This window comes from Microcaecilia unicolor, chromosome 4, assembly GCF_901765095.1.
Source record: "Microcaecilia unicolor chromosome 4, aMicUni1.1, whole genome shotgun sequence".
NCBI lineage: Eukaryota > Metazoa > Chordata > Amphibia > Gymnophiona > Siphonopidae > Microcaecilia > Microcaecilia unicolor.
The window spans coordinates 31,647,060-31,719,148 of NC_044034.1; positions in this window are offsets into that span (position 1 = coordinate 31,647,060).

Below are 72,089 nucleotides of genomic sequence, written 5' to 3' on the forward strand. Positions count from 1 at the left end.
GACAAAAAATAAATAAAGTAAGCAAATCAAATCAATTAATGTGAACGGGAAGGAAGAGAGGAGGGTAGGTGGAGGCGAGTGGTTACGAGTCAAAAGCAATGTTAAAGAGGTGGGTTTTCAGTCTAGATTTAAAGGTGGCCAAGGATGGGGCAAGACGTAGGGGCTCAGGAAGTTTATTCCAGGCGTAGGGTGCAGCGAGACAGAAGGCGCGAAGTCTGGAGTTGGCAGTAGTGGAGAAGGGAACAGATAAGAAGGATTTATCCATGGAGCGGAGTGCACGGGAAGGGGTGTAGGGAAGGACGAGTGTGGAGAGATACTGGGGAGCAGCAGAGTGAATACATTTATAGGTTAGTAGAAGAAGTTTGAACAGGATGCGAAAACGGATAGGGAGCCAGTGAAGGGTCTTGAGGAGAGGGGTAGTATGAGTAAAGCGACCCTGGCGGAAGATGAGACGGGCAGCAGAGTTTTGAACCGACTGGAGAGGGGAGAGGTGACTAAGTGGGAGGCCAGCAAGAAGCAGATTGCAGTAGTCTAAACGAGAGGTGACAAGGGTGTGGATGAGGGTTTTGGTATAGTGCTCGGAAAGAAAGGGGCGGATTTTACGGATGTTGTAAAGAAAGAAACGACAGGTCTTGGCGGTCTGCTGGATATGAGGTTTATTTCCGAAAGAAGATGGAAATTTAGTGTTAATTTCTGTTCCAAAAAGTAATGATCTTAGGGCCCTGTTTACTAAAGTGCACTAGCATTTTAAGCGCATGCTAAATGCTAGAGACACCCATATATTCCTATGGATGCCTCTAGCATTAGCGCACGCTAAAAATGTGGCTTAGTAAACAGGGCCCTTAGCCTTTTGGATTTCGCTATTGACCAGTGGCTTCAGTTCCAACTCTTTCTTAAATTAATGGAAGAGATTGTGACTAAACAGCTGTCAGCGTATTTAAACAAATCTGATTTCTTGCATGATTCACAATCGGGATTCTGTGGGAATTATAGTACTGAATCAGTGCTGGTTACTTTACAGGCAGAAGATATGTTCTTGTTAGGTAGAGGTCAGAAGGCAGTCGTACTTCAATTTGATCTATCTAGGGCATTTAATTTGGTTGATCACAATCTGTTATTATCTATTTTAAGTGAATTTGGTGTCGGGAAGAAGTGCTTAATTGATTTAAGCATTTTTTGACCTTTAGAACATATAAAGTGAAGTTTAAAGGGGTTTTCTGTAACTCATGGAGAATAAGAAGCAGGGTTCTACAGACATTCAAATATTTGAAAGGTATTAATTAATTAATTTATTTATTTATTTATTGCATTTGTATCCCACATTTTCCCACCTCTTTGCAGGCTCAATGTGGCTGCAATACAGCACGAATGGTGGAAATATATTAGGAAATAGACATTTAGTGTAACAGAAGGATCTTGGGTAACATGATAATGATAGAACATGATAGTAGTATATCCAGCAGATATTGTAAGACAGTTCTGAATATATGTGGAGGAGTTGTGTATGTTCACATTTGTTGATCTGTATGGTATGCCTTATTAAAGAGATACACCATTACTATAGCCCTAAGGGGTGAAGGGGGGCACCTACATGTGGGTACAGTGGGTTTGGGGGGGTTGGACGACTAAGCATTAAGCAGCACAATTGTAACAGGTAGGGGAGATGGGCCTGGGTCCACCTGCCTGAAGTCCACTGCACCCCCTAACAACTGCTCCAGGGACCTGCATACTGCTGCCAGGGAGGTGGGTATGACATTTGAGGGTGAAAATAAAAAGTTGTTAAACATCATTTTTTGTGGTGGGAGGGGGTTAGTGACCACAGGGGGAGTCAGGGGAGGTCATCCCTGATTCCCTCTGGTGGTAATCTGGTCATTTAGGGCACTTTTTGGGGCCTTATTCGTGAAAAAACAGGGTCCAGGAAAAGTGCCCTAAATTCTAGCTACAAACGCATACTTTTTTTCCATTATCGGTGAAAGGCGCCCATCTCTCCTCGGCCGATAACCACGCCCCAGTTCCACCTTCGCCATGCCTCCGACACACCCCCATCAACTTTGTACGCTTCCGCGATGGAGTGCAGTTGAAAACGTCCAAAGTCGGCTTTCCATTATACCGATTTATTCGTTTTTGTGAGATAAACGTCTATCTCCCGATTTGGGTCGAAATCTAGGCGTTTTTCTCTTTCAATTATAAGGTGGATGGTGACTTTGAAGTTCCTGTGGGATGTCATCCAGACTGGTAATGCTTCCTTAATTAATGTTACTAACATACTGGTGGATAAAGTAAATGAGAATACTCAAGGGGTTGCAGCCTATACTGTGCAATGTGATCAGCTGTTTACCAACATTAAGGCTCTAGAAGAGAAATTAACATCTGTGGAGGAAGTGAATGCTATGATGGTCAAAGAGAAAGTTATGGACCAACGCAAGCTAGAATATTTAGAAAATCAGTAGATCCCACTCTCTACCATATAAGGTGTCTAACGCAAGATATTTTAATACAAAAGTTCCTTTTTTAGCACAGTAGACAGTAGTATGGATATGCACTACTGTCTACCATGCTGAAAACCCTATGTGAGCTGCTTAACTGAGATTAGTAAAAGGGCCTTTAAGTTTGCACCTAAGGGAATGGAGAGTTATGTTATGTTATTTATTTATTTATCTATCTATTTATTTATTTATTTGTTACATTTGTATCCCACATTTTCCCACCTATTGCAGGCTCAATGTGGCTTACATAGTACTGGAGAGGCATTGAAGTCTCCGGTGAACAAATACAAGGTAATGTTGTGATAGGATAGAGTTCATGTAGCACTGTCACATTAGGGAGTCGTACAATGGAAGAGTTGAGTAATGTCCATTACGTACTTGAGTTTTGTTGTGTAGCAGAGTTCAGGCATTTAGTTGGGTCGGTAGGGTATGCCTTTTGGAACAGGTTAGTCTTTAGTGATTTCCGAAAGTTTAGGTAGTTGTACGTCGTTTTCAAGGCTTTTGGTAATGCATTCCATAATTGCGTGCTTATGTAGGAGAAACTGGATGCGTAGATTGATTTGTATTTAAGACCTTTGCAGCTTTGGTAGTGAAGATTTAGAAATGTTCGTGTTGATTCGGATATGTTTCTGGTTGGTAAGTCGATCAGGTCTGTCATGTATCCCAGGGCTTCACCGTAGATGATTTTGTGAACCAGGGTGCAGATTTTGAAAGCAATGCGTTCTTTGTCAAAGTTCACAAGGAGCTTAACTGAACCAGGCTCCCCTGGTTCTCAGTCCAGTGTAGTAAGATGGAAAATAGAGAGTGAACATTTAGGGACCCTTTTACAAAGGCATATAGGCGCTTATTCATATCAAATTGGCACTACCGCTCGGCTACCGCATGCCCTGGGCTGTAATTCCATTTTTGATGTGCTCCCAAAACACGCAGTAGAAAATGTTTTCTATTTTCTACTGCAGGGACTTATCCGGCAGTAATCAGCAGTTGGCATGTGCTGCATGCTTACCGTCCAGTTAGCATGTGAGACCTTACCGCTATGTCAGTGGGTGGTGTTAAGGTCTCAGGCCGAAAACTGATGCTCGCTGGTTTTCATTTTGCCGCATGCCCATTTTCTGGCACATTAAAAAATCCCCCTTTTTCCAAGCGCGCTCAGGAAATGGACCAGCGCGCATCCAAAACATGCACCTATACCAGCGCAGGTCACTTTTTGGGCACGCCTTAATAAAAGGGTTCCTCAGTGATGGGAGAATTGAGCAAAGTTATAAGTACCTTGTGAAATGAAAAACATTTTTTTCATATATGGGGAGACTAAGAGGAGAGGTAATGAAGGACTGCGGAATGGACGCACTGCAGGTGAGTACTAGAAGTATGAGTATTTTGCAGAAGTGCAAGGACTTCTTCCTTTATCTAGAAACTACAGAATTATTGAATATCAGTAGCAAATCGTGTATTATTTCTTATTTTCTTTGCTATGTCTACATTGTAAATGATTCCTTAAGTGACTTTGCCTTTCACAGATGGCTTTGTGGGTTATGTTTTACTTACTTGGGAAATGGCTTCTAGCTTTAGAAATCTCTGATATGAAAAGTGGCTGTTAAACCTTGTCTCTTTTACATTTCATTTCCAATTTTCAAGGTCTCACTTCAAAAACTCCTTTCTTGGAAGCTAAAATATTTTATAACTACAGTTGTCAAACCTTGGAGACTATTGGACTTGGAGATGAGCCTAGAGAGGAATCATCATTCAGGAAATTTTACCATGAAACTCAAGCGTACAAACCAAGTGAAAGGAAGAGCAGTTGAAACACAATGTAAACCTTTACAGCATATTTACCGTATTCAAGCAGGTCTCTGGTGGCAAAGTCACTTTGTAAAAAAGTGACATTCATGTCAACTAGCTGTAACACTTCTGTGGTTTGCTTGTCATAACTGCCCAGTCTAATGATTAAAAATCATCCTTTTCTAACCTTTTGTTACTGCTCGTTGAAAATGAACTAGGACTTTGAAGGATTCTCGCAAGAGCTGAGATCAGTAGACATCTGGACAATGCTCTCACAGTTTTTTCTAAGAACCAGGCTAAACTTTCTCAAACTGTTTTCCTTCCTTTTTCAGTAGTAAAGCACAAAAGGGATTTCAGAGCTGCAACAATGGTACAATCTTTAATGAAATGAACCCGACATGGGTCATGTTTCGATGCTCAAAAGCGCCTGCCTCAGGGGTCTAATAAAATAAAAAAATATACAAAATCAATATGTAAAAAATAAACATATATAATCAACATATATAATAATTTATAAATTAAACTTAAAATAGGTTTTCATGCATATGATCATCATCATAAACATATAAATGTGTAAATAATGATAAAATTATTTATGTACGTTAAAGAAGGTATATTTTATTTTATTTATTGCATTTGTACCCCACATTTTCCCACCTATTTGCAGGCTCAATGTGGCTTACAAGCACCTGTTATGGCATCGCCATTCCAGGAGATAGATACAATTGGTGTTACAGAAAGATTCTGGATGAAGAAAAAAGGCCTAAGCAGAGTTACAGAAAGATAAATATCGGAATAGGGTGAAGTGGTGAAGTGTTATAATTAGCTATGGATTTCCATTGTAGGCCTTGTTGAAGAAATAGGTTTTCAAAGATTTACGAAAGTTAGTTATGTCGTTGATCGTTTTCAAGTCAGTTGGTAGTGCATTCCATAGCTGCGTACTCATGTAGGAGAAGCTGGTCGCGTGTGATAGCTTGTATTTTAGTCTTTTGCAGTTGGGGAAGTGCAGATTAAGGAATTTGCGGGCCTATCTTGTAGCATTTCTGGGAGGCAAGTCCACGAGGTCTAGCATGTAGCTCGGGGCATCTTTTATGAACAATCGTGCAGATCTTGAATGCGATACGCTCTTTGAGTGGGAGCCGGTGGAGTTTTTCTCGTAGAGGTTTCCCACTTTCTTATTTTGTTTTGCCAAATTTGAGTCTGGCTGCGGTATTCTGAGCTGTTTGAAGTTTCTTGATAGTCTGTTCCCTGCAGCCAGCGTATAGTGCGTTGCAGTAGTCCAAGTGACTTGTGTCCATACATATTAAAATATACATATGTGATAATAATAGATAACATCAATATAGAGTTAAAGTGTCGACTAGTGGTATGAAATTAAAACAAGTATCTTTGTAACTATGTGCTTGCGTTCGGTCCATTTCATTAAAGATTTTACCATTGTTCCAGCTGCTTTGTGCTTTGTTTTGTGTGCTTTTAGAAAAAAAATATTCAGTTGACATGAAAATAACAATTTGTTATTTGTTAATAACAATAGACATAAAAATTAACAATTTGTTCAAGATGACCATAGATTTGCCTTTAAGGGGTGGTAGAAGAGGCCAAAATAGTTCCATTCTTGCCAAAAGTGACAGAAAGCCAACGATCAACTGAGGAGTGAAGTAGTACAAGCGTAAATTAATTATATTATATATTTCTATGTTTATGAATGTTCATAAAAACTCAGATTAACAAAAAAGATGGGACCCTTTTACTAAGCCGCGTAGGCGCATACGTGCGTCCTACGCATGTCAATTTGGAGCTACCACCCGGCTACCTGGATTGGCCACTGTTGGAAACAGGATGCTGGGCTCGATGGACCTTTGGTCTTTCCCAGTATGGCAATACTTATGTACTTATGCTACTATTTGAGATTCTGAATGGAATCTTGCTACTCTTTGGGGTTCTACATGGAATGTTGCTACTAGTTGAGAATCTGAATGGAATGTTGCTATTGTTTAGGTTTCTGCCAGGTATTTGTGACCTGGATTGGCCACTGTTGGAAACAGGATGCTGGGCTTGATGGACCTTTGGTCTTTCCCAGTATGGCAATACTTAGGTACTTATATTAGGTGCCTAAATCTAGTCATGAATTATAGAATGTGCTTAGTCGGCACCGATTTCAGCGCTGATTTTTTTAGGCACCATATATAGAATCTCCCCCTGTATGCCTAATTAAGGCATCTGGATTTATACCAAGTAAAACACGGCGCAAATGGCCGCGACTAAATTTGGTCACGTGGCGAGGCGCTCAGTATAATTCTATTTACGCGTGAAAATGTAAGCCTATTCTATAAAATGTAAGCGTATTTTTTTGTCTACGCAGAATTTTCAAGCTTCATACATAGAATCTAGCCCTACATGTGTAGTTAAAGAATGACAGTGCTCTGGGCGTAAATATAAATGTGGGCGTTTGCACCACATTTTCGTTGGTGCAAACGGCCACACCTAAATTTATGCACAACTCTCCACTTAAACATGTATTCTATAAACTGTGCTGAATTTTAGGTGTGGCTTATAGGATATCACTTAAGCAGGTTTTTTTTTTCAGTGCAAAATTGTTTAAGTGCCATTTATTTTGTCACACTTATACCCCACATTTTCCCACACGTTTGCAGGCTCAATGTGGCTCACATTAAACCGAGAAGGCAATCGCCAACCTGGTTATTAATCAATTACAATATATTGTGGTAAACAGAGAGTGTAGAAGAACAAGTTGAAAGGAGGGAAAAGGGAAAGGAGAAAGAGTCCAAAATAGTCCATTAATGTATTGCTTTGGAGGACTTTAGGATTTATGTTGGATCCTGGGAGTAGGCTTTCTTGAATAAGCTGGTCTTGAGTAATTTCCTAAAGTTAAGATGATTTGGGGTAGTTTTGACAGCTTTTGGTAAAAGCATTCCATAATTGGGTGCCGATAAAGGAAAAGGAGGTAGTGTAAGTAGATTTATACTTGAGGCTGTTGCAGGTAGGATAATGGAGGTTTAGGAATGAGCGGGATGTTCATTTATAAGAACTAGCTCAAAATGCATTTTTTTTCTTCTCATTTTTGTTTATTAATGACATGCGACAACATGGGATATGTTGGTGGCACTTCCCATGCATTTTTAAAAGATATCCCATCCTTAATATTTGCCCAAATTTGCCACATATTCATAATAAATTCCCTAGTCAGTACTTATAAAAAATAGGGTCTGCTGTATTCTGATGAACACAGAAATTGAAAGTAGTATGTTTCCTTAGCAAATTACAGTGTTTATTGTACCTAAAATCAAGCCGCATTAATGAAATACTCAAGAGCTTCTCAGCATTGTTGTCTTCAGAAATTGACCTTTCCAAATTTTACTGTCATTGATTCTGAGGCTTATTCAATAATACAGAATCCTTCAACTTAAAAATAAAGCAAAGCAGCACCTTTTATGCTTTGAAAGTACATCATGACAAAATTGTTCAGATCAATAGAAAATGTTCTAGTGTTAACATCAGGCTGTCCTTTAATTAAATTTCCAGTTCTTGCTTTAAGGGATGGTCCTTATTACAGGATCAGTCAATTTCCAGGGCATTTCCATTACTTTCATGGTCCAATATATGGACCCTACATAGTCCAGATTAAAGAAGCACAGCACATTAACAGAATTGATAGGTTTGGAGGATAATAATGGTGTTTTGTCCATTCTTGATTTCTTTTTCCTTGACAAGGTGCTGCAGCAGTCCCCCAGAGCCTGTGCCTATTGTCAAGCTGGAATGAAGAAATTCATGTGAGAAAATGGTCAATTAGAACATGTGGAGGGGCATTTTTGATATGACATCTAAAACCAGTTTCGGACATTTTTCAAAAAAGGTCCAAAAATCCAGTACTACTACTTAATACTACTTAACATTTCTAAAGCGCTACTAGGGTTACGCAGCGCTGTACAATTTACATAGAGGGACAGTCCCTGCTCAAATAGCTTACAATCTAGAAGACAAGTGAACGGTCATATTGGGGCAGTCTGGATTTACTGAACGGTAAGAGTTAGGTGCCAAACGCAGCAATGAAGAGGTGGGTTTTAAGCAGAGACTTGAAGATGGGCAGGGAGGGGGCTTGGCGTATGGGCTCAGGAAGGTTGTTCCAAGCATAGGGTGAGGCGAGGCAGAATGAGCGGAGCCTGGAGTTGGCGGTGGTGGAGAAGGGTACAGAGAGGAGGGATTTGTCCTGTGAACGGTAGGAAACATGGCCATTTTCAAACCAGAAAAACATCCAACTTTTTGTTTTGAAAATGGCCATTTGCTAGATGTATTTGTGCTTAGGACCGTTAAATAAAAAAAAAATGTCCAAGGAAAAACTCACAAATACAAGCCATTTATTTATTTTTGTAGCGCCGGAGTGTACCCAGCGGTAATCACTCCCTGGTTACCGCCAGGTTAATGCGGGAGCCTTGACTGCCACCTCAATGGGTTGGCGGTAAGGGCTTCCCCCAAAAATGGCCATGCAGCAAGTGCTTTGCTTGCCGCGTGACCATTTCCTGTAGGAAAGCGAGACTTCCCTTTGACCAGCTGCAGTAAAAGGGGGCCTCGGTGCGCGTGTAAAACCCGTACCGACACCAGCACCAGCCCTCTTTTGCCACAGCTTGGTAAAAGGGGCCCTTATTCAACAGTCATAAGTACATAAGTATGGCCATACTGGGAAAGACCAAAGGTCTGTCAAGCCCAGCATCCTGTTTCCAACAGTGGCCAATCCGGCAGGATCCCAAAAAAGTACAAAATATTTTATGCTGCTTATCCCAGAAATAGTGGATTTTCCCCAAGTCCATTTAATAACGGTCTATGGACTTTTCCTTTAGAGAGCCATCCAAACCTTTTTTAAACTCTGCTAAGCTAACCTCTTCTTTCACACTGCGTAGAGGGATTTGTTAGGGGTGCCCCTTGTCACCAGTCCATGATGGTCAGTCAATCATCCTCACTACATTATGTGGACAATATCTTAGTATGTATCACAACAATAACTTTTCTTTTTTTATTGGATTTGATTGGCCAGTTTCATTATATGTATGGGTATAAACTGAATTGGATTCAGTCAGTTGCCCTCCCATTTAATAAATATGTTATACAAGAGCATGTTAATCATACCCCAATACAATGGAGTGCCAATTTCATAAAATATTTAGGAGTTTGGTTTGGCCCATTGCTGGAGATTACAAAGCAAAAAATATTTAATTTACTATTACTTTATTTCCGGATTATTTGCATTTCTTGTCTGCACTTTTTCTCATTTGGAAGGGAGGGGGGCAGCTTAGAAGACTTAAAATGATGATTGTGCCTAAGATAAATTATATTCTAAGGGGCGATTTCTTTGTTGCTTACATAACCTTTCTATGCCGAACTTTGGGGTCTGTTGAATAGATTTCTATGGTGTGGTAAACTATTGAGAATTGTATTTTCAAATTTTAAGCAGCCTAAATAGTTTGAAGGGGGTGGGGGGGAGATACATTTCCCAAGATTTTATCACTGTCACTTAGCTTGCGGTTCTTTAATTCAGACCTCTAGATCAGAGTTTCCCCAAGTCGGTCCTGGAGTACCCCCTTGCCAGTCAGGTTTTCAGGATATCCACAACGAATGTGCATGAAAGAGATTTGCATATAATGACTGTCAAGGGGATACTCCAGGACCAATGTGGGAAACATTAATCTAGATCAGAATCTCTTACTCATGTTTCCTCGAACACCAAGAACTTCAAACCCTGGTGAAAACGAACAAAGTGGATTTGTCTCATAGTTCAAATTGCTGGCCATGTAAAGCCATTGTGTTATATAAATAATAAAATATATTAGAAATGGAAAAAAGGGCCTCTTTTGTCGTTTCAAAATTATTTTAAATTTAAGGAAATTTCTTTTTGTAGCCAGAAGGTGGCTGTGTTCCTGGATATGACCAAGGTCATTCAAGATATGACCAAGGTCATTCAAGATAGGAGTAAGTTGTTTCTCTACCTAGACTTGCTGCTATAGGGGGTGACCTTCTTTTTTTTTAATACTTATGTATCAGGGTGTGTGTGAAAGGAGGGGGAGATTAAAGTTCTGAGGTGTGGGGTTAATGTTAGTTGATATTTTCCTCTTTTAAGGTCCCTTTTACAAAGTGGCGGTAAGCCCAATGTAGGCTTACCGCTTGCTAAAAGGGGAGTCCCATCAGGCTACTGCAGCAGCCCGGCGGTAGTTCCTTCCCCTAGCACAGGGGTAGGCAACTCCGGTCCTCGAGAGCCGCAGGCAGGTCAGGTTTTCAGGATATCCACAATGAATATGCAGGAGATAGATTTGCAAGCACTGTCTCCATGGTAGGCAAATCTATCTCCTGCCTATTCATTGTGGATATCCTGAAAACCTGACCTGCCTGCGGCTCTCGAGGACCGGAGTTGCCTACCCCTGCCCTAACACATGCCATTTCCAGCACTGCAAAAATATTTCCATTTTTGTAGTGCTGGTGTGTCCCCGCGCTTATCGCCAGGTTAATGTGGGAGACCTTACCGGTTAGCTTAGCGGAGTTTAAAAAAGGTTTGGATGGCTTCCTAAAGGAAAAGTCCATAGACCATTACTAAATGGACTTGGGGAAAATCCACTATTTCTGGGATAAGCAGTATAAAATGTTTTGTACTTTTTTGGGATCTTGCCGGGTATTTGTGACCTGGATTGGCCACTGTTGGAAACAGGATGCTGGGCTCAATGGACCTTTGGTCTTTCCCAGTATGGCAATACTTATGTACTTATGTACCACCATCTCAATGGGTGGCGGTAAGTGCTTCCCCACCAAAATGGCCACGTGGCAAGTGCTTCACTTCCTGCATGGCCATTTCTTGAAAAAAGACCTGCCTTTTACTCGCTGCGGTAAAAGGGGGCCTTGGCGTGAGTCAAAAACACGTGCTGACACCAATGCAGGCCCCCTTTTGCCACAGCTTCGCAAAAGAACCCCTTATTTTCTATATGTCTTGCTTTTCTTGGTTCCTCCTCCCTATGGAGTGGACTAGAAGAAGGATGTTTATGTAAATTACCTTGATTTTGTTTTGCTTTTTTGATTAACAATTTCTGATTAAGTAACTTCCTTTTCTTACCCACTCTTGGGAATTGTAATATTTGTAAATTGCAATGTTAAAAAGTGCATTACAATTTTTTTCTGTTCATTAACTGAATGGTAAATCACTAGGAATGCCTCAACTGTTAATGAAGAGGCCATTGCAATTACCACACATTAATACTGGAAATTACCATGTAGCAATTACAAAACCATTGTACCTTTTAGAAAATAGGGCCCTCCGTGCAGAGGTCTTGCATGTACACAAATACATCAGAATTCTATCAGTAGACAGCATGTTACACAAAGACACCACATTAAAAAAAAACCCTAGTGTATATATATATACAGTGGGGGAAATAAGTATTTGATCCCTTGCTGATTTTGTAAGTTTGCCCACTGACAAAGACATGAGCAGCCCATAATTGAAGGGTAGGTTATTGGTAACAGTGAGAGATAGCACATCACAAATTAAATCCGGAAAATCACATTGTGGAAAGTATATGAATTTATTTGCATTCTGCAGAGGGAAATAAGTATTTGATCCCCCACCAACCAGTAAGAGATCTGGCCCCTACAGACCAGGTAGATGCTCCAAATCAACTCGTTACCTGCATGACAGACAGCTGTCGGCAATGGTCACCTGTATGAAAGACACCTGTCCACAGACTCAGTGAATCAGTCAGACTCTAACCTCTACAAAATGGCCAAGAGCAAGGAGCTGTCTAAGGATGTCAGGGACAAGATCATACACCTGCACAAGGCTGGAATGGGCTACAAAACCATCAGTAAGACGCTGGGCGAGAAGGAGACAACTGTTGGTGCCATAGTAAGAAAATGGAAGAAGTACAAAATGACTGTCAATCGACAAAGATCTGGGGCTCCACGCAAAATCTCACCTCGTGGGGTATCCTTGATCATGAGGAAGGTTAGAAATCAGCCTACAACTACAAGGGGGGAACTTGTTAATGATCTCAAGGCAGCTGGGACCACTGTCACCACGAAAACCATTGGTAACACATTACGACATAACGGATTGCAATCCTGCAGTGCCCGCAAGGTCCCCCTGCTCCGGAAGGCACATGTGACGGCCCGTCTGAAGTTTGCCAGTGAACACCTGGATGATGCCGAGAGTGATTGGGAGAAGGTGCTGTGGTCAGATGAGACAAAAATTGAGCTCTTTGGCATGAACTCAACTCGCCGTGTTTGGAGGAAGAGAAATGCTGCCTATGACCCAAAGAACACCGTCCCCACTGTCAAGCATGGAGGTGGAAATGTTATGTTTTGGGGGTGTTTCTCTGCTAAGGGCACAGGACTACTTCACCGCATCAATGGGAGAATGGATGGGGCCATGTACCGTACAATTCTGAGTGACAACCTCCTTCCCTCCGCCAGGGCCTTAAAAATGGGTCGTGGCTGGGTCTTCCAGCACGACAATGACCCAAAACATACAGCCAAGGCAACAAAGGAGTGGCTCAGGAAGAAGCACATTAGGGTCATGGAGTGGCCTAGCCAGTCACCAGACCTTAATCCCATTGAAAACTTATGGAGGGAGCTGAAGCTGCGAGTTGCCAAGCGATAGCCCAGAACTCTTAATGATTTAGAGATGATCTGCAAAGAGGAGTGGACCAAAATTCCTCCTGACATGTGTGCAAACCTCATCATCAACTACAGAAGACGTCTGACCGCTGTGCTTGCCAACAAGGGTTTTGCCACCAAGTATTAGGTCTTGTTTGCCAGAGGGATTAAATACTTATTTCCCTCTGCAGAATGCAAATAAATTCATATACTTTCCACAATGTGATTTTCCGGATTTAATTTGTGATGTGCTATCTCTCACTGTTACCAATAACCTACCCTTCAATTATGGGCTGCTCATGTCTTTGTCAGTGGGCAAACTTACAAAATCAGCAAGGGATCAAATACTTATTTCCCCCACTGTATATATATATATATATATATATATATATATATATATATATATATATATATATATATATATATATATATATATATATATATATATATATATATATACACAAGGCATTATCATGTACAACAGCAGATAAGAACAAAGTCATTCTCAATGACTGTGTTTGTTCTACAAGCCACAGCAGATCCTCTGGCTTTTGATCTTCTGAAGGTCCTCCACTATGATATCACCGTTGGACTCCACCACTTCATCATGATACTTTGCCCTGGACCAATAGTAGCCACCTCATAGGTTCTGCTCACATTTGATCCATTAGCAAAGTGTACAGACACTTTCTCACAGACAGGAGATACGGTATGTCATATTTATTGGAGCTGGTGGGTGGACTTGTCAAGTACAGTCCTCTACATCCAATATTAATAGCAGTTTCAGAAGGCTTGCTGGTGAAAGTTGGTGGATGGAAGCTGGGGCTGGGGCTCCAAAACTATGCTTAGCTCTCATTTAGGCAAAGCGAATGAGTATGCGATAGCTGATTTTTAAACTATGTTAATTGCCACTACAAGTGCATCACATTGAGGGGCATAATCGAATGGGGCGCCCAAGTTTTCCTGAGGGCGTCCTTGTAGGATGTCCCCCGCGAAGGGGCAGGGAAACCTGTATTATCGAAACAAGATGGGTGTCCATCTTTCATTTTGATAATACGGTCGGGGATGCCCAAATCTCAACATTTATGTCGACCTTAGAGATGGTCGACATAAATGTTGAGATGGTCGACCTTAGAGATGGTCGTCCCCGGTTTTCAGCGATAATGGAAACTGAGGATGCCCGTCTCAAAAATGACCAAATCCAAGTCATTTGGTCATGGGAGGAGCCAGCATGCGTAATCAGGGGAGGTCATCCCCGATTCCCTCCGGTGGTCATCTGGTCATTTAGGGCACATTTTTGTGGCTTGGTCATAAAAAAAGAAAAGGACCAAGTAAAGTCAGCCAAGTGTTCGTCAGGGACGCCCTTCTTTTTTCCATTATCGCTTGAGGATGGCCATCTTTAAGGCACGCCCCAGTCCCGCCTTCACTACGCCTCCAACACCCCCCCCCCCACACGGGAACTGTAGTCGTCCCCGTGACGGGAAGCAGTTGGGGACGCCCAAAATCGGCTTTCGATTATGCTGATTTAGGCGACCCTGAGAGAAGGACGCCCATCTCCCGATTTGTGTCGAAAGATGGGCGCCCTTCTCTTTCGAAAATAAGCCTGATTGCCTTCATGTAAGTGAGAAATGGAATGACATGTTTTTCATTTTTGTATTATTATGTATGTATGTGGTGAAATGGAATGATTTGTTTAGTAATTTTGTAGTGGTTAATTATTATGCATGTTCTTTGTAACCTGCCAAGGATTTTGGATGGTGTGGGATACAAATTTAATAAATAAATACATGTAAAGGGACCATGCTTGCACTGCCTATGTATTGTGGACAGGAATAGATAATATAAAGACGTTTTTAGAAAAAAATTGAGTCGATGCATTCACTTTTTCAGTTCCAGCACTTCCATGTATATCTGTTCAGTGCATTACCAAATGATGAGCATAAGAACTTAATGGGTTCTTTTTCTAAGGTGCACTGAAAAATGGTCTGTGGTAGTGTAGGTGCATTTGGCTACGGGCGGAATCATTTTTTAGCGCACCTGTAAAAATGCCTTTTTAAAATTTTGCCGAAAATGGACGTGCGGCAAAATGAAAATTGCTGTGCACCCATTTTGGGTCTGAGACCTTACCATCAGCCATTGACTTAGTGGTAAGGTCTCACGCATTAACTGGGCTGTAAGGGTCTATGCGAATCAAGTGCCTTTTACCGCCCGGTAGCACCACATGCCAGAAAATAAAAATTATTTTCTGGGTCTTGTAGGGGACGCACGCCAAAAATGAAATTACCACCCGGCGCATGCTGTAGCCGGGCGGTAACTCAGAATTGGCACGTGTTGGGCACGCGTATGTCCTAACGCGGCTTAATAAAAGGACTCCCTAAGTTACCTCACTGGGTCACACCAAAGGACCACTTAACTCGGTATCCTGTTTCCAAAAGTGGCCCATTGAGATCACAAGTACCTGGCAGAATCCCCAAAGTAGCAAGATTTCATATCTGTCTGGCATCCTTTGTACAAACATGTCACACAGATGTCCCTGCAGAGCAGAGGGGCAGCCTGGTCGAGAGTGCAGTGGACTTTAAACAACGAGAACCAGGTACAAATTCCACCTTAATTCTGTTATAAGACATAAGCATCGCCACACTGGAACAGACCAAAGGTCCATATAGTCCAGCACCCTGTCTCCGACAGTGGCCAATCCAGGTCACGGTCACCCGACAAGATCCACGGAGCAAAGCATTTTGTACTGCTTGTCCCAGGAATAGTGGATTTTCCCCTACGTCCATTTAATAACATTCTATGGCCTTTTCCTTCAGGAAGCCGTTCAAACCTTAACCACCTTAACCACATTCTCCAGCAACGAATTCCAGAGTCGAATTACGCGCTGAGTAAAGAAAACTTTTCTCTTATTTCTTTGATATACTATTGTGAGCCCTACAATAGCCACCTTGCTTGCTGGTGTCTTATAAATTCAGGTACAGTGGGTATTTCTTTGTTTCAGGAGGGCTCACATTTGTATAGAAATAAAAGAGTTAAAGTGGGATTTACACCTGGGTCCCATTGCACTGACAACTAGGCTTCTCCTTACACTTCCTTGCTACCATAGACTACACACTAGACTAAAATGCTTCTAGTCCACCTTATTCCCACCATAGTAGGCTCAAAGCAGATAAATATTGCAGATACACAAAAAGAAACACCCAAGGATTATCATTCTACAACTTCATAAAATATATATATATTTTTTTATGAATTTGAATTTTATTGTGAATTCTGCACCTGGTTTGCATTTCCTTAGGGATTGAGGCAGCCGCAGTACAGGTGTTTGTCTTCCTTTTTGTACACACATACAGTATGTACTATAAATACTACTATACTATTATAAATCACTTCTATAGCGCTACCAGTCGTACGCAGCGCTTTACAATTGAACTATGCAGGTCCCTGGAGCAGTTTTTAGTGGGTGCAGTGCACTTCAGGCAGGTGGACCCAGGCCCATCCCCCCCCCCCCCACCTGTTACACTTGTGGTGGTAAATGTGAGCCCTCCAAAATCCACCCGAAACCCACTGTACCCACATGTAGGTGCCCCCCTTCATCCGTAAGGCTATGGTAGTGGTGTTCATTTGTGGGGAGTGGGTGTTGGGGGGGGTGATTGGAGGGCTCAGCACCCAAGGTAAAGGAGCTAGGCACCTGGAGCAATTTGTGAAGTCCACTGCAGTGCCTCTTAGGGTGCCCGGTTGGTGTCCTGGCATGCGAGGGGGACCAGTGCACTACAAATGCTGGCTTCTCCCACGACCAAATGGCTTGGATTTGGCCGGGTTTGAGATGGCCGCCATTAGTTTCCATTATCGGCAAAAGCCAATGGCGGCGATCTCTAATGCCGGCAATCTCTAAGGCTGGCCCAAATGTTGAGCTTTGGCCGGCCCCAACCATATTATCAAAATGAAAGATGGCCGCCCATCTTGTTTCAATAATATGGTCGGGTATGCCGCTTTACGGGGGCCGCCATTAGAGATGGCCGCCCCCGTTCGATTATGCCCCTCCACGCCCTTTAGATATCTTTCTGATTTTTGATATATCAAAAAAAAAGATGAAATGTGGAATGTCTTGACAAATAAGTCCAACGTGGGCTTACCGCTTGCTATAACGGAAGTACCGCCAGGCTACCACAGCAGCCTGGCAGTGCTACCCACCCCCACCACGCTGTCATTTCCGGTGCTACAAAAATATATTTATTTTTGAAGCGCCAGACTTTACCCGGCGGTAATCGGGCAGTTCCGCATGCTGCCTGGTTACTGTGGGGAGCCCTCACCGCTACCTCAACGTGTGGCGGTAAGGGCTCCCTCCCAAAATGGCCGCGTGTCATGTGCTTTACTTGCCGCCTGGCCATTTCCTGCAGGAAAGCGAGACCTTCCCTTTTACCAGCTGTGGTAAAAGGGGGCCTCGGCGTGTCTGTAAAACACGCACTGACGCCCACAGTATTTGAGGATGCTGCATTATATATAAGAGGAAGGTTTGTGGTTCAAGAGCTTTGAATTCTGTACTTTTATTTATTTATTTATGCACATTTATACCCCACTTTTTTCCACATGCATGCGGAGTCAAAGTGGCTTACAATGTACCGATAAGGCAATCGCCAGACCAGTGGATATACAATTACATAAAATAGGATAGAAGGAACTGGGAAAGAAGAAAGTGGGAACGGGTATTAGAGACTAAAAAGGTCCATGGACATGTTGTTAGGATGGACTGTAGGTAGTATGTGGCAGTTCTGAAGTTGGCTTTCCTAGAGAGGCTGGTCTGAGGGAAATTCCAGATGCTGAGATGGAACAGAGTGACTGGAACAGCTATCGGCTAGGCAATCCACGATGGGGAGCAGTAGTAAAACCCGTCCAGACGCATAGAAAGCAACAAGGCACGATTAAAACCGCTTGAGGCAGAAGAGATGTGAACTTGCCGGACAACAAGATGCAAATGGCGTTGAATGCTGCTCTTCAACCATCCACGCCTGCTCCCTAGACAATTGACGCAGCGACCTGGAGACAGAGTTCGAAAAGGCCCAACGGCGCCGCTGTAACGAGCAACGGTTGATGAACGGGCAGGAGCGGACAGCGGCAGGCTGAGTACCAGGAGGCGCAGAAAAAGTGCAGAAGAAGCAGGAAGTGGCCAGAAGTCAGAGACAAGACAGCCCTGAGTGAAGGGTAAGGGTTGTATAGTTAGAGCTGAAAGCATACTCTTGTACATTTGGGTACATGTTGGCCCTTCATGCCAACAATCCCTCAGATACTGAAACTTGCTTTTCTCTAATGAACAGTCTTCTACGTATGTGAGAATGCTACAGGTTTCCTCATTTAATGCTATGGAACCAGGGTGAATATGTGTTGGGAAGTGTTTATTTGGTTGATTTTTCTGAAAATCTATTTACGTCAGCTTCTGTTACAGCCTGAGACTGAGCAAAACAAACCTTAAATTACTTTCAAAAGTGCGAGCAAGGATAATTGTGTCTGTAATACCTCGTTCACGTAGTTATGATAAAAAGAAAGCCAGTCAACTAGAAAATTATAAGTCACAATGTACTAGTACATGCATACTGCAGAAAAGGAGCTACTTAAATCCTAGGCTGTCTATAAATATTTGGCTTATGCTTTTAAAGAAATAGTACTGTCTGATATAACACAATAAATTGAACATTTTAATTATTTCAGAAACTATTAATGAGATAAATCTTCAGCGCTGGAGCTGTTCTTCGGAAATAATTTGAGTATCACAAAATCATGTGATGATTTATTTCCCTATACATGCATTTTAATAACACATCAGCATTTATGGGGAAGCAGCTGTACATGTACAGTACATGGTAAGATAAGCAGCAGGGAGAAAACAGAAGAACAATTCTCCACACCAAACCAGAAGGAATAAAACAATGAAGACGGCAAAAAGGCAATAAGATCTTTATTACGGATCTTCACATGACTCAAGTTGGCTTGACTTAAAGGTTCGTAAGAGAGAACATAGGGGTCCTTTTACTAAGGTGCACTGAAAAATGGCCTGCGGTAGTGTAGGCACGTGTTTTGGGCATGCGCAGATCTATTTTTCAGCGCGCCTGCAAAAAAATGCCTTTTTAAAATTTTTGCCGAAAATGGACGTGCGGCAAAATCAAAATTGGCGCACATCCATTTGACCTATCAGTAAAGACTCACGCGGTAACCGGGCGGTAATGACCTACGCATGTCAAATGCCACTTGGCATGGATCTGATATGTGCGTCTGAAAATAAAAATTATTTTTCGGATGTGTGTATCGGATGCGCGCCAAAAATGAAATACTTGAAAGAGCCACATGGTAGCCAGGCGATAACTCCATCTTGGTGCACATTGGGCGCACGTAGACGCTTACGCAGCTTAGTAAAATGGCCCCTTATTGCCTTTTCGCCATCTCTACAATAAGCAGCATTTCACGTAAAAAGAAACAGTGACCATTAAGCAGGGGCATAGCCAGACTTCGGCGGAAGGGGGGTCCAGAGCCTGAGGTGAGGGGGCACATATTAGCCCCACCCTGGTGCCGCTGACCTCCCTTCCATTTTTAACCCCGCCACAATTTTTGACCCCCCCCGCCACCACCACCTTTGACCCCCCCCCCGGCGCCAACCCTTTCGACCCTCTCTCCCCTCGCCAACCCTCTACTGCCGCCGCCGTTGGGTACCTTTGCTGATCCTCAAGGGAAGGCTTCTGTTTCTGTGAGTCTGACGTCCTTCACGTACATCCCCAACCCCCGCCAGCAAAGGTACCTGACGGCGGCGGGGGAGGGTTGGCGGCAGGAGGGGGGTCAAAGGGGTTGGCAGCGGGAGGGGGGTCAAAGGGGCTGGCAGCGTGGGGTGGGCCAGGGCCAAATCTACAGGGGCCCATGCTCCCGTGGCCCCACGTAGCTACGCCCCTGCATTAAGGGGGGTGGGGTAATTGCATAAGGAGTCACCTAGTTGTAGAAGGCAGGGAGGTAAGTACATGGCAGTATGCTAGCCATTTATGGGTGTAAATGGCTAATAGAATACCAACTAGAGGAAAAGTATCTATTACGATTTGATGGCACATGCATTTCCAGTGTTTGTGTGTGTGTGTGTGTGGGGGGGGGGGGGGGGGGGGGGGGGGGGGGGGGGGGGGGGGGGGGGGGGGGGGGGGGGGGGGGGGGGGTTGTGTTTGCTCACATCTAGCCATGTACATTTTTACTAACTACAGAGCCAGTGTAAGTGATTGCATCATAATATATGTGCATTCTTGGCCATGTGCACTAGCATTTTGTAAAGAAAAGTGGGTTCCAAAATAAGTTTAGAAATTTGTAGCTGTCAAGATTTTATTAGTGGAAGACTAAAATATCAAATGTTATTTTATTTTTTTAATACACTTATAGTCTGGAGATCAATAGTGGTTCTTGATTGTTTTGCTTTTTTTAAGCCTCAGCAGGCAGTGGTTCTGCTGCAAATGAGAACATTTGTCCTGGGATCAGTTTCCACTGCAGCTCCTTGGGCAAGTCAGTTAGGAGTTCTTTTACAAAGGTGCGCTAACCATGTAGCTTTTCATTTTATTCCTATGGGCATTTACACAGTAGCGCAGTCTGGAGTCCTTTTACAAATGCGTGATAAAAAGTGGCCTGCGGTAGTGTGAGCACGTCTTTTGTGTGCACACTGGGCCATTTTTTTTATCACATCTAGGAAAAAGGGCCTTTTTTTAAGGGGCCAGAAAATGGATGTGCGCTAAAATTGAAACCAGTGCACGTCCATATTTGGCATGAGACTATACCACCACCCATTGACCTAGCACTACCCATGCAGGAAGCATGCAGCATGCGCCAACTGCTGTTTACCGCCAGGTAAGCGGTCAGAGTAGAAAATAGAAAATTATTTTCTACCGCGGGATTTGGCGCACACCAAATTCAAAATTACCACCCGGCTCATGCGCTAGCTGGACAGTAGTGTCAATTTGGCACACACTATATGGGCGTAGGCCCTCCCATGCCTTTGTAAAAGGGCCCCTCTAATTTTTAGCATATGCTAAAAATGCTAACACACCTTTGTAAAAGGGGCCCTTAACCCTCTATTGCCTCAGATACAAAAACCAAGATGTTAGCCCTCTAGAGACAGTACCTGTGTATAATGTATGATTGTTCCTTGAACTTGATGATTAAGCAGATAAATTCCAGAATTAAATTAACCCTCCATTGCCCCAGGTGCCTGTAGCCACAAAGAGTATATCAAGTCCCATCCCTCTTCTCTCTACGCACATAACTCACATTAACACGTTAGGTTAAAATATGTTGGCTTTATTAGTTTGGTTTTGGACACTGCTTCGGGTAGTCAAATAATGACTGGAGAAATGATTAATAAACATTTTGAAATAATGTGGAGGGGCTTTTTAGAAAGAAACATCTATATTTGGATTTGGACGTCTTTGTAAAACGTCCAAATCTAGGGGCTGAGAAAACGGTATTTTCGAAAAACGATGGACGTCCATTTTTCGTTTCGAAAATACCGTCAGACATGCAAATCCAAGGACATCCTTAAATTTCGACGTTCCTAGATTTGGGCGTCCCTAGACATGGACTTTAGCGATTTTCCAAACCAAAGACGTCCATGTCAAAAACGTCCAAACGCAAGCCATTTGGACGTGGGAGGAGCCAGCATTTCTAGTGCACTGGTCCCCCTGACATGCCAGGACACCAACCGGGCACCCTAGGGGGCACTGCAGTGGGCTTCATAAAATGCTCCCAGGAACATAGCTCCCTTACCTCATATGCTGAGCCCTCCAAAACCCACTACCCCCAACTGTACACCACTATTATAGCCCTTATGGGTGAAGGGGGCACCTATATGTGGGTACAGACTACAGTCGATCTGTGGTGGGTCTTGGAGAGCTCGCTGTTTCCTCCACAAATGTAATAGGTAGGGGGGTATGGGACTGGGTCTGCCTGTCTGAAGTGCACAGCAGTACCCACTAAAACTGCTCCTGGGACCTTCATGCACTGTCATGGACCTGAGCATGACATCTGAGGCTGGCATGAAATATTTTTAAAGATGTTTTTTGAGGGTGGGAGGGGGTTAGTGACCACTGGGGGAGTAAGGGGAGGTCATCCCCGATTCCCTCCAGTGGTCATCTGGTCATTTCAGGCACCTTTTTGTGCCTTATTCGTAAAAAAAAAAAACAACGTCCGGGTGAAAACGGCCAAGTGTTCGTCATGGACGTCCTTGCGTTTTTCGATTATGGGGCAAAGATGTCCAAGTGTTAGGCATGCCCAAGACCCGCCTTTGCTACGCCTCCGACACACCCCCTTGAAATGTGGCCATCCTTGTGATGGACTGCAGCTGGAGACGTTCAAAATCGGGTTTCGATTATACCGATTTGGATGTCTCTGGGAGATGGATGTCCATGTTCTGATTTATGTCGAAAGATGTACATCCTTCTCTTTCGAAAATGACCCTGATAGTAACATAGCACATGACGGAAGCTAAAGATCAAAATGACCCATGAAAGTGTTACCTCTGTTCTGTGTAGATGATCCCATTCCTTCTTAGAATTATGATGCAGCCATTTTACTGCGGTTTGGGGCTAAACAGCTTCCCATGTAGATGTCCCCAGTACTTTTCATTTGCCATTAAAGATCCTCTATTATTCTCCTATACTTTTTGAATTCAAATATTTATTTTATTTATTTGAATTTTTCTCACACCTTTTCACAGTAGTAGCTCAAAGTGAGTTACATTCAGGTACACTGGATATTTCTCTGACCCAGGAGGGCTCACAATCTAAGTTTGTACCTGAGGCAATGGAGGGTTAAGTGACTTACCCAAGGACACAAGGAGCAGCAGTGGTATTTGAACCAGCCACATCTGGATGTCAAGACTGGTGCTCTAACCACTAGGAGTGCCTCCACTAGCAATGTTCTATGTAGAATCTCATTCTATGTTCCACTGCACCAGCCACTAGGCTGCTCCTCCACTAGCAACATTCCATGTAGAAGCCTGCCCTTGCAGATCAGCAATTCGGCCGCGCAGGCTTCTGTTTCTGTGAGTCTGACGTCCTGCACGTACGTGCAGACTCACAGAAACAGAAGCCTGCGCAGCCACGTTGCTGACCTGCAAGGGCAGGCTTCTACATGGAATGTTGCTAGTGGAATAGCAACATTAACATTCCATGTAGAATCTCCAATAGTAGCAACAGAATTTCAAATAGTAGCAACATTCCATGTAGAATCACCAATAATAACAACATTCCATGTAGAATCTTCAATATTTATTTAGATTTTGCTCACACCTTTTTCAGTAGTAGCTCAAGGTGTGTTACATTCAGTTACACTGGATATTTCTCTTTCCCAGGAGGGCTCACAATCTAAGTTTGTACCTGAGTCAATGGAGGGTTAAGTGACTTGCCCAAGATCATAAGGAGCAGCAGTGGGATTTGAACCGGCCATCTCTGGATGTCAAGACTGGTGCTCTAACCACTAGGCCACTCCATTAATGTGACTTTTAATTACAAATCAAACCAAACGTTCTGCAAAATGACCTACATCACATGTAAATGCATGTGATGTAACTTATTCTATGTAAATGCTTTCAGGGACCATCTTAAAAGAGCCAGTGCCAGTCAAAGAAATCTCCTTCCCCAAGGTGCCTAACGGTCCTTGAATCCCTGATAGGCCAATGGTCCCCTCTGCATGCCTATCTAAAGGTCCACCTGAAAGGCTCACTCTGAAAATCCTGGTGGGCTAGTGGCCTCAGGCTGTGGCAATAGGTAGGAACTAAAAGACTCTACAGTGGCTCTAGTTCCCATGATTTTAGGTAAACTCACCCCTAGAAACAAGGTAAGCCGCTGTCCTGGACCCTGCCCTTCTAGACTTCAACTCACCTCCCAGTGTAAAATATTTGGAGAGTACATGTGATCCCCAGTCACTCTTGTCCCATGGATACCATGTTTCAAAATGGTGATGTCTGACCCTAACAATACATTTGAATGTACCACTAGGAATCAGTCCCTTATGTGACAATATGGCACTGGGCTTGAATTACAGAGTATATAGATACTAGTAAAAAAGGCCCGTTTCTGTTTGAAAGGAAACGGGCGCTAGCAAGGTTTTCCTCTGAGTGTATATGTTTGAGAGAGTGTATGTGAGAGTGACTGTGTGAGAGAGGCTTCTGTTCCTGCTGCTGTGCATTCCCCATGTTGTGCTGATTCGCTGCTCCCTGTATCGTGGCTCCGCCCCTCTCCCTTCTACTGGCCAATCTGGAGTGGGTTGTGTGACGTCACTATTATCTACTCCAACTCCAGACCACCTCCAAGGGATCCACGGTTCCAGGCAGCCTCAGAATGTTGGAGGTGAGAATTATTATATAGGATAACAATTCCATTATGATGTCACAGGCTTCAGTGATTATCCACGGACTGCTACAGTCTACTGCAGTTTCATTTTGGATTTGAGCTTAAGATACAAGAGAGACCACAGTAGTACATAAGCATGATTAAATATGATATTTAATGTATTTTTAAGTGTCTGTTGTGAATTTCTGGTTTTCTTCAGCTGTACAAGGACTAGCCTAATAGCTCAGTGGAAGTGATATGACCTGTCATGCAAGAGATCTGGATTTCATTACCAAACTTGGCTTCTGCTTCCCGGGTTTCGTTATGGTTGTGGCAGTTGCAGAGATAGTGCTCACAGCCTGCGTTTGGGGGGAGGGAGTTCCAAACAATCACACAATATTGACACCTAGGGACCCTTTTACTAATCTGCATTAAATAGCTAGCATGCGTTTTACTGTGCGGTAGACAATAGCATAACTTTTATGGACATTTTTTTTTTTGTTACACTTGTACCCTGCGCTTTCCCACTCATGGCAGGCTCAATGCGGCTTACATGGGGCAATGGAGGGTTAAGTGACTTGCCCAGAGTCACACCAATGTGGCTGCACAGGCTTCTGCTTCTGTGAGTCTGACGTCCTGCACGTACGTGCAGGACGTCAGACTCACAGAAACAGAAACCTGCGCAGCCTTCTACATGGAATGTTGCTAGTGGAATAGCAACATTCCATGTAGAATCTCCAATAGTATTTAATTTTGTTACATTTGTACCCCGCGCTTTCCCACTCATGGCAGGCTCAATACGGCTTACATGGGGCAATGGAGGGTTAAGTGACTTGCAGGCTTCTGCTTCTGTGAGTCTGACGTCAGAAACAGAAGCCTGCGCAGCCTTCTACATGGAATGTTGCTAGTGGAATAGCAACATTCCATGTAGAATCTCCAATAGTAGCAACATTCCATGTAGAATCTCCAATAGAATCTATTTTATTTTTGTTACATTTGTCCCCTGCGCTTTCCCACTCATGGCAGGCTCAATGCGGCTTACATGGGGCAATGGAGGGTTAAGTGACTTGCCCAGAGTCACAAGGAGCTGCCTGTACCTGACGTGGGAATTGAACTCAGTTCCTCAGGACCAAAGTCCACCACCCTAACCACTAGGCCACTCCCTCCTTTGTTTTTAGAATTGTACCTACCATACATGTACCTCATTCTACCACAATATCACTTTGTATTCATTCATACTATGTATTTGCTCAGACCGGAATCGGCTAACGCAAGAAGGTGGGAAAATGTGGGATACAAATGTAACAAATAAATAAATAGTCCTGTGCTAACATCTACTGTGCTATTATAGCAATCAGCAAAGCTGCCAAGCAGTGTGGGCAGATGGGAAAAATTTTCCCCACCCAAAATCGGCACTAAAGCAGCCCAAAACCCACCCATAGTCAAACCCCGCCTCCAACATCACCGACCCCACCTCCAACGTCACCGCCCCGCCCCCAATGTCACCGCCCCGCCCCCTGATGTCACCTCTGATGACGTTAGCCCCGCCCCTGACGTCACCTCTGATGTCATTAACCCCGCCCCTGATGTCAACCCTACCCCGGAAAAGCTTCTATTGGACCAAATTGGACCAATAGAAGCCCCGGAAAAGAGCCCAAACCCCGCACAGCTGCAAAGAAAAAGAAGCCCAATTTCCCGCAGCCCACAGCCTTCGAAAATTTCCAGCATCCTGGCTTAAAAACCAGCCCAATTGGGTGGGAAACCCACCCATCTGGCAACACTGCTGCCAAGGGGTCCCGATTTTTGAGAGGGAGATTTTAGTATACGCCCCAGACACGCCCATTCTGCTTTGGCTCCACCCACTGTCTCATGTTATCTTTTTCTTTTGATGTAGGCATAGGGAAAAAAAAAGATTTTAAATGCTCCCAGGTTTCAACTCAATTCATGTTTAATGTGGGATATAAATGATATAAATAAATAGAAACTCTGAATGTTGAACTCCTGATTCTCATAACATGATGTCTGTTTTAGAGGCCCTTTACCTAGAGAAAATAAAAAAAAAAATCTCTGCACGAATATAACAGTGCTAGGTTGTTCCTATAACCAGCCCCTCCAAATGACACACTGACTACAATGTTTAACTCTACCTATGAAAAGTTATTCTCTTATTATACTTCCCCTGTGTACATCTTTATACTGCTCAAGTCAGCATGTTTGAAAATATAAGTGAGATTAAATTTTTAAAAAATGCTACCAACAATAAAGAATAACAACGTGGATGCAGCAGCTCGTAGGTTTGATGGCTGTGTTTTGAAGGGGGTCAGAGACTTGTCTATTGGCTTCAACTTTGATTTCATCCCGTCTCCCTCCTGTTTTCACGATGCAACCTCTGCAGCACCCGCAACCCCCCCCCCCCCAAAAAAAAGTAAGCAAGAGGCCGCAGCAGCCTTCAGGTATGCGCTGTCAGCTCTGCTGGTGCTGTGCCCCCGCTGACGTCAACTTTTGAGTTACGGGGGCAGAGGACTGGTAAAACTGACAGCGCATGCCTGAAGACTGCTGCGGCCCTGCATTTGTTTTGGGGTTTTTTTTTTTGCTGCGTTGGGAGAAGCAGCAATTCCACATCTCAGCGGGAGACTTTCCCACTTTGGCGGGAGTGCAGGAGATGGCCCACCAAAGTGGGAGCCTCCCGCTGAATGCGGGAAACTTGGCAGGTTTGCAATCAATGCAAGAATGAGCAGGAACTGGACATGACATGGGGGGGGGGGGGGGGGTGTCAGAGGATTGATCCCTGATGTTAGGGGGACAGTGATGCAGTTTTGAACCTGGAGCCAGATGGAGCAGAAACATAGTAACATAGTAGATGACGGCAGAAAAAGACCTGCACGGTCCATCCAGTCTGCCCAACAAGATAACTCATATTTGCTGCTTTTTGTGTATACCCTACTTTGATTTGTACCTGTGCTCTTCAGGGCACAGACCGTATAAGTCTGCCCCGCACTATCCCCGCCTCCCAACCACCAGCCCCACCTCCCAATCACCGGCTCTGGCACAGGCACAGACCGTATAAGTCTGCCCAGCACTATCCTCACCTCCCCACCACCAGCCCCACCTCCCAATCACCGGCTCTGGCACAGGCACAGACCGTATAAGTCTGCCCAGCACTATCCTCACCTCCCCACCACCATCCCCGCCTCCCAACCACCAGTCCCGCCTCCCACCACCGGCTCTGGTATAGACCGTATAAGTCTGCCCAGCCCTATCCCCGCCTCCCAACCACCAGCCCCGCCTCGGGTGACGCTTGCTCTCCTTGTCACTGGACCATCAGACTTCGCCTCTGGGTAACTTCCAGCGATTGGGGGATACGGAGCTGGAGGTGGTGGGAGGGGTGGGTTGCAGACAAGTGGGAGTGGTTTTTACTATGGGGAGGGGCTTGGTAGGGGGGAAGGTGTGTCTGATTCTGGGGGGTTAAGGAATCAGAATGGGTACCTAATTAGGGGAATGGAGGATTACAAGGGATGTCTTATTGGAAGTGGGAGGATTGGAAGTGGTGTCTGATTGGGGGGTTGAGGGATTGAATGGGGATGCTTGGAACAGGTGATCAAAGGATCTGGGATTTGATGGGGGAAGGGAATAGGTGATGACACATAATCCAATAATGCAGAGAGCAGACGCAGGGCACACCCCCTGAATATACCACACAGGCTTTGCACTTACTGAACATTCATTTTAGTAAAATTAATTAAAGAACCCTCTCATGTCATAGCCAAGATACAGGCTTGCTGGAATGTGGAGGAAGCTGAATTCCAGGACTGCTAGCTATGGACTGTTATTGCAATGGTTACATTACACATGTGGGGGGGGGGGGGGGGAGAGGTTTAAAATGGAGAAAACTGCCTAGTAGTTTTGAGTGATGCTATTCCCATAGATTCTGTTTCCAGTTGAACTGAAAGTCCAATGAACAAGAAGAAGCAGCCACGCATAAAGAACAACAAAAACAAGCAACCATTTTGGCAAACATTACAAATTATTTCAGACATGTTGCACTAAACTGTTCTGTCATAATAACAGGTTCACAAATGGCATTGCCTTCTGAAATTTATACCCAGTTCTCCATACTAAGGGTTTGCCTCATTTGCCCATGAAACATAGTAACATAGTAGATGATGGCAGAAAAAGGCCTGTACGGTCCATCCAGTCTGCCCAACAAGACAACTCATATGTGCTACTTTTTATGTATACCCTACTTTGATTTGTACCTGTGCTCTTCAGGGCACAGACCGTGTAAGTCTGCCCAGCACTATCCCCGCCTCCCAACCACCAGCCCCGCCTCCCAATCTCGACTAAGCTCCTGAGGATCCATTCCTTCTGCACAGGATTCCTTTATGCTTATCCTTTGATTTGTACCTGTGCTCTTCAGGGCACAGACCGTATAAATCTGCCCAGCACTATCCCCGCCTCCCAACCACCAGCCCCGCCTCCCAACCACCGGCTCTGGCACAGACCGTGTAAGTCTGCCCAGCACTATCCCCGCCTCCCAACCACCAGCCCCGCCTCCCAACCACTGGCTCTGGCACAGACCGTATAAGTCTGCCCAGCACTATCCCCGCCTCCCAACCACCAGCCCCGCCTCCCAACCACCGGCTCTGGCACAGACCGTATAAGTCTGCCCAGCACTATCCCCGCCTCCCAACCACCAGCCCCGCCTCCCACCACCGGCTCTGGCACAGACCGTATAAGTCTGCCCAGCACTATCCCCGCCTCCCAACCACCAGCCCCGCCTCCCGATCTCGACTAAGCTCCTGAGGATCCATTCCTTCTGCACAGGATTCCTATATGCTTATCCTTACAGTGGTCAGTTTTCAAAAAAAAAAAAAAAAGAAGGTTTCTGTGTCCATGGAAACATTTTCCTTTGAAGATGTGACCTATTCTCTTTATACTGCGATGAACCAAGCCCTGTGCTTGTCTTAGCTTTAGCACAGTTAAACACAGCTAACAGCGTCAATGTAACGTAAGACCATTCTCTTGTCGTGCTTAATCTCGATATATGACTGAAGCGACCCTTATTATAGGCAAATAGGCCAAGGTAATAAAGCAGCTAGGGGATGTCAGGCGAAGGTGCTGGTCATCCACCATTGCATATGAAGCAAGAAATGGTTTCACTGCCAGGGATAAGCTACTTACTACTACTACTACTACTATTTAGCATTTCTATAGCGCTACAAGGCGTACGCAGCGCTGCACAAACATAGAAGAAAGACAGTCCCTGCTCAAAGAGCTTACAATCTAATAGACAAAAAATAAAGTAAGCAAAAAATAGAGAACCAGTAAAACGTGAGAGGTGCTGCAGATAACGGAGCACTGTACTTGCTCTGTGCTTATTTATTTCACTCTTTTCCTGCTGGAAAATAACACAAGAATTTTCGGTTGTTGCCAGCCTCTCCACTTTTCCCCTTGACTATTTATTTATTTTTCCTATTCAGTTATTGCATACACAGCACCATCTATAGTCGTTATGCCTTATCACACCTACTACTAAGCCATGCTCAGAAAGAGTCAAAACAAACACACAAAACCAGACTACCTTCCCTCGCCCTGCAGAAATGGTGCAATTCAGTAGCTACTTGTGAAGCTGCTTAGAGAGCATGAATCAAAAGTGGCCATCAGCCCTTGTGAGGCTTCGGTATTGGTTGGTTGAAAAATGTGTGTTTGAGTTTTCTTTCCAGCTTTAGATGCCCCACTCTATATGTTAAAGCTACTGGACGTACCGCCCAGAAACGCCAAAAGATCGGCCCGCAAATTCCTCAATCTGAACTTCCCCAGCTGTAAAGGAATTAAATGCAAACAGGCTTATGCTACCACCTTTGCGTACAAAAGCACACAGTTATGGAACGCATTACCCATGGCCCTGAAAACCATGAACAATCTAACCAGCTTTCACAAATCTTTGAAGACACATCTCTTCAACAAAGCCTACAAAAGTCACCCTCAATGAAACAAATCATTCCTTAAACCACCCAAGTGCATCAAAAAACACCTCTCACACGACCTTACCTATCACCTTTCCATTTAAATCCTCATCTACCTTCAGCTTATTATCGATTGTACTTAAGATCATGTAACGACTATATCATAACAACACTCTGTAAGCCACATTGAGCCTGCAAAAAGATGGGAAAATGTGGGTTACAAATGCAATAAATAATAATAATAATAATAACAATAATAATAATAATAATAATAATAAATATAGTGCATCATTTTGCAGCATATTTGTTCATTAAAGTAGAATGGACAGAACTATTTCAACATGAATTTCCGATCTGACGAAGAAGGGCAACCTTCGAAAGCTAATCAAGAAATGTATTAAGTTATGTCCAATAAAAAAGGTATCATCTTATTTTCTTTTCCATGTTTTCTTTTGTTTGATTTCTATTGATAACATGAATTTACTTATCCGTTAACCCCATTAATATTGCGTTTACCACAAATTGTACATTCTTCTTACGACTTTGTAATTCTTTATATTGTTACTATGTAAGCCACATTGAGCCTGCCATGTGTGGGAAAGCACGGGGTACAAATGTAATAAATAAATAAATTAAAAAAATTAGCTAATACAGAGGCACTTTAACTAAGATGCAGTAAAAAGTGGCAATTGTGCACCCTTACGTGGGTTTTTCCTGCAACCTAAGATCATTGTTCTACAGACATTAAAATGGCCTTTTAAAATATTTTTAGTCAAAACAACCAATTTCAGGGGTCCTTTTACTAAACTGCGGTAAAAGGGGGCCTATGCCAGTTTCAGCGCATGTTTTTGGCTCACACTGAGGCTCCCTTTTATGTAGCAGGTAAAAGGCTGTCTTTTTTTCTTGACAAAAAATGGCCACACGGTAAGTGAATCATTTACTGTGTGGCCACTTTGAGAGGGAGCAGTTACTTCAGGTGGCGGTAAGGGCTCCCACGCTAACCCAGCGGTAACTGGGCAGTGTGTGGTGTCGCCTGATTACTCCCAGGTAAGCACCGGCGCTACAAAAATAGAAAATATTTTTTGTAGTCCAGGAAATGGTATGCACTGGGATCAGGGCTGGTCTTAGGCAGGGGCAACAGGGGAGGTTGCACAGGGCCTTGCGGTGCTTCCTCCCGCTCCTTGCCATTCGATCCTCAGATTTCCTTCCAGCTGCCCTGCATTTAAAAAGTAGCAGCAGCGGCAGCGAAAAAGCAGGCTCGCCTCTAGCTTTCCCTTCTCTCGCAGTGTGCACTGTGCCGCCTTCGCGGAAACAGGAAACAGGAAATTGCATCAGAGTAAGTATTACATATTAAGGGGATTCATTTTAATTCATTTATCCAGTCCTTACGTGCAGATGGTTTTGCTTTTTAAACCCAAAGGTTTCCTAGTATAGCATTTTCATGTTTGAATTATACAAGTTTTGTGCTTGATTTGCCTTTATTTGAAATAAAAGAAAATGTTTAAAACATATCTACATATCTTGTCAACAAGGGGCGGAGCTGGGTGGAGGCGGGGCTAGGTGGGACCGGGGGGGGGGGGGCAGTGAACTGGTCTGTACAGGGCCCCGCAATTGCTAAGACCGGCCCTGACTGGGGTAGGAACTACTGCCAGACTCCTGCAGTAGTTCCAGATTGGCGAGCGACAAGTCTATTGCTGCGCACCAACGCTTAAGTAAAAAGGCCCCTCGGTAACAGCTATACTTTCATTAAGGAATGAAAACTATCACAACAAAAGAAACTGACTGCTAGTCTCAGCGGTGCTAATTGCAAGGTATAAACCAGCTTTAACTGCAATAATTACAACACTCACCTCCTCATCGACCATGTGGCATCAAAATTTAAATTTTTTTTTTGTTAATCAAACTACTAAATGCAATGTTATCCACATTCAAGATCTTCAAAATTTTAAAAAGTACTTATATTAAGATGCACTTGAAACAGTTGGGTAAGAGGACGACTATCCGACATGACAATGTCTTGTACTCACCTCACAACATAACACAAAAAGCTTCTCCACCATAATCACACCATACTGTTCCCTTCCTGTCTCACAAAACTTGAAAATTCTGGGAGTCACCATTGATCGAAACCTCACTCGTGACACCCACGTGAAAAACACGACGAAAAAGATGTTCTACACCATGTGGAAACTCAAAAGAGTAAACCTTTTCTTCCCGAGATACATCTTCCATACCCTAGTACAGTCAATGGTAATAAGTCATCTGGACTACTGCAATGCACTGTACGCGGGGTGCAAAGAACAGACAATCAAAAAACTCCAAACTGCCCAGAATACGGCCACCAGACTCATATTTGGAAAAAACTAAATATGAAAGTGCAAAACCCCTAAGAGAGACACTGCACTGTCTCCCACTTAAGGAACGCATTGCTTTCAAGATCTGCACGATTGTACACAAACTTATTCATGCAGACGCCCCAATCTACATGCTAAACCTCGTAGACCTACCTCCCAGAAACGCCACAAGATCATCCCGCAAATTTCTCAACCTGCACTACCCCAGCTGCAAAGGACTTAAATACAAGCTATTGCATGCCACTACCTTCTCTTACATGAGCACGCAGTTACGGAATGCATTACCTACAGACCTGAGAGCAATCAACGAAACAACTATCTTTCGAAAATCTCTGAAGACATTCCTCTTCAACAACGCCTACAATGAGAACCTACAGCCTCACTAAGTCACCTTGCCAGCCCACTCAATTATGAACACCCACCTCCTATATCTACCCTAACCACTCTCTTCCTCTCCTTTTTCCCTTCTTTAATAGCTACATAAAATTAACTGTATCTGATATCCTGATCTGACAATGTTAACAAATCTATGTAAGCCACATTGAGCCTGCAAATAGGTGGGGGAATGTGGGATACAAATGCAACAAATAATAACAATAATAATAATAATAATAATAATAATAATAATAATAATCTTGTTTCGCCCCAGCTGCAAATGTCAATTGTAGGCTTACAGAACACAAGAACATAAGAGTAGCCATAATGGCTCAGACCAATGGTCCTTCTAACCCAGTATCCTGTTTCCAAGAGTGGCCTAAACCAGATCACAAGTATCAACTTACTTTGCAATTGCAACTTACAAATTTAGGGGCCCTTTTACTAAGCCACGTAAGCGTCTACGAAGCCCAATGCATGCCAAAATGGAGTTACCCCCCCCCCCCCCCCCGGCTACCCTGTGGCTCTTGCTGTAATTTCATTTTTGGCATGCGTCCGATAGGCACATCCAAAAAAATAATTTTTCCCATGCACCAGGGCTCTTTTTTTACCGCAGTGTGTAAAAAAGCCCCCAGCACACATGGCCATGCGGTAAGAGAACTCTTACCGCATGGCCATGCGACAGGGAGCCCTTTGAGGTGGCAGTAAAGGCTCCCACGCTAACCTGGCTGTAACCAGGCAGCACGCACCGCTGAGTTATCGCTGTGCAAGCCATTTCCAGGGGTTTTCTTTTCCCCCGGAAATGGCGATAACGGCCGGTTTTAGACATGCTGCAGCACAGGGCAGAAATTAAGGAGGGGGCCCCGATCCCCTCTCCTCCTTGCTCCCTCCCCCCCCCCGATCTCCACATCTGCATTGCTACTGGCATCTCTTACACTTCTCCCCACCATGGTCTGTCTCCTCCTCCCTTCCCCTCACCTTGCGATCTTCTTTAAAAAATTTGATTTCCCTTCTCAGAGGGGCCCAAGTGCAGCAGACATTCTCATAAGCTGCCTCGGGCTCCCCTGAAGATTTCCCTCTCTGCTGTGATCCGCCCAGGTGGAAACAGGAAATTGCATTGGTGGGGGCGGGGTGGATCGTGGCAGAGAGGGAAAGCTTCGGGGCAGCCAGAATCGACTTTTGAGGATGGCCTGCTGCACTGGGACCTTTCTGAGAAGGGAAATAAAATCAATAAGGTGAGGGTAAGAGAGGAGAAAACGGTCTGAGGTGGAGAGAAGGGGAAGAGATGCTCGGACCACAGGATCCCTGGAGCTGTGACGTCCAGGGTAGCTTGCTGAAGTCAACGCCACCGAGATGGGGGGGAGGCGGGGGGGGGGGGGGGGGGACAAAATTCTCCAGGCCCGGGCCTCCAAGGGGGGCCTGGTGCCGGGATCAGGTCGCCAGCGCTGCAGTCCCCGGTCTCACCTGCCTGCCTCCTCAGCTCCGGGCCCCTTCATTCAAAGCGGCAGTCGCAGATCGCGTTTCTTCTGGCCTTCCTTCCCTGTGTCCTGCCCTCATGGAAACTGGAAGTTACATCAGATGAGGGCGGGACACAGGGAGGGAAGGCCAGAAGAGAGGCGATCTGTGACTGCCGCTTCGAATGCGGGGGGCCCGGAGCCTTGTAGGCAGGCAGGTGAGACCGGGGACTGCAGCGGCGGGGGGAGCAACGGGGGGCGGCGGAGGCAGGGCGGGGCGGCCTTGCCCCAGGCCCGGCCTAGTCTCTCAGCGGCCCTGGCTGAAGTGGACAGGGGATATATTCAGTGGTAATAACGGGATAAATACCTTTGAATATTGGTCTCAGAGTGTTTCACCTTTGAACATCACCTTGTGAGTCACCAGTTGTCCTGTACCTATTTTTATGATCCTTCCTGTTAATCAATAGACATCAAATACCTGTCAGGAGTGTTCAGATGTTTATACAAGGGCAATACAGTCTTTTCTTTCTTCTACCACCCTAACAACATGGTATTCTGAGGCTATGATATGTAGGATTGTGGATATTGATCAGCAAAGCGTGGGAATTTGATTTCTGCTAATAATAATGTGCGTAGGATTCCTCCATTGGCATCACTGTCTCCATTTATGAGGCAGCTTTCTGCAACGAATTTAGAAGATGCCAAATTTTCTTTATCTGCCTGTACTGTGTGAATAAAATACACAACTCATGATAAGTCATTTTTTATACAAGGCTGATTTCTAGAACGGATTCAGTTTCCAAAGTCACAGCCTATGATGCTGAGCTATAATAACATTTTCACCAAAATAAATGCATAGAGATCCTCCCTAGTGGTGAATATGTTTCTGGTTGATATTCGGCTTGCGCTGGTCAGCAGTTTGTAAGCCCTGATGATTGTGGGTCAAATTACGCCTCGATATTCAAGGCACCGATCATGAAAATTTGAGTCGGTGCCAAAACCCAGAAGTTTCCCGGGCACCAGTCAATATTCAACCCAGTGCCCAGCTAGCTCAGCAGATTTATTTACTTTATTTGTTGAATTTGTATCCCACATTTTCCCACCTATTTGCAGGCTCAATGTGGCTTACATACTACTGTCAAGGCGTTTGCCCAGTCGGTTGATAGCAAATACAAGGTTATATAGTGATCGAATGAGGTATATGTGGAGGGTCGGAAGGGATGAAGATTGTGTGTTGTCCAGTACGATCATTAGTCATGTTGTGCTTTGGGTGAGGAGGTTTACGTAGGGTCGTTGGGGTAGGCCTTTTTGAAGAGGTTGGTTTTTAGTGATTTCCTGAAGTTCAGGTGGTCATGTATTATTTTCACAGCTTTTGGGAGATAAGTTAAGACAACCTTTTTAATCTCCCAATGTTATCCACATACTTGACCGGGTAGCGACTGATAATCACTGTTAACTGGTTAAGGGGTCCTTTTACGAAGCTGCGGCAAAAGGGAGGCCCACTTTTACTACAGCAGGTCCATTTTGGGGGTGGGGGAGCATTTACCACCACCCATTGAGGTGAGAGGGCTCCCACTCTAACCCGGCAGTAACTGGGCAGTGATCACCGCCAGGTACACACTGGCGCTACAAAAATTGAAATATTTTTGCAGTGCCAGAAATGGCGGTATTTCCCTTTTAGCAAGCAGTAAGCCCACATTGGGCTTACCGCCACTTTGTAAAAAGGTGCCTTAGTGCTGGCTCCACCCATGGATTGCCATGAAACTGTCCAGTGAAGTGTTGCTAAATATCCTTTCGAACCCACTCAGCATGGATTAGCTGGGCAGAGGCCTCTCCTGCCTGGCTGATGGGCCGAAGATCAGAAGCAAACGCAGGCGGTAGAGGCTGTTAGCGCCATACTAGCGCCTGCGTTTGCTACAGCCACATGATCAGAGCCCCCTAGTGTGTGAAAGAAAGCACTCGTGGGCTCTGAATGCAACTAGCATGCAAATGCATGCAAAACAGGGCTCTTAACGCAAGTAGCATGCAAATGCATGCTAAACCTATTCATCCCCATTGATCAGCAACCAGCGCACCAAAGATTGGCATGCTGGCTGTGGCAAACCCTACGCCAGCTCGAAGCTGGCGTTAGGGTTTACAGACCATTGGGGAGGAATGGTGAGCCCTGTCCAGCATACATTTGCATGCTAGCAGGCCCCCATTCCCCCAATGTAGCAGCAGCCCCCCCCTCACAGAAACCCCAACCCAACCCCTCACCCAGTGACAGGGGGCTGGAGGTTCGGTGGACCTCCGCTCCCCCCTACCCCTCTGACACAGGTTCAGGGGGAGCTGAAGATCCGGTGAGTCTCCAGCCCCCCCCTAACCCCCCCCTCCATCCCCTCAGATGTCCCTGGTGGCCCAGTGAATCTTTTAAAATCGCAGACCATTCATTTCTGTGATCCTTGCAAATGAATATGTTGTTTTGTTTTGTAAAAGATTGCTTTTGATCTATTCCATCTCTTTCTAGTCACTGAAAATGTTACCTCTTCTCAGATATTATTAACATCTTTAATGGGATTATAACGATGAACAGAAACAGCCTGTACAATTCTTTCTCTAGATTTCAGACTAATCTTGGTTCTATCCATTGCTAAATATTAAGTACTGTATGCTCGGTTCAAACGCAGAGAGTCAAGCCTGACTTTTTCACTGGTTAAACACAAACATTTTATCAGAAATATGCCATCCCTTTGAGAAATTGATATCTCCTGGTAACCTGACTGCCACTACATGCTGATTGTGGATATATCCCCTGAAGGGATTCGTGAGAACACATAGCTAAGGTGTAAGTACTGTGTCATGGCTGTTAAGCTAAAGAGAAAGTTATGCAAATGGATTTGTCTTCCCATAAATAAAATGCCTTTTTGTCATGCTGAATGGTAATGTTTGCAGATTTCTATTTAAAATATATGGCATTCATCTGCAGAGCAGAGTACGTACTGTAGCTCAGACTGAAATGTTGCTTTCTACACCAAATAGGACCAGAGTCTGTAGTAGGATATTTTATGTCCCCATGGGCCATCATTTATTCTTCTTAGAGTTTATTTGACATATTCTGCAACAAACCTGAAATAATTGCATGGGCTGAATATATATAAGGTGCTCATTTTCAAAGCACATGGATGTCTCCAGGGGCGTAGCCAGACACCCAATTTTGGGTGGGCCTGGGCCCAAGATGGGTGGGCAGAAGCACTCCGCAAGTGATTTGGTCTCTCCCTCTCTCAACTGCATGCCATATGGTCCTTCAAACATCAGCCCCTCCCCTGCATACCTCTTAAATAGCAGATTTTCACCGACAGCGAGCAGCAACTAATACACACTGCTCATGTTGGCCTCACAGCCTTCCCGCTGATGTAACTTCCTGTTTCCGCATAGGCAGGAATACATCAGTGGGAAGGCTGTGGGGCTGGTGTGAGCAGTATGTATCAGTCGCTGCTCACTGCAGGCATCTGGTATTTACAAGGTATGCAGGAGGGACAGTTGTTGGGAGTTTTCAGCTGGTGGGGCTTGGGGAATCCCTGCCAGCCACATCATAGATATGCTGCTACTGGGTGGGCCTGAGCCCAAAATGGGTGGGCCTGGGCCCACCCAAGCCCACCCTTGGCTATGCCACTGGATGTCTCAAAAGACCAAAATGGACGTACACGTGCTTGAAATGTCCAAATCCCGATTTTACAAAGGCAGAATAGGGGACGTTCAAACAGCAAGAAGGGTGTGTTCTGGGCTTGTTTTGAGTGGGACTAGGGAGGGCCTGAAATCTTAATGTCCAACATTGATTACCAAAAGGAAAGAAACATCCATGTCTAAAAAGAAAGATGGTCCCAGAAAGCAACAAGGCAAACGATCTGCAAAATCCAACGTGGAAAACAAACCAGCAGATCAGTATAATATCCAAAAAGACTTTATTGAGGATACCGTGTATGAAACAAATGCCCGACACAGGCCGTGTTTCGCCCAACAATAGGGCAGGCTATTCATTGTCTATCTGGTGTCATCCAGGATTTTCTATTTTATGCTGCTCATGCTGGTTTTTTTGTGAAGAAGGTTCCTTATATCCTTGTTTTGACATATAATTTGATACCGATTTTAATTAAGAAAGATACAGACTAGCCCCTGACGCAGCCCTATTGTTGGGCGAAACACGGCCTGTGTCGGGCATTTGTTTTATACACGTTATCCTCAATAAAGTCTTTTTGGATATTATACTGACCCACTAAAAAGAAAGATGTCCTTATTTAGACTGGTTTCAGGAATGTCCAAGTTACAGAAAAGTGCTCTGATGGAACATCTGTCCACTGGAGGGATTAAGGCATAACACCTTCTTAATCCTCCAGTGGTTTATGTCCCCCTCTTTCTCTGTAAAACTAAAATTGGATATTAGGCTCTATGATAGCTTCAGGTGCTATGGGCATTCTTAACAGAAGAGGAACCCGGTCTGACAAGTAGACTAGTGGTTAGTGCAGTATACTGTAAACCAGTGGCGTTCCTAGGGGGGCGGACACCCCGATGCAGCGCGGAACCCCCCCGGGTGCAGCATCCCCCTCCCCCCCGATGCAGCGCGGAACCCCCCTGGGTGCAGCACCCCCCCCGATGCAGCGCGGACCCCCCCCCCGGGTGCAGCACACCCCTCCCCCCCGATGCAGCGCGGAACCCCCCCCGGGTGCAGCATCCCCCTCCCCCCCGATGCAGCACGGAACCCCCCTGGGTGCAGCACCCCCCCCCCCGATGCAGCGCGGACCCCCCCCGGGTGCAGCACACCCCTCCCCCCCCGATGCAGCGCGGAACCCCCCTGGGTGCAGCACCCCTCCCCCCCGATGCAGCGCGGAACCCCCCCGGGTGCAGCATCCCCCCCCCAATGCAGTGTGGAACCCCCCCAGGTGCATGCCGCTGGGGGGGGGGTGCCGCAGCGTGCGCCTGCTCAGAGTTCCCTGACTTTGCGTGTTCGCCGCAGCTCCCTCTGACCCGGAACAGGAAGTAACCTGTTCCAGGGCAGAGGGAGCTGCAGCGAACGCGCGAAGTCAGCGAACTCAGAGCAGGCACGCGCCGCGGCACCCCACAGCGGCGTGCACCCGGGGTGGACCGCCCCCTCCACCCTCCCCTTGGTACGCCAGTGCTGTAAACCAAGGGACCCAAGCTCAAATCCTACTGTAACTGTTTTTTTCTCTAATTGTGAATCCTCCAGAAACAGAAAAATACCTACCGTACCTAAATATATATAAGCACCCGCAAACCTGAAGGCTATTGAAGTGGTATATGTTCAGGTGCAGTAGGTATTTTTTCTGTTCCTGCAGTGCTCACAGTTACAAAAACAAAGAGTTAAAGTGGGATTTGAACCTGAGTCCATTGGTTTACAGTCACTGCACTAACCACGAGGCTGACCCTCTGCTCTGTGTGGATGTCAATGTGGCCATTTTCAAAGAGTGCTGCTATAGATATGACAATGTCCCTTGTTTTCCCAGTTCAAAATTTGGACATATATTGTAAAAAGTATGTAGGAAAGGCCCCAAAGGAACCCTGGGTTAGGCCAGAATACCCCCGGTATAGGCAGGCATTCCCCAGAAAAAAACTAGAAATAAGAAACTACAACTCCCATCATGCCCCAAGGGAGACCGGGGATAAGAGAAAATATGTGCAGTCCCAGGAGTCTCCAGAGGAGGGCCGCAGGGGAAGGAATAAGGCTGATTCTCCAACCTGGTGGAAGAGGTGGTGGAACAGGTGGGTGGAGAAAGAAGTGACACCAAAGGGCTTTAATGAAAGAAAGAGTGAGCCTTGCCCTATGGAGTTAACTGAACCGGAGAGCGCCCTAGAAGAGCCGATGGACTTTTCAGCTCTGGCTCAGCGAAAGCCAAGAGAGTAGCGTGGCCAAGCCGGGTCAAGCGGGAGGAGGTCAGGTAGGAGTGTGACTGACCAAGAGGGTGGGACCCTAGGCTTTGAGCCCGCGCAAGGCCATTACTATGTTTTGAAGCTGGGCTAGGACTGAACTGTGTTTTGAAAGCCTAGCTGGACTGAGCTATGTTTTGAAGCTGGGGCTAGGACGGAACTGTGTTTTGAAAGCCTAGCTGGACTGAGCTATGTTTTGAAGCTTGGCTAGGACTGAACTGTGTTTTGAAAGCCTAGCTGGACTGAGGTGTGTTTGGGAAACCAGGGCTGAATTGCGCTGGGTGTGTTTTTTTTTTTTCTTTGGAAGAGCTGCAACCCCAGGAGGAACGAGGATCCGCTTTACAATATATATATATTTTTCTTACATTTGTACCCTGCACTTTCCCACTCATGGCAGCCTCAATGCAGCTTACATGGGGCAATTGAGGGTTAAGTGACTTGCCCAGAGTCACAAGGAGCTGCCTGTGCCTGAAGTGGGAATCGAGCTCAGTTCCTCAGGACCAAAGTCCACCATCCTAACCACTAGGCCACTCCTCCACTGTTGCTACTATTTGAGATTTTACATGGAATGTTGCTATTCCACTAGCAACATTCCATGTAGAAGTCGGCCCTTGCAGGTCACCAATGTGGCCGCGCAGGCTTCTGCTTCTGTGAGTCTGACATCAGAAACAGAAGCCTGCGCAGCCTTCTACATGGAATGTTGCTAGTGGAATAGCAACATTCCATGTAGAATCTCCAATAGTAGCAACATTCCATGTAGAATCTCCAATAGTATCTATTTTATTTTTGTTACATTTGTACCCTGCACTTTCCCATTCATGGCAGGCTCAATGCAGCTTATATGGGGCAATGGATGGTTAAGTGACTCCCAAATCTACCTTTCTACCCCTGATATCTCACGTTGCATCCAAACCAAAGTTTCAGCGTGCTTGTCTGACATTGCTGTCTGGATGTCTCAACGCCACCTGACCAAGACCGAGCTTCTCATTTCCCCCCCCCAAACCCACCTCCCCGCTCCCCCCATTTTCTATTTCTGTTGATGGCTCTCTCATTCTCCCTGTCTCCTCAGCTCGAAACCTTGGGGTCATCTTTGACTCTTCTCTCTCCTTCTCTGCCCATATCCAGCAGATTGCCAAGACCTGTCGTTTCTTTCTTTACAACATCCGTAAAATCCGCCCCTTTCTTTCCGAGCACTCTACCAAAACCCTCATCCACACCCTTGTCACCTCTCGTTTAGACTACTGCAATCTGCTTCTTGCTGGCCTCCCACTTAGTCACCTCTCCCCTCTCCAGTCGGTTCAAAACTCTGCTGCCCGTCTCGTCTTCCGCCAGGGTCGCTTTACTCATACTACCCCTCTCCTCAAGACCCTTCACTGGCTCCCTATCCGTTTTCGCATCCTGTTCAAACTTCTTCTACTAACCTATAAATGTACTCACTCTGCTACTCCTCAGTATCTCTCCACACTCGTCCTTCCTTACACCCCTTCCCGTGCACTCCGCTACATGGATAAATCCTTCTTATCTGTTCCCTTCTCCACTACTGCCAACTCCAGACTTCACGCCTTCTGTCTCGCTGCACCCTACGCCTGGAATAAACTTCCTGAGCCCCTACGTCTTGCCCCATCCTTGGCCACCTTTAAATCTAGACTGAAAGCCCACCTCTTTAACATTGCTTTTGACTCGTAACCACTCGCCTCCACCTACCCTCCTCTCTTCCTTCCCGTTCACATTAATTGATTTGATTTGCTTACTTTATTTATTTTTTGTCTATTAGATTGTAAGCTCTTTGAGCAGGGACTGTCTTTCTTCTATGTTTGTGCAGCGCTGCGTACGCCTTGTAGCGCTATAGAAATGCTAAATAGTAGTAGTAGTAGTAGTAGTAAGTGACTTGCCCAGAGTCACAAGGAGCTGCCTGTGCCTGATGTGGGAATCAAGCTCAGTTCCCCAGGACCAAAGTCCATCACCCTAACCACTAGGCCACTCCTCCACTCCGTATCAGTTTGTGCAATGGTTGTTCATGCTGGATATTTCTAGCGCTTGGATATCCATCTCACATATTTTCGAACAGGTTGCATCCTGTTCGAAAATATATGGGAGGTGGACATAGGTTTGGGATGTTCTGACTTGGACATCATTTCAAAAATGCACCTCTAACCCCCTTGTTTACAAAGCCACGCGGCAAGGCCGACACAGTCCAAGTGAATGGGCTGTGTCAGCATTGCCGCACTGGCAGCCGCTAGCATGGTTTTGTAAACAGGGGGGTATATTATACAAAATAGAAAAATGTGTTAGAGCATAGCTTTGAGAGAAGCAATTAATGATTAGGTACTCCAGTGATTTTCAGGCTCATTTTCGAAAGAGATGGACATCCATCTTTCGACATAAATCGGCACTTGGACTCCATCTCTCAGAGACGGCCAAATCGGTATAATCGAAACCCGATTTTGGATGTCTCTAGCGGACGTGCGTCGCAAGGACGTCCAAATCTGAGGGGTGCATATTGGAGGCGTGGTGAAGGCAGGACTTGGGTGTTCCTAAGACTTGGACATCTTTGAGCCATAATGGAAAAAAGCAGAGGCGTCCAAGACTAAAACTTGGATGTTTTCACCCGGACCTGTTTTTATTACAAATAAGGCACAAAAAGGTGACCGAAATGACCAGATGACCACTGGAGGGAATCGGGGGTGACCTCCCCTTACTTCCCCAGTGGTCACTAACTCCTTCCCATCCTCAAAAAACATCATTAAAAATATTGATTGCCAGCCTCAGATGTTATACTCAGGTCCAAGACATTGCATGCAGGTCCCTGGAGTAGTTTCGTAGTAGGTGCAGTGCAGTTGAGACAGGTGGACCCAGGCCCATACCCCCCCTACCTGTTACATTTGTGGAGGAAAGAGCGAGCCCTCCAAAACCCACCAGAAACCCTCTGTACCCACATATAGGTACCCCCTTCACTCGTAAGGGCTATGGTAATGGTGTACAGTTGGGGGTAGTGGGTTTTGTGGGGGGGGGGGGGGGGTTGGGGGGCTCAGCACATAAATTAAGGGAGCTATGTACCTGGGAGCATTTTATGAAGTCCACTGCAGTGCCCCCTAGGGTGCCCCATTGCTGTCCTGGCATGTCAGGGGGAGCAATGTACTAGAAATGCTGGCTCCTTCCACGTCCAAATGGCTTGCATTTGGACGTTTTAGACTTGGACGTCTTTGGATTCGAAAACCGCTGAAAATCAATGTGGGCTATCTTTAAGATGGTCGCCACATCTCAAGAAAGAAATAGTAGAATTGGAAAAGGTGCAGCGAAGGGCGACTAAAATGATAGCGGGGATGGGACGACTTCCCTATGAAGAAAGACTAAAGAGGCTAGGGCTTTTCAGCTTGGAGAAGAGACGGCTGAGAGGAGACATGATAGAGGTATATAAAATAATGAGTGGAGTGGAACAGGTGGATGTGAAGCGTCTGCTCACGCTTTCCAAAAATACTAGGACTAGGGGGCATGCGATGAAACTACAGTGTAGTAAATTTAAAACAAATCGGAGAAAATGTTTCTTCACCCAACGTGTAATTAAACTCTGGAATTCGTTGCCGGAGAAAGTGGTGAAGGCGGTTAGCTTAGCAGAGTTTAAAAAGGGGTTGGATGGTTTCCTAAAGGACAAGTCCATAAACCGCTACTAAACGGACTTGGAAAAATCCAAAATTCCAGGAATAACATGTATAGAATGTTTGTACGTTTGGGAAGCTTGCCAGGTGCCCTTGGCCTGGATTGGCCGCTGTCGTTTTACAGGATGCTGGGCTCGATGGACCCTTGGTCTTTTCCCAGTATGGCATTACTTATGTACTTATGTATTTTACCCCAAGTCATGTTATTTTTGCACAGGTTTCCATTTTATGCAACGGGACGTTGTGCTAATTTAAGACATCTTAAAGGTAGCCCATGTTGATAACTCCCCCCCCCCCCCCCCCCCCCCCCCCCCCCTTAGTAGACATCCTGAGAACCATACAGGCTGGGCAGTTTCAGAGAACTACAGCTTTACTTCATGACTAGAAGATTCAGCAAGTGCCAATTTAACTTACTGGAGGTCATTTTAAAAAATCATTTCCAAAGGTAAAAGTATTTTATATGCAGGGAGCAGCATTTTCTAAAAGTGCTCAGACTGTATGCACCTGAACTTACATATACAGACGGAATATGTATGAGTTCATCGAACTGAGTAGAGATATTCCCATGAGTAGCACTGAGGAGAGGTTATACTGCACATGCATATTTTATAAAATTCTACCATCTAATGCCGTAGTTATTATTCTATGAATTTCACATTGTAGACCAAAAGTTGAGTCCTTATCAATACAGGCATAAAACCTTTATCTTAGTTATTCTTTACTTCTAAATGAATGGATTGTTCATCCGATGTGAGATGATTAGATATTTATTGTACACCATGTCCCACAAGTAGTCCAAAGAAGAGCAGAACACACGTCTTAGTATGATAAATAGGCTTTATTTGTTCCACTCTGTAAAATGTCCCAACGTGGCCATGCTTTGCCTCATTAGAGGCTGCATCAGGAGCTAAAACAGCTGTGTGGTGAAACATAAAAGCATACAATAAATCATAAAACATAAAACACCAATCCTGAATACTAAAAACTATTATAACATCTTTATAAAACATGAGTTAGGAATAAACCACCACATCATGAAAATCAGCAACCACAGAATCCACATTCCCTGGGGAATATGGATCCTGGAAATCTTACTTGGACCTAGTATAAATCAATAGATAATACGTGATCATTATGGGGCCCTTATAAGAAAACGCGGCAAGCCTACTACTACTACTACTACTTATCATTTCTATATCGCTACTAGACGTGCGCAGCGCTATAGAAATGAGCCTGGTGGTAGAGCCAAATTGCTGTGCGGCAAGGCCTACCGTGGCCTTGCCACACAGCAATTTGGCTCTACCACCAGGCTCCCGAGAGATCCCAGCGGCAGTGGCGTAGCAGGGGGGCCTGGGCCCCCATAGATGTGGCCCTGGACCCCCCTGCCGATGACCCTCTTGACCCCCCCTCCCGCTACCAACCCGCCGTCACCCTGCCATCACCTGCCTTTGCTAGCGGGGGACCCCAACCCCCGCCAACCGAGGTCGTCTACTTCTTGCAGGACGTCAGAAACAGAAGGAAGCCTTTTGTGAGAAGAAGAGGACCTCGGCTGGCGGGGGTTGGGGTCCCCCACCAGCAAAGGTAGGCGGCGGGAGGGGAGTCGAGAGGGTCGTCGTCAAGGGGGGGCAAAGTTGGTGGTGGTGGTGGCAGCGGCGGGGTCGGCAATGGCGGGGGGGAGGTTGGCGGCGCTTGGGGGGGGGCTAAAATGTGCCCCCTCACCTCGGGCTCTGGACCCCCCTCCCGCCGAAGTCTGGCTACGCCCCTGCCCAGCAGCAGTTCTTCCCCCACTGTGTGCCTTTTCTGGTGATTCAAAATTGTTTTCTTTGAGCGGTGGGGAGGTGCCTGGCAGTAATAGGGCAGTGCCAGTTACTGCTGGGCTACCGTAGAAGCCCATACTGCCTCCTAAATAGGAGGTGATAAGGTTTTCCCCCAAGAAATGGCCACATGATAAAAAAAGCCTTTTACCAGTGGTGGTAAAAGGGAGTCGGCATGTAGTAAGCTAATGTGATGACATCACTACAGGGCCCCTTTTACCGCCACTTGGTAAAAGGAGCCCTATATGAAAAGAAAAAATAATTTTAATTGATGTTTTTGAATAAATTGGAAAAGGGAAAAAGGATGGGATTTGATTTATTGATTTTTGTGGTTATAATCAAAGCAGTTTGCACATTACATACAGGTACTTATTTTGTACCTGGGGCAATGGAGAGTTAAGTGGCATGCCTTGAAACACAAGGGGCTGCAGTAGGAACTGAACCCACTTCCCCTGGTTCTCAGCCCACTACGCTAAGCATTAGACTGCTCCTCAAATACATGCCTTAAAGGATCATATTTTTCAATGGATGTAATCCCCAAGCCCAAATTCAGCACTTTTTCCCATATTCAAGACCATAATTGAGTGAAAACAATGATCACTGCAGATTCTGGGATATTTAGTTTTTAGAATTTAAAAATAACAAAGCATATCTAGCGCGTTTGATATGGTTAACCATGATATCCTACTGAACATCCTAGATTACTTTGGAATTGGAAGAAATGTACTGAATTGGTTTCGAAGCTTCCTAACAGCAATAACATACCAAGTAATATCAAAATCAGTTATATCTTCACCATGGAAGCCGGAATGCGGAGTGCCTCAGGGATCGCCACTTTCCCCGATTCTTTTCAATTTAATGATGTTACCTTTAGCCAAATCACTATCAAACCAATCCCTAAACCCATATATCTATGCCAATGATGTCACAATATATATTCCGTTCAAAAATGACCTATCAACAATCCTAGATCAAATCAATTACAGTCTCCAAGTAATGAACTCAAGGGCGGATGCATTCCAACTGAAACTCAATGCAGAAAAAACTCAATGCCTAATCCTTTCATTGCAGTTTAACAAAATGAATTATACTAATATAAAAACAATAAACCACATCCTTCCAGTTGCGGACACATTAAAACTCTTGGGAGTCTTAATAGACCGGAATCTTACCCTTGATAGCCATGTGAGAAATGTAACAAAGAAGATGTTCCATGCAATGTGGAAACGTAACAGAGTGAAACCTTTTTTCCCAAGAGAGGTATTCTGCACTCTGGTGCAATCACTGGTACCTAGCCATCTGGACTATTGTAATTCCATCTATGCCAGTTGCAAAACACAAACTATTAAAAGACTCCAGACAGCCCAAAACACCGCTGCTAGACTCATATTCAGTAAAGCGAAATATGAAAGTGCCCATCCCCTCAGAGAAAAATTACACTGGCTTCGACTAAAAGACCGCATTGCATTTAAGATTTGTACCTTGTCTCACAAGAACATACATGGAGATGATCCGTCATATATGTCAGACCTCCTAGACCTTCCAGCTAGAAATTCAAAAAGCTCATCACGAACTTTCTTAAACCTCTACTATCCTAAATGCAGAGGACTCGAATACAAATCGATATATGCTTCCAGCTTTCCCTACATTTGCACACAGCTGTGGAACGCGCTACCAAATGCTATAAAGATAACACACGACCTATTAACTTTCCGGAAACTTCTGAAGACCAACCTATTCAAAAAGACTTATAACACGAATACTTCACAAAAGAAAATCTAACATGTATCAGATCAAGCCAACAATGACTTCTCCAATCTGGATACTTTAATAATATTGAATGTTTTAATATGTCCTATTCTATTCTTATGTACCTGTTATGAATCATTTACCTATTTCTCCCAATTCATTCAATGTTTATTATCATATCTAATCTATGCGATATTTTTATGTACCTTGATTGTAACACCTTTTGTATTTATCATTCCGTTAATGGTGATCACCATTGCGGCATAATGTAAGCCACATTGAGCCTGCAAATAGGTGGGGAAATGTGGGATACAAATGCAGCAAATAAAAATAAAAATACAATTAAATATAAAAGTATATAAGCCTGTTAGGTCTTGAGATCTGATGACAAATTGCTCCTGGAAATTCTTAGTTCTTGCATTGCTAATTTATTTGTAATTAGGTCTTCTACATTTCAAATTATGGGTCTTGCTTTATGGAACTCATTGCCCCTTGATTTACAGAAAATTGATTCATATCTTTCCTTTAGGAAGCAACTTAAAATATTAAGTATTTCAGAAGGCATTTTCATAAGAGCTGAGTAAAGGGTGGGACTAGTTCTCGATTGTTATTTGTGATATGACATGGAGTTTGTGTTGTATGATTTGTGAATTTTACTTTGTTTTCTTATTATTATATGTTAAGGGGGTCTTTTATAAAGCAGTGGTAAGCCAGCGCTAAAACCCAGCCCAGTGGTAGTTCCCACCCCCAGCGTGCACCATTTCCGGTGTGTACCCAGCGGTAATTGGGCACTATCACATGCTGCCTGGTTACCGCCAGATTAACACGAGAGCCCTTACCACCACCTCAATGGGTGGTGGTAAGTGTTCCCCCCTGAAACGCCCATTTCTTTAAAAAGAAGAAGACCTGCCTTTTACCCCTGCAGTAAAGGGGGCCATGGCATGCCTCAAAAACACGCATGATGCCAGCGCAAGCCCCCTTTTACAAACATAGAGGTATGATTGCAGATAAAGACCAAATGGCCCATCCAGTCTGTCCATCCTCCGTAACCCTTAACTCCTAGGGGTGTAGCTATGTGGGGCCACAGGGGCCTGGCCCCCCCACCGCCGACCCGTTCGACTCCCCCTTCCCCCCGCCGTCGGGTACCTGTACTGGCGGGGGTCCCCAACCCCCGCCAGCCGAAGTCCTCTTCAGCTGGTCTCTGGGCCGGCACGTTGCTGCAGCTGATGTGGAAGCCTAGGATTCTGTTTCTGTGCGAGTCGTCCTGACGCCCTGCACCTTTATTAACATAAATGTTAGTTGCCTTTAAAATAGTCTTGTCCGTTGCTGTTCTGTTTCCTTCAGCTGTTCCCATCCTGGAAGTTCTTTTGTAATCCAGAACCTTCAATCTTGAATAAGTTCTCTCCTCTTTCTTAATATTGAACCACACCATTCAGTGATGACTAGATACAAATAGTCTCACACCATGGCATCAGAAACATTCTCTCCATTTGTAAGCACCTTCGTAGTAAGTGTTTGGTTATTTTGATTATTTATTATCGTGATCCGCTAGGAGCTGTGGACTAAGTGGAATATGAATATTTTTGAAATAAAAATAAAATAAAATTGTGATCTCATTATAGGACCACAGACCTCTATATTCTGATGAAGCAATCTGTGATATCCTCAACTACAAACTCTGTGAGGTCTCCAACCGTCAGGTAAAGAAAAAGATCCATCGCCAAAACGTTCTTCTAAGCTTACGTCCAAGTCTTCCAATGAACCAACCAAAAGACTTTCTTACATTGTTGTCTACCATTAAAGTCAGTTGTCATCCGTGGATACATCTTATTCTTATGATAATCCCACTCATCACACTTAAATTTTATGGCCTTAAGGGCTCTTTTACAAAGGCACGAAAGGGCCTATGCGCATCTAGCGTGCATCAAATCGGCATTACGGCCCAGCTACCATGTGCCCATGTGACAATTCTGAAGTTGGCATGTGCTGAAAACACTCAGTTTCTACTGCATGGTGCTTAACCGGCAGTAAACGGCAGTGGGTACGCTGCATGCCTACCATCCGGGTAGCGTATGAGAACTTACTGGTAAGTCAACGGGTGGCAGTAAGGTCTCAGGCCGAAAATGGACACATGCTGGTTTTTATTTTGCCGAACGTCCATTTCCAGCCCCTTAAAAAAAGTGCCCTTTTCCATGACATGGTAAAAACTGGCCTGGCGCGTGTCCGAATGACACACTCGCACTGCCGCAGGCCACTTTTTGCCGCTGCTTAGTAAAACGGCCCCTTAGTTCGCAGGACAATATCTTTACATTTTGTTAGGTTTTGTTTTAATCCTTGGAAGCATTTCTCAAATTCATCCACATTCATAGCATGTTTCAAATAATGCTCCATCTGTACAATCTGCAAATTAAGATCCTTTTCAACTTCAGTAATATAATAGTATCTATAATTAACAACGTTAGGTCTAAGCCACATTTGTTCAGGATAGCATTCCACCTGTCACACTATTTTTTTTAATCCTGAATTATTTATTTGTTTGTTTGTTTGTTTGTGACATTTATATCCCACATTATCCCAAACAAGTTTGAGTTCAATGTGGCTTACAATAAACAGTATAGGATACGTAACAAAGAATAATGCATAAGAAAGTAATTTGTTGTAAGAATCCAATTTTACAACACAGTATCATAAACATACTGGGATAACTATGGATGTTTAACATTTAGAAAATCTATTATGAATGAGAAATTGTACATGAAGCAAAGAGAAAGTTAATGGTAAATAGAGTAATAACCAATTCAAGTAATAATTAGTTGTTTGAGATATGGTTCTTCTTTATGAGGGTTTGTTTGAATAGGAACGATTGGAAGATTTTGCGGAATCTAGTATATTCCTGTATATTTCTTATTTTGGGTGGTCAGGAGTTCCACCATTTGTTTCCTAGGTAAGTGAAGTCTGCAGAGTAGATCACTTTTTTATGAATAATAAATGTAATAATACATAAACCATAGTAGATCATATCATTTTTAAAAAATATACTGCATCAAGATGTTTCCATGCAGTTTGGCTTTAATTAAATGGCTATACAGTCATTCCAAATCGTCCCATGAACAGCCTTGATCTAATTTTTCCATGCCATCCAAAAGTTTCATTCATTGTCAACTCCATGAAATCAGGTCATCAGAATAGCTGAAAAAAAATCATCTTGAACCATAACACAACGCAACAATGATTTTGCTACTGAGAGAAAAACTTGATTTATACTACATTGAGCCTGTGGAGGAGTGGCCTAGTGGTTAGGGTGGTGGACTTTGGTCCTGAGAAACTGAGTTCAATTCCCACTTCAGACACAGGCAGTTCCTTGTGACTCTGAGCAAATCACTTAACCCTCCATTGCCCCATGTAAGCTGCATTGAGCCTGCCATGAGTGGGAAAGCACAGGGTACAAATGTAACAAAAATAAAAACTCTGAATTTGCATGACACGTCTAGATTTTAAGTTATACATGCAAAGCCTATTCACTTATAATATTAATGCTTGGGATGCATTTGTGCTAGTAGTGCAGAACTTCCTTGGGAACAGACGAGCTGAAAACTATGCTGAACTAGCAGACAACATGCTTAAAGCATATGAACAACTTGTCTACCGAATGTCATTGAAAATGCATTTCTTACATTCCCATCTTGACTTTTTTCCCACCCAATTTGGGACACATAAGTGACGAACATGGAGAGAGGTTCCATAAAGACATTTCTACAATGGAGAACAGATATCAAAGCCGCTGAAATCCCAACATGATGGGGGACTACTGCTGGTTTTTTCAACGGGAAAATATGACGGGTCACAAACGCAAAAGTAGATGCCTGAAGCACTTTTAACAGTACTGGGCCTTGCTGAAGTAAGACTTTTAAACTGGAATACGAGCCTTTTTTGAAATGTTATTTCATTCCATTTTCATATACTATTTCTGTAAAACTCGTTCTGTAAAAAATTATTCAATGCTTTCCAAGTGCTTAATTCATTTGGCCAAACTTATGCATAACAAAATTTCCTGACGTGTTACAACAATTCTGACTTCGGATTTGGAATACGCACACTGAATTTAGTAAAGGACAAATGGTTTTTGCCCAGTAGCACACGAAAATGTTTTTTGTTATTGTGCTGTGTAATAGAAACCTATGCCAGTTGGATTAAAAAAGTTTTAAAGGGGGAAAGTAAGGGTCCTGTTTACTCAGGTGTGCTAAAAATTAGCACATGATAACTGGATTGCAAGACCGGTGCTCTAACCACTAGGCCACTCCTCCACACAGCTTATGTGTGAGTTTGCTCTTGCAGAACAAAGCACACCGTGGTAGCATAAATGGTGCAGGCAGTGATAATCGGTGAGGGAGATCCTTGTTTAATAAACTGTTACAGGATATGCAACCTTTTCAAATAACAGTAGGAAAAGGATGGGGAGCTTGGCTTGTGGAATTCTTTCCAACCCCTCTATGTTGGGCAGACTGGATGGACTGTACGGGTCTTTATCTGCCGTCATTTACTATATGTTACTATGTAACTGTGTAGATGCCCATAGGAATAGTATGGGCATCTACACGGTTAGCGCATGCTAATGCTCAGCGCACACTAAAAATGCTAACGTGTCTCTAGCTCGGTTTAGTAAGCGGGACCCTAAATGTCCAAAGGACAATTATATGAAGGACACCTAAATTGCACACACACTAATCTATCAGAAAATAGAGGAAAAAGTCCAGTCCACCAAAAGAACTAAGAATGGGAAACAACACTCCTTTCTTCTCCTATCTTCTCTTAAACAGCTCAGATTGTAAATGTGAGGAGCAACAAAAACATCATAAGTTTTCCATCTTAAAAAATGGAGGAAAATAATGTCAGCTAGCTGTGATCATCAAAAGATGATATGCACACACTGATCCTATCCAAGGATACAAGTTACTCCATACACAAAGTTCACAGTCTTGTTTGTTGGTCGAAAAACCTCCTTTGAAGTTGAACTTCTCATCATGGTTGCTGCCTTCACACGACAAATCTGTCTTTGTGTGTCACTCAATTCAAAAATATTTGTGTAGTCTTTCCCCCTCTGTTTACTTAGCCGTTGTATATTATCATCATGACTAAGAGCTTTGATTCAAGGCCTGACTTTGGTTCAGGATCTAAAATTATAGAAAATCTTACAGGCCTATGACTCTAACCTGAACTCCAGTGTGGCTCAACTCATGATCTGTTGAGACACCCTGGTGCAAGCAGAAATGAGGAAGGGGCGAGGATGGAAAACAGAGTAACATGGTTTAGCAACATGGTGGTCACAGATGTTTTAGTGAAAAATAGAACAAGATAACACCTCAGGAAGATGACATGAGTCTTCCAGGAAGAGCTAGTCCATTATTAGCTTTTCCAGTAAATACTAACCACATTATTATAATGGCCAATCAGTGTTAACTATAATATTAGCATATATCCAATAAATGGGATTATTGTCAGATTAACTATGTTATGTTAATGAACATATATAAGTGATTGTATTTCCTACTTCTTTGGAGACAGTCACAGCCAGTACCTTTGTGCAAGCAGGGCTGCTCTCCCATGAGAAACTAATCAATTGTATCTGCATTGGCAAGTAATAATAAAAGAATGCTTTTTCTTATAAGGAATAAATCTTATTGCTTTCTCATACGTAGCCTTGGGTCTTTTATCTCTGCAAATTGCTTTTGGCTGCTAATTTGCAGTGGGGGGGGGGGGGGGGAAGACCCTAAATAATTCACTGTGCTAGTGGCTGCTGTACAGCAATGTTGACATAGCCCAATCAAAGTGAATGGGCTGTGTCAGCATTAGCGCATGACAGTCGCTAGAGTGGCTTAGTAAATGGGGGGGGGGGTGTATTTTAAAGATATGTTCACACTACAATGTAACTTGCAATATGCAACCTTATAATCTGCTTCAGCAGTGAGGATAATCCCTACGTTGACCCGTTTCAACTCCCAGGCGTTTTCAGGGAAATAAACGCCCTGCCAATGCTGCCAAACTGTGTGAAAGATAAAATTCAAAATTGAAATCTTGAAAGCAAGCATACCATAAATATAAAGAAAAAAAAGACATCACTGCATTAAGGCACATCGGGCTTACTCACTTGGGGCCCCTTTTATCAAGCTGTGGCACAAGGGGGTCTGCATTGGCGCGTGTTTTTGACATGCACCGAGGTCCCCTTTTACTGCAGTGGGTAAAAGGTAGGTCTTTCCTTTTTTGAGGAAATGGCCACATGGCAAGTGGCCATTGAGGTAGCGGTAAGGGCTCCCACACTAACCTGATGACAACTGGCATATTACCGCCAGGTACACATGGTGCTACAAAAATAAATATATTTTTGCCCTTGATGTGGTCATAACATCTCTCTGAACCCACTGTATTGAATAAAACCGAACAAAAATGGTACTGTATTTAAAAAGCACGCCAATACATGCACAGTGGTAACAAATGACTCCACTGCTCCCAATGGTGATTTAAAAGAAAGCAGCCAACTCAATCATACTGTTGAGAACATGGGGTTTTAAAGACCCCAAACGATGTATCCAACATACAGTATCATTCTTCTGAATTTGTGCATTGGATGATCTTTTGATTCCACTCCTCTCTGCGCATTGGACATAGATTCACATTTTGTCCTTTTATCAGTAAACAACACCTTGTCCTGCATTTTTAAATAGTTTTGCACCATGTTTTATCTTTTTAAAAAATAACTTGATATGCCACTTTACTTTATATGTTATTATATTTTATATTTTCAATTTGGTTGTTTTTGTGTATGTTTGCATTTTTTATATATTTGTCCATTTTTAAAAATGTATTTACATTCATTAATAGATGCATTCTATTTTTATGTATTATATATCATCTTCTACCTTTTGAATATGCATTCTTTTGTATGACTAATTGTTTGCATTTTTGTATTTGTTTTAACACTGTTTTTAGACCTTGAAATATGTTTATGACTAACACTTTTTCTTTTGAGTATATATATGTTTTTTTTATGTTTCTATGAATTGATTGATGTTATGTTTTTTTATACATACACTTCCTTAGACGCCCGATGCAGGTGGACACACCGAAACTCTGCACTGTGTCGAGTCTAATCAATTCAAGCCCCTGTACTTTGTATATCTACAAATAAAGGTATTTTTATAAGTTATCCGGTGTTGGAAGGTTCATCTACCCACTACTTGTTGCCTTTCATCACATACTAATGTTGCCATTAATACTGTTTGTTCAGTTTCCTAGTGGAAAAATAACCAGATTCACAGTCAAATTGTGTACTTCTTTACTATGTTAATTTCTTTAAAGCAATTCCTAAAAATGCAATGGGAATTTAATATTGCTCCTAATCTGCAGAAGTCTATGAACGTTTTGCAAAAAGCCCAAATCAATGAACATTCAAATCACCCCTTCAGCTGAACCTTAGTCCTGCCAACACAGAGGGTTTGATGCCAATTGCATTGTTAACAGATGTACCAGAAGATATTCATTGCATAAATTTGAATTTCCCGTGCTTGCATTTCTGATTCTGTTTACAATTCTACAGTCTATTGACTGAATCTTTCTAACAGAACAATAGAAATTGATGTCTTGGCCAAATCCTCTACCAAAGAATTATTCCTTTGTATGTGCAATGGAGAAAATGTTTTGTATATCTGACAAAATTTAGAATATTTGCTTTCCTGCACATTATCCATTTATTCCTCTGGAGAAAGGAAAGACAAATGTTTGTTTCAGGATTAGGGTAACTACTATTTTACCTTCGTGCTATTTTAGCGTATGTCCCATTTTATGCAATGAAACCGTTACTAATAACTACTGCTACTACTACTACTATTTAACATTTCTAAAGCGCTACTAGGGTTACGCAGCGCTGTACAATTTAACATGGAAGGACAGTCCCTGCTCAAGGAGCTTACAATCTAAAAGACAGGTGTACAATCTAAAGACAATCTAAGGACAAGTGTACAGTCAAAAGACAAATGCAGAGTCCGTCTGATAGGGCATACTATATTTCACGAAAGGTTAGGTGCCAAAAGCAGCATTGAAGAGATGAGTTTTAAGCAGAGATTTGAAGATGGGTAGGGAGGGGGCTTGGCGTAGGGGTTGAGGAAGATTGTTCCAAGCATAGGGTGAGGCAAGGCAGAATGAGCGGAGCCTGGAGTTGGCAGTGGTGGAGAAGGGTGGTGGAATCAGGGCATCACATGGGCAGGCAGAGGTGTGACTAGCTATAACAGCTAGTGCAAAGGTAGTTCATGTTTTATTTTTAACATTGTACCTCACTAGGGTTAACAGTAAAATAACACATCTTAATGGTAGCCCATGTTGATAAATTGCCCCCTAATTTTTTTTTTTATTAAAATTATGTTTCATCAGTGAAATAATATAGGAATTATATAGCAATCAAAGCAGGAAAAAAATCTTCTTACACATCAATGCAATCTAGCCCATGTGGAACATCTGAGATGCTAAATTATTTACAAAAGAAACTAACCGAAATATTTATTTATTTATTTATTTATTTGCTGCATTTGTACCCCACATTTTCCCACCTATTTGCAGGCTCAATGTGACTTACACTATGTTGCAAAAGGTATATTCATAAACAGAGTAAGAGGTATGGTCTAATTTAACATATTACTGTGTGAGAAATTAGGTAGATAGGTCAGTAGAATTATTTACATAACACAAAATAAAACAGGTAAGATATAATGACCAATAGTGATAATGTGATTAACAAAATCAAATTAGAAGGGATCACTATTAGTTGGTTTAGATATAGAATGGAATCAAGTCATTAAGGAGGATTTTTATTGTAAGTCTCTTCGAACATGTGCGTCTACAATAACTTCCAGAAGGTTGTCAAGTCATGTGTTGTTTTTATAACATTCGGTAGTTTATTCCATGATTTTGTGCAGAGGTATGTGAAGGTAGATGCATGTAGTGATTTGTATTTGAGTCCTCTACAATTTAACCTTATTTTAAAAAAAGACAATTATCCCATGCAGTAATCCCCTTAGAAGAAAAAAATGTTTAAATGGGTAGGATCCAGAAATACATATGAATTATCATCATAGGTAATCAAGCACTTACAAGGAAATTTTAAAAAGAAAATGCCTGGGGCGGAGATAGACCCTGCAACAGAGTCAGACCCAAGCAATGGACTGCAGAGCACTTCCGGGAATTTGGTTGTGGCACAGCATAGCGTTGGCGTTTCTGTTGAGATTACTGCGGAGAAGAAGTTGGAACTCTCCGAAGATTCTTTCCCTGAAGTAACCTCATTGAGTAAGTCTTTTTTTCCAAATAAACCTTCAACCATAACTCTAGACGCTATATGGGAAGCTCTTCTGGGCTTAGAGACATAATTTTCCCCAAAATTAATATCTGTTTTGCAATAAGTTCAATCTCCCCTTGAAAGAATATCTATAAAGGAAAAACATTCAACATAAAGGAATCCTTCACATGCTCATCTTCCAATCTGGTATACATCATCCAGTGTAAAAAATGTGACCAAGGATGCTATATTGGAGAAACAAGCCAGATGCTAAAAACAAGATTTAACTTACATAGACATCACATGAAAAACGCCATTGCCAGCCAGGATGCCACGCCTATGGGGCAACACTTTACAAAAACAGAACACTGTACTAGTGATTTCACAGTAAGAATCCTGAAAGGTAACTTTAAAACAATACAGGAACATAAGACCTTTGAAGTCAGAATGATTAAATATTTTGACATCCACCAGACAGGACTTAACAGAGATCTGGGCTTTCTAGTCCATTCTAATCTATAAAATTGTAAATTGTACTACTCTGTTTGTCACTCTCCTGTCTCCATGCATATTCCCCTGTCTCACCCATCCACCTCCATCCCCACCCTGTTTGATTGTCACTGAAATGCTTTGATGTCTCACTTACATATACTGTCATCTACCAAGATTTGCTTATTTCCGATCTGACGAAGAAGGGCAACCTTCGAAAGCTAATCAAGAAATGTACTAAGTTATGTCCAATAAAAAAGGTATCATCTTATTTTCTTTTTCATGTTTTATTTTGTTTTATTTCTATTGATTACTTTGATAATGGAAAAGAAAGTCACAATATTTGAAGGGAAAATTGAAACTAATAGCAAAGACATAAAACAATGTCAACAAATTCAAACAAGGTAGACAACAAAAAAAAGAGGAAGAAAATCCTGGACTCCAAAATTCATAATTATCAAACAACTATGAGGAAGAGTCCAGTAATTTGTTTATGGAAATTAAATTTTTCAAATTTAAATTGGAAAAATGTAATTTCCATATACAAATTACTGGACTCTTCATCATAGTTGTTTAACAAATTCAAACAAACATCATTAAAGAAAATATGTGGTTGCAAAATAAAATTGAAAGTTTAGAGAACCAACAGAGATCAAAAACACTACGATTAATACATTTTCCAAAACAGATGTCGGTTGCACCTCTAATTACCTTTAAAAGGTATATATTTGAAATATTGAAAATTCCGGAGCAAGCTCGTCCTCCGGTATCGAAAATATATTATTTACAACCTTATAAGAAAAAAAAGGATGGACAAACCTATTTCTGAAGAGACTGATGTTGTTTTTGAGACTTTGAACCTCACGCAAACTATTGAAGATGATAATTTGGGTTTACAACCAGCAACATTAATTGTGACTTTCATACTACAGCCGGATAGAGACTGGATATTAAAACAGTTCTTCCGTCATAGGGAGGAAACATTTTTGAACTATAAGATAAGAATTTTTCCTGATGTATCTTGTGTAACCCAGAAAAAGCGCCAGAGTTTCCTTAAACTTCGCCCCCCTGTTCTTCAGTTGGGAGGCCTTTTTTGGTTGAATTTTCCATGCAAATGTATAGTGAATTAAATTCAGTGAAATATGTTTTCTTTGATCCATTACATTTAAGTTCTTTTCTGGAATCTAGGTCATTAATAACTCCATCTCCAATTCCAGAAACGGTACATGTCATCTACCCCCATCGTCTGTTATGTGATTTTCCCATGTGAACCTCCCTTCAAGTCTCTAATAGTAGATTAGTTAAAGAAAATTATCCTGAGTATTGCGCCTTGTCCTCTTCTCCAAATTGTGGACTGAATAGGATAATAAGTAATTTTCTTTCCTTTTGACAAATTGTAATGTAACAGATTTGCTTTATTATTCCTTTTTTCTGTAACAAGATTGTTCTTGGAATTGTACTAAAAACTGCCAAAACATTAGACGTAAGCTGCAAAAATGCCATACGCCTCGCCTGAGCTGGCTCTTACAAAGTGGCGGTAAGCCCAACGCAAGCTTATCACACACCAAAACAGAACTACTGCCTGGGCAATGCAGCCGCCAGTGCTAGTTTTGGGTTGAGTGCGTGCCATTTCCGGTGCGCGTGAAATTTTTTTTTGTCTAGCACGGTGCTAAACCGCACGCTGCCCGGTTACTGACGGGTTACCACAGGATCCCTTACCGTCACATCAATGGGTAGCAGTAAGTGCTCCCAGCCACATGGCCATGCGGTAAGAGTTATCTTATAGCATGGCCATTTGGGGGGAGATTTTTTTACTTGCTGCGGTAAAAACAGCCCACGCCGCTACTGCAGGGCCCTTTTCCCACAGCCTAGTAAAAGGACCTCAACATTACCATGGGATGTCTGAGTGTGCCCCGCAATAAGGAATTTTTGCCTCGGTAAGTACGCATTAATGCATACTGCAGCTTAGTAAAAGGCACCTTGGTTACTAATAACTGGAGTTACGTGAGTAACACAGTAGATGACAGCAGAGAAAGACCTGTACGGTCCATCCAGTCTGCCCAACAAGATAAACTCATATGTACTGCTTCATGTGTATACCTGACTTTGATTTGTATCTGCCATTATCTGCCATTTTCAGGGCACAGACTGTAGAAGTCTGCCCAGCACTAGCCCCGCCTCCCACCACCAGCTCTGCCACCCAATCTAATAACATAATTGTAGTCCACAATAATAACTTTCCCCCTTAGTCTGATAAAACGTTCTAATGTGCACTAAAATATTTTAATTGAAACATTTAATTGATTAAAGCACAACAATCTGAATAAAGCCCAAACAAAATGATAACATGCATAATTTTAATGGTTAAGCCGGATGTCTTTCAGCTTCAGTCAGATGTTTTACTCTCTGTGTCCCCTAGCAAATTCATACGAAAATCTCTACCAATTCAAAGATAAACAAACTTATATCAATATATATAAAAGGCGAGTGTCGTACTCACTCGCAAATGCGCGCCTCCGCGTCAATACGTGACAACGGGGGTGGAACAGAGAGGGTCTGTACTGCAATTTGCGAGGGAGGGACACTGCCGTCGCTAACGCTCCCCCCACCCGGAGTCGCCGTTGCCACCCACCCTCCACCTGGTCGGGCCCTTGCTCCGCTACTGAAACAGCGAGGGTCCGGGAACGCAGCACTGAGCTCTGCTGAGCTGCCAACATCGCCCTTCCTTCTTCTTCTCTGCCAGTGTCCCGCCCTCGACGACGTTACGTCACACGAGGGCGGGACAGGCAGAGAAGAAGAAGGAACTTCGAAGGCCGACGTCGGCTGCTCAGCAGAGCTCAGTGCTGCGTTCCTGGACCCTTGCTGTTTCAGTAGCGGAGCGAGGGCCCAACCGGGTGGAGGGTGGGTGGCGACAGCGACGGCTCCGGGGGGGGGGGGGAAGAGGCGAATTCAGAGGGGGAGGGGCAGCGGCGAACTCGGCGGTGCGGGGGGGCCTTTCAACCCCCCCTTCCTATAATAGCCCGTTTTTACGGGCTCAAAGGCTAGTATATATATATAAGGAAGGAATCACAGGGGCCCTTTTACTAAGCCGTGTGTCTACGTGTACGCAATGCGCGCCAAAATGGAGTTGCTGCCTGAGTACCGCATTGCTCTTGCAGTAATTTCATTTTTAGTGCACATCCGATATGCGTGTCTGAAAAATATTTTTATTATTGGGTGCACATAATAGATGCGCGCCAAGTGGCATTTGGTGCATGTAGGTTATTTCTGCCTGGTTACCGCATGAGTCTTTACCGCCAGGTCAATGGCTGGTGGTAAGGTCTCAGACCCAAAAGAACGCGCAGCAATTTTCATTTCACCGCACGCCCATTTTCGGCAAAAAATTTAAAAAGACCTTTTTTACAGGCGCGCTAAAAAATGGATTGGCGCGCATCCAAAACACGCGTCTACACTACCGCAGGCCATTTTTCAGCGAGCCTTTTTAAAAGGACCCCGCAGAGAGGTGAACATGGCAAAGGAAGTCTGAGAAGTTAGTTCTCGCGTTTTACTAATACACATTTTAGCTGACAATTCTGTAACTTTTCAAATCTCTTCTTGTGCTTCCAGGAAAAATAATGAACTGAGGATGACTCACAAAATCAGCCAAGGTTGGAAAACAAAATCAAAACAAATTGTTTCTTGAGTTGCATCTCTTCATCCTATTGTGAGACTTCTAGAAGGTTGAGTTTGGCATCACCAAGGGAGGGGGGCATCAGTCAGTCTGTAGTGGTTGGAGTTTACATCAGAGAATAAAGTGAAATCTTTCCTGAACAAGCAATTATCAAATTATAGACCTGTCACCAGGGCTTCCTGTGATGGGTCACCACCTCCCCTTGTTCCTGATAGACAAAGAATATGTGACAGTGCCGATCAATACTTCAGCTAAGCAAGCAGCTGGTTAATAACAGGACTGATGGCACACAAAGGTCTGTTTGAAGACAATTAAATAAGTGTTTTTTCAATAGATTTCCTAGCGTGCTGTAGAGTTTGGATTTGCTGTTTTGTCTTGTTTCCCATGTTATATGCTTAGTTCAAAAAGTAAACGAGGCATCTCTTTGACTTTTCCCCAGAATGGTTTACAGCATAACCCAATGCTGAATGCATGAAGACACATACAGAAAATTCAAGCAAAGCAAAAATAGACCATGCTACCTCCAGGAACACGTAAAAGAGTGCATCCGAACTGTAAACAGTGTTGGAAAGAGATCGATCAAATATTTGATGTATGTAACGGCATACATCATGAGATAAATGTACTCAGGGGGGCACTGAGGGTGGTCTGGGCCCCTCGCCCGGCCGCTGCCCGACACCCCTGCTGCTGCAGCCAATGCCCCTGCTGCCCCGGTCCTACCTGAGGGGTCTTGGTAGTCTGGTGGCCTCTGCAGGGGGGGGGTGGGGATGTTCTTTCCTGCCTGCTGCACTGCCGCTATTCCCTCTCCCGCCGTCACCGCTGTGTTTTCAAAATGGCCGCCAGGTCTTGATGGCTAGATTTATCTGCTGTCTTGATTTGGCACATCATGACCTCATGTGTTTTTCTTAAGATGAAATTGGTATTGTACAGGGCGTAGCCAGACACCCAATTTTGGGTGGGCCTGGGCCCAAGATGGGTGGGCAGAAGAACTTCGCCCCTGTCCCACAGGTGATTTGGTCTCTCCTTCTCTCGCCTGCATGCCATATGGTCTCTCAAACATCCCCCCTCTCCCATATAACTTTTAAATAGCAGATTTTCACCAGCAGCAAGCAGCAACTAATACACACTGCTCATGCTGGCCCCACACTCTTCCCTCTGATGCAACTACCTGTTTCCACCTAGGCAGAAATACATCAGAGGGAAGGCTGTGGGGCCGGTGCGAGCAGTATGTATGTCACTGCTCACTGCAGGCGAAGATCTGCTACTTACAAGGTATGCAGGAGGGACACGTGTTGGGAGTTTTCCGCTGGTGGGGCTTGGGGATCCCTGCCAGCCACATCATAGGTATGCTGCTACTGGGTGGGCCTGAACCCAAAGTGGGTGGGCCTGGGCACACCCAAGCCCACCCTTGGCTACGCCACTGTATTGTAGGATCTGTGAAAAAATTGATTTGAGGACTTTTTGAAATATAGAATATTAAGGGTTGTTTGGGGCGATAAGATCTCAAGTGGATGGCAGATGGCACGTGGGATACTGCAGGAATCCTCACTATTCCTCATTCTATTTAATGTATATTTGGCATCATTAGGGATTCTTTTAAGAGAGCTGTGAATTATGCATTTTGGACTAGATTCTATATGGCACCTGTAAAATCAGGGCCTAAAAAATTTCCATCTAGGCGTATTTTATAAACCGCACCTAGATTTAGGTGTGTTTTATAGAATACTAGTAAAAAAGGCCCGTTTCTGACACAAATGAAACGGGCGCTAGCAAGGTTTTCCTCATTTAGCAGTTGCCTGTGAGGTGCAATGCCCCCCCTCCCGGCGCCATCCCACCCACGGCGATGCATCCGGCCGCAGCCATCCAACCCACCGTGCCCATCGCACCCACCTTCGCGTTGGTTTGGCGGCGGGGGACCCGGAACCCCGCCATCACAAGTCCTGTGTGCTGACTACGGCGTCATCGTCGGCGTTGGTAGCTGTGCAGGGCGGAGTTCTGTGCGTCTGACATCATGCACGTGCAGGACGTCAGACGCACAGAAGCCCTGCCTCCACAGGCTAGGAACGCCGAAGATGACGCCGTAGTGAGCAGACAGGGCTTGTGCTGGCGGGCTTTCGGGTCCTCCCGCCGGCAAAGCAACGCGAAGGTGGGTGTCTCAGGAGGGGGTTGTTGTGGGGGGGGGGGGGGTGCTGGAGGTCCTTGTGTTCAGCTGCAGCTTTAGGGGGGGGGGGTCAACCATTTGTTTAGTAGATTTTTTTTCCTGCCCTCGACGTCATGACGTTTGACGCGAGGGCGGGGCACGGGTCTGTGGGGTGGCTTCACCACCATGAATCCACGAACCGTTCTGGGAGACTGACTGACTTCAGTGACGTCAGTGTCCTCAGAACGTTGAGGTTGCTTTTTATTATAGTAGATGCCTAGCAGACATGACCTCACCTAACTATAGGAGCATCCATTTATGCCAAATAAAATTTGGTGTTGGAGAATAAACGAGCAGATCAAAGTGACATCCAAAGTATTTTATTAGAGATATCGTATATAAGAAAGTTGCCTGACACAGGCCGTGTTTTGTCCACAGAGGGCTGCGTCAGGGGCTAAAATGTATCCTCCCGAAAAGAACAACTAAAATGTTTTTTCCAGCTTCAGTAACGGAGTACTGCTTTGTGTTCTGAGCACATAATAGGACTTGCCGTCTGTGCTGGTTTTTTCTTCTTTTACTCTTTCTTGTCCTTAAATGAGTATTGCAATTGTTCCTTTTGGGAGGGTACATTTTAGTTGTTCTTTTCGGGAGGATACATTTTAGCCCCTGACGCAGCCCTCTGTGGGCGAAACACGGCCTGTGTCGAACAACTTTCTTATATATGATATCTCTAATAAAATCCTTTGGATGTCACTTTGATCTGCTCGTTTATTCTCCAAGTTGGATCTTGCAGATCGCTTGCCTTGTTGTTTTTTGGGACCCCCAAATAAAATTTGGTGTAAATACAAGTAACTGAGTTAGGTACAGAGCAGGTGTATTCGATAACACTGCACGTAAATTTTTGGAATGCCCATGACCGTCCATTCCACGCCCATGGCCATGCCCCCTTTTTTTGCAGCACACAGAATTTATGTGCACCACTTTACAGAATTTGCTTAGGGGCCCTTTTACTAAGGCACACCTAAAAATGGCCTGCACTAATGTAGGCGCATGTTTCGGATACATGCAGGTCAATTTTTCAGAGTGCCTGGGAAAAAAAAGCTTTTTTTTGTGGCCAAAAATGGATGATCGGCAAAATTAAAACCACTGTGCATCCATTTTCGACCTGAGACCTTACCGTCACCCATTAACTTAGCAGTAAGGTCTCACGCATTAACCGGGTGGTAAGCGGCCAGTGCGTATAAACTGCCGATTACCACTGGGTAAGCACCATGCAGTAGAAAATAGAAAATATTTTCTATTACGCATTTTGGGAATGCATCAAGAATGGAATTACTGCCTGGGGCACATGTTAGCCGGGCGGTAGTTCCAGTTTGGCATGTGTTGGATGCACGTAGGTTCCTACGTGTGTTAGTAATAGAGCCTCTTAGAGGGACATTTTCAAACGGGGACGTCCCCGGGAAGGGGCGGGGCATACCATATTATCGAAACAAGATAGGCATCCATCTTTCGTTTCGATAATATGGTCGGGGACGCCCAAATCTCAACATTTAGGTCGATCTGAGATGGTTGACCTAAATGTTGAGATGGTCAACCTTAGAGATTGACGACCTCGGTTTTCGCCGATAATGGAAACCGAGGATGCCCATCTCAGAAATGACCAAATGCAAGCCCTTTGGTCATGGGAGGAACCAGCATTTGTAGTGCACTGGTCCCCCTCACATGCCAGGACACCAACCGGGCACCCTAGGGGGCACTGCAGTGGACTTCAGAAATTGCTCCCAGGTGCATAGCTCCCTTACCTTTGGTGCTGAGCCCCCTAACCTCCCTCCCAAACCACTCCCCACAACTGTACACCACTACCATAGCCCTAAGGGGTGAAGGGGGGCACCTACATGTGGGTACAGTGGGTTTGTGGTGGGTTTTGGAGGGCTCACATTTACCACCACAAGTGTTACAGGTAGGGGGGAATGGGCCTGGCTCCACCTGCCTGAAGTGCACTGCACCCACTAAAATCTGCTCCAGGGACCTGCATACTGCTGTGATGGAGCTGGGTATGACATTTGAGGCTGGCATAGAGTCAGGGAAAAACGTTTTTTAATTTTTTTGTTAGGGTGGGAGGAGGTTGGTGACCACTGAGGGAGTAAGGAGAGGTCATCCCCCATGCCTCCGGTGGTCATCTGGTCAGTTCGGGCACCTTTTTGAGGCTTGGTCGTGAAATAAATTGGACCAAGTGGGCCAAATGCTCATCAGGGACGCCCTTCTTTTTTCCATTATTGGTTGAGGACGCCCATCTCTAAACCACACCTCCGTCCCGCATTCGGTACACTGCCGACACGTCCCCGTGAACTTTGGTCATCCCCGTGACGGAAAGCAGTTGAGGATGCCCAAAATCGGCTTTCCATTATGCCGATTTGGGCGATCCTGAGAGAAGGACGCCCATCTCCCGATTTTTTGTCAGAAGATGGGCGCCCTTCTCTTTCGATTATGCTGCTGTTAGTGAGTTGTGCATATAAATTCTAATTAAAGTCAATTAGTGTCAATAACTGCTTGTTAAGCGGCAGTTATTAACGCTGATTGGCTTGTTAAGACAATTAAATTGTGTGTGCATATCCAGAATATGATCAGATTTGCACACGCAATTTCGGTCACGCTATATAGAATCTGGGGGTTTATGTGTGCGGATTATATTACACTGTAATTTCCAATTGAGAGTTTGATGCATGAAACATTGTTAATTAATGAGGTTTAAAAAAAAAGTAAATGATTGGAACACATCACTTTTAAAGTATGCACCTTAGTCCACAAAATCATTCACGGTGAAGCCCCTGCATACATGTCTGACTTAATAGACCTGCCACCCAGAAACGCTAAAAGATCGTCCCGAACCTTCCTCAATCTCCATTTCCCTAAGTGCCAAGGCATAAAATACAAAGTACTGCACGGATCGACCTTCGCATACATGAGCACACAATTCTGGAATACACTACCACGCAACTTGAAAACGATCTACGAACTGACCGACTTCCGCAAACTACTGAAGACTTATCTCTTTGAGAAAATCTACGGCAAGGATCAAAACACATGAAACCCATACAAACTAATAGATACGCACCATTACACTCTCTCCTGAAGTCTCCTCTCTTGCATTCTTACCACTCTTAAAACCCTACCCATAGATAAAATTGTTAGACCTATATGTTCTCTCGATACTGTTTTGCCCCCCTCTCACCACTGTTACATTCCGCTGTTCTATTCCAAAATGATATCCCGAATTTACTCTGTCTTTTATAACTCTTCATAATGTAACTCACAATCGGACTGCAACCAATTGTACTTCCATCATTCACAATGTATTGTAAGCCACACTGAGCCCGCAAATAGGTGGGAAAATGTGGGATACAAATGCAAATAAATAAATAAAATGCATTAAGAGGAACCCAAATAGAACTACAGTATCGTGGGTGGGAGGTCAACATGCTGAATTGATCCGGACAGGTATTGATTTAGAAGGAGTGAGTAAACTCATTTCATCAGAGATAAAAAAAATATTGGTTGGTGGATTGATGCCAGGTTATCTATAGAAACTGATGGAAATACGGTTTATAGGGGTCCTTTTATAAAGGTGCATTGAAAAATGGCTTGTGGTAGTGTAGGCGTGGGTTTGGGGCACGCGCCAATCCATTCTTTAGCACGCCTGTAAAAAAAAGGCCTTTTTTGCCAAAAAAAGATGTGTTGCAAAATCAAAATTGCCGCATGTCCATTTTGGATCTGAGACCTTACCGCCAGCCGTTGACCTAGTGGTACAGAATCCGGGCGGTAATGACCTACATGCGTCAAATGCCACTTGACACGCATCCATTACACTTGTCCGAAAATAACAAATATTTTTCAGATGAGCATATTGGATGCGCGCCGAAAATGAAATTACTATAAGAGCCAAGCGGTAGTTGGGCGGGAACTCCATTTTAGCGCACGGGCACACGCAGACGCTTACGAGGCTTAGTACAAAGACCTCTATGTTAATTACAAGAATTTACAAATGTTTGAAACCAAACATTTCTTACTGATTATGCAAGCCTCGATATTGGCTCATTTGGATTAAGGAAAGATTATGCTCCTGGATCTGCCCGATAAGCACCTTCGTAGATTACAAGTTTTGCAGAAAATGGATAATAAAAAATGATATGGGGGGAGAGTGTGCTGGAGCAGTTATGCCATGCTTAACCAAGGTCCATTGGCTGCCTGTAAAGGCAAGAATACAGTTCAAAGTTTTAATATTTGTTTTAGAAATGTTATATGCAGTGCGTGTTTTCTAGCGAAAAAGGTGCCGGTACTCAAATGCCAGACCACCCTTCAGGGGTGGGGTGATCACTGAGGGACCCACCCCACAATAGCCAGGCCCCCTGCAACCAGTCACAGAATCTATGAAAAGGCAGAATTGGTGTGTTGGACCTGAGCTCTTTTACTATAACTTGGGGACCATGAGTCAATTTTAGCAGACAATGAAAAAGGTGCCGGGACTCAGTACCCCCAAGTACCCCCTCAAAAAAAGCCCTGTTTATATGTGAGGGCACCATATTTGGTACAGTTTACATTCCGGGATGAAGTTTATGCTCGGGAACTGAAATTCGATTTGTTGCACCAAATTAATCTATGATGCGCCTTCAATCCACAAAGCATAAAACTATTGTAGGTTATGGTCCTACTTTGTGGAATTCTTTACCAAAACAACTTAGGATAATTTCTTTTTATAAGCTATTTAGACAGCATTCGAAAACATGGCTTTCTTAAAAGTACTTGTTGCTGAAATAAATTGATTGAAGGCAATATTATAATTTATTGTTTTAAAATGGTTACATAAGAACATAAGAGTAGCCATACTGGGTCAGACCAATGGTCCATCTAGCCCAGTATCCTGTTTTCCAAACAGTGGCCAATCCAGGTAGAAATCCAAATAGTTGGGTGGGTCTGTTGAGACAGACATGGGGAAACCACCGATCCCAGGGCAAGAAGTGGCTTCCCCATGTCTGTCTCAATAGCAGACTATGGACCTTTCCTCCAGGAACTTGTCCAACCATTTTATAAACCCAAATACACTAACCACCGATACCACATCCTCTAGCAACGAGTTCCAGGGCTTAACTATTCGTTGAGAGAAAAAAAAATATTTCCTCCTGTTTGTTTTACAAGTATTACCATGTAACTCTCTTGAGTGTCCCTTAGGGGTCCTTTTACAAAAGCGCACTGAAAAATGGGCTACGGTAGTGTAGGCGCACAGGGCTTCCGAGAGACTAGGTCGGGCCCAGGGCAAGGCCACCTCACCTCCGCCCCCCCCCCCCCCGCTGCCCCGCCTCCGCCCTCTGCCACTGCCACCCCCGTCACTCCCCCTGCCACTGCTGCCTCCGTCGCTGCAGTCTGCGGTCTCACCTGCCTGTCTCCACGGCTCCGGGCCCCCTTCATTCAAAGCGGCAGTCGCAGATCGCGTCTCTTCTGGCCTTCCCTCCCTATGTCCTACCCTCATCTGATGTAACTTCCGGTTTCCACGAGGGCGGGACACAGGGAGGGAAGGCCAGAAGAGAGGCGATCTGCGACTGCCACTTTGAATGAAGGGGGCCCGGAGCCATGGAGGCAGGCAGGTGAGACCGGGGACTGCAGCGCCGGTGGCCTGACCCCGGCGCCAGGCCCTCCTTGGAGGCCAGGGGAATTTTTCCCCCTCTTTCAGCGTCCCCGTAAGCGCATGTTTTGGGTGCTTGCAGAACCATTTTTCAGTGCACCTGTAAAAAAATGCCTTTTTGGGGGGTCCAAAAATGAATGTACGGCAAAATGAAAATTGGTGCATATCCATTTAGGATCTGATACCTTACCTCCAGCTATTGACTTAGTGGTAAAGTCTCACGTGTTAACCGGGTGGTAATGGTCTACGCAGGTCCAAATGCCGTTTACCGCCCGACCACAAGAAAATAAAAATATTTGCTGACGCGCGTATCGGACACACATAAAAAATGAAATTACCGTGTGAGCCACGCAGTAGCTGGGTGGTAACTCAGAACTGGCACATGTTGGGCATATGTAGGCTCTTACGTGGCTTAGTAAAAGGGCCCCTTAGTCTTTGTACTTTTTCAAAGAGTAAAAAAATCAATTTACGTTTACCCATTCTATACCACTCAGAATTTTGTAGACCTCTATCATATCCCCCCCTCAGCCATCTCTTTTCCAAAATGAAGAGCCCTAACCTTTTAAGCCTTGAGTATTTTTATGTTTATTGCATTTGGATATTCAGTGCCGGCATCTCCAGAGCTGAGCAACCAGATTTAAGACAGCTTTTCAGCTGTCCTAAATTTACCCACTTAGCTACGAGGGTGCCGACACCAAATATTGCCAGCACCCACATAACTGCCCAACGCAACCTCCTGTGCCACCCCTGACCTGCCCACTTTTTAATGGTCAGTCAGAGCTGATATTCAGTGGCACTGCCCAATTACATGCCACTGAATGTCAGCAGTTGGGTGGCCCTGAGCGATTTAAGTGGGCAGGAACCTCCCCTGTCTGCTTAAATCACTTTGAATATCAGGTGATATGTATATTTATTTATTTATTTGTTACATTTAATTGTATCCCACATTTTCCCACCTATTTGCAGGCTCAATATGGGTTACTTAGACTCCGGTGTAAACAAATACATAGTGAAGTTGTGGTAAGATAACGTTCATGTGGTATAGCCACATAAGGGGATCATATTTGGAGGGTTGTGTTAAGTCCATTTCTTTTGTTGTTGTTGTTGTTGTTGTTGTTGTTGCAGAGATCAGGTATTTATGTTGGATTGGTAGGGTGTGCCTTTTTAAACAGGTAAGTTTTTAGTGTTCTCCGGAAGTGTAGATGGTCGTACGTGGTTTCCAAGGCTTTTGGTAGAGCGTTCCACAGTTGCGTGTTTATGTAGGAAAAAACTGGATGCGTAAGTGAAATATCTTGCCGACTCTCCAATGCCAAGTGCACTCGGATGAGCCAATCGTCCAGATAAGGATGGACTGACTCCTCTCCGCAAGAAGGCCACCGCCACCACCTTGGAAAAGGTGTGCGGTGCTGTGGCCGGTGAGGCGAACCTCAAAAAAAAAAAATTGACCAGAGATTGTACCCTTAGAAGTATGTGCAGAACCCAATTGCAAGCATACTGCTAAACACACAAAAGTAGATGTTCTATGGAAAGGGGATGGGGAGGAGGATGGGGGCAGAATTCAATTTTTACAAGGTTAATTTCCCTTTTATGAATTCCACATGTAAATATATAAGCACAACATTTACTAGACGTAATTAAATTAGGATGTGGAACAGCATATAATCGCTAGATATAAACAGTCAATGCCGTCCACGTGATGAAAATGTACTTAAATGCAGTAATAATCTAACACTTATAACGATGGAAAAATGGCCTCACAGAGCTCCCGGATCGTTAATGATCCTATGTTCATCATTGGCCCCAAAAAACCTTCGAAATTGCTATGAAGTCACTAATTGCTATTATTGCTTTAATTGCTATTCGACTTTCATGCAATACATCCTGTATCACCAGTTACATTGGCTAGATATGCATAGAAAATTCTCGAGATTGAAAGAGCACTTATCTTTCAGATGTGCTTGCTACTGACACTAGTAGCTCCTACTACTGGAGCTCATTTCTTCTCCCTTCGCCCCAATATATAAGCACAACATTACACCCTACAATAAACAGGTGTAACTTTGGGTTTCTGAATCAATGTGCACATAGGGACCCTTTTACTGAGATGCGTAAGGGCCTAAGCACGCCCAATGCACACCAATTCCAAGTTACCACCTGGCTACCGCATGTGCCGGGCGGTAATTTCATTTGTGTCGCGCCTCCCCTACGTGCATCACGAAATAATTTTTATTTTCTGGAGCGTGGCACTACCGGGCGGTAAAAGGCATTTGATGCACGTAGACCCTTACTGCCCGATTAAGACGTGAGACCTTACCGCTAAGTCAATGGTTAACGGTAAGGTCTCAGAACCAAAATGGATGCGCGTCAATTTTCATTTTGCCACATGTCCATTTTTGGTCAAAATGTTTAAAAAAGGCATTTTTACAGTTGTGCTGAAATATTATTCTACACGCGTCCATAACACACGCCTACACTACAACAGGCCATTTTTCAGCGCACCTTAGTAAAAGGACCCCATACTTTCTTAAGCCTACATGCCCGTCACATGGATTGTAGACCAATTATAAAACTACCTTCATAATGACAGAGAAGGGCCAACAGGTAAGATGAGTCGAAGGAACTATTCCTACCCCGGACAGAAGAAGATGCAATCTGCTACAGTAACTGGGAATTTAATGAGCAGTATGATGGTATTACATAAGTACATAAGCATTGCCACACTGGGACAGACCAAAGGTCCATCAAGCCCAGCATCATGCAGTGGCCAATCCAGGTCACAAATACCTAGCAAGATCCCCAAAAAGTTAAATATGTTTTATGCTGCTTATTCCAGAAATACTGCTAATCTCTTGTGGCAATTATCTACTAGGACTCTTTTTAATAGCAATACACAAACTAGTAGAAAAACAAACATGTGCGCCTTGTGTTAAGGGAACGTCTCATATAGTCGCCTGGGATTTTATTCACCATTCACCACTGACGGTGTCCCTCTATTTTGCAACAGTTCTCATCATTGACGTTTCCTTCCCTCCTACCAATATGTTATATATATCGTTTAATTTGTTTTTCTATTAGTTTATGTATTGATATAGCAGTGGATTTTCCCTAAGTCATTTTAATAATGGTCTATGGACTTTTCCTTTAGGAAGCCAGCCAAACCTTTTTTAAACCCTGCTAAGCTAACCACTTTTACTACATTCTCTGGCAACGAATTCCAGAGTTTAATTACACATTGAGTGAAGAAATATTTTATC